Genomic DNA, 72,089 nt, shown 5'->3' with positions numbered 1-72,089 from the left:
CTTCCCGCGCACCCCAGTAATGCTGGTACCGTGTTGAAATCACGTGTAAAAGGTCCCCGCACCCCAGAAATACACGTACCCTGCTGAAATCGCATGTTGAACTTCCCGCGCACCCCAGTAATACTGGTACCGTGCTGAAATGACGTGTAAAAATTCCCACGCACCCCAGAAATACACGTACCCTGCTGTAATCGCGTGTGGAACTTCCCATGCACCCCAGTAATACAGGTACCCTGTTGAAATCGCGTGTGAATCATCCGCGCGCCCCAGAAATACACATACCCTGCTGGAATCGCGTGTGGGACTTTCTGCGCACCCCAGTAATACAGGTACCCTGCGGTGATCGTGTGTTACACTTCCACGCACCCCAGAAATACACGTACCCTGCTGCAATTGTGTGTGAAACTTCCCCCGCACTCCAGAAATACACGTACCCTGCTGGAATTGAGTGTGGGACTTCCCGCACACCCCTGTAATACACGTGCCCTTCTGAAATCACGTGTCAAACTTCCCTGCACCCCAGAAATGCACGTACCCTGCTGAAATCGCGTGTGTAACTTCCTGCGCACACCAGTAAGACACCTACCCTGCTGAAATCGCCTGTTAAATTTCCCCGCACCCCAGAAATACACGTACCCTGCTGAAATCGCGTGTGTAACTTCCCGCGCACCCCAGTAATACAGGTACCCTGCTGAAATCGTGTGTAAAAGTTCCCTGCACCTCAGAAATACACATACCCTGCTGAAATCGCGTGTGGAACTTCCTGCGCACCCCAGTAATACTGGTACCATGCTGAAATTGCGTGTAAAAATTCCCTGCACCCCAGAAATACACGTACCCTGCTGAAATCGCGTGTGTAACTTCCCACGCACCCCATTAATACAACGTTCCCCGTTTGCTGTTTGGCAGCCCTGTATACTGGTCCAGGGTTAGCGCAGCCCTTTGCGATGAATTGGGAATTTTGATGGCTTTTCCTTGCGCGAGGGCGTTCTTGGGGTCATAACTGGCGCAGCTGCAGGGTCGCTGCGCCACTCTGCACCACGGCTGGTTTTGGAAGCTGAAATCCATGAATACGCTGTGCGCGGATATCGATTTTAGCGCACGCGGCTGGCGCAGTTATTCGCACGTGCACACTGTGCGCCAGCCACGTGCGCCACTTTTGTGCGAAATTCTATGAATTACCCTGTCAGTGGGGTGGTTTAGCTATGAAGAAATCTAACTCTTTTTCACAGACCGGGTTCAGAGGTCACAGGTACCCATTTGACAATTGCAGGTACAGCGAAGTCTTTGCAGCGCAGGGACTGCATTGAAGATATGCACCGTTGTTCCAAAACCCTGGGCCTACCTCCTGGTGGCAGAATACCCTTTAACTCAGCCATAACTCAGTTAGGGTATGGTGGATGGGATTTTCATATTACCGCCACATCCAATTTGATATCACACGTGTCAGCTCCTGTGAGCCAGTTCAGCAGTGGAAGGTGATGTGTATTCTGGCCAGATGGGCTGAGCCTGCTAAATGATAGGACAAGAACCTGAAAGGTCATGCCTCTTCTTTTATGTCTTTGGGACTTTGAAAAGGTAAGTAATGCCCATTGCCAGAGACAGCCATCCACCAGGCAGCCGCCCTGGGCCTGAGTATCAAAGCAGCACACCCATTCAAAGGGAGTAGCCTCACACCAGGGTGCTGCATTTCTAAAGGCCTTTGATCCTAGTGAGAAAGGAAGGGGTGGGGTTAGAGTAGTCAGGAGGTCTCTGTACAGTGGACGAAGACTTCCACCATTTTGTTTCTCTGTGCCTCTCTCTCTCCTTCGGGCCCCCTCAACTTCCCCTGAGCAAAGCTCTTTGAGTGTGATGTCAGAAAAGCAAAGTCCACTTCTTTCATGAACAGGGATTGTGCCACTAAGGCAGGCTAACTTTAGTCCAATCATCTGTGAACATTTACCCACCACTTCTTTGATTCATTCTGAACAACACATGAAGAGGATTCACTGGGCCTCTTTTGGGAGAGTTGTACTTTCCAAAGCGCTCATCCACTGAGGTGAGAAGGAGCAGTCCAAGGCATGCGAGAGCTCTGCCCCCTACCCACTCCGAAGGCAGATTTAGGGTGACATTTGTTGTGGACCAGGGCCTACCATACTGCACTAGAATCTCCCAGGGCTGAGAGAGCAGACTCAGAAAGCACTCACCCTGTCCTTGAGCCCCTGAATTGCTTTTCACAGCACCCCGAGGGCCAGATCTGCTAAAGCTCCCCACTATGCCACCTCAAAAGCAGTTGCATGTCATTGGAGCAAATTTAACGCCATTGACACTGAGAGATCCCACCAGTGCTACTTTCTGGCATTCCTCTGAACCATTGAACAATTGCTTGCAAATAAACCTCATTTGACGCTGCATCAAGTCCTTGCTGAGCACGTCAACTGCTAGGCTCAAATCAACTGCTTAACACCGGGACCTAACTTGACCACTGGAGAGTCACTTTCCGACTCAAACCAGGGGTTACACCATGACTTTGCCCATCTTGGCCCCCAAACTGCCGCTTCTCCAAACCACACAAGAAGATCACCCTTTTGACAACCACCGCCCATCTTCTTAAACCGCTGGAGCGTCACTCATCGATCCTTCCCGGCGGTTACAAGCTGACTTAACCTGCATCGTTGAAAGCCACCTTTAAGCCGCACAGAGACAGAGATGAACCTGCTCAATGCCCACTTGCTGCATGGGCCCACCTCATCCAATGTACATGAACAGAACTTGATCCGCTCGCATCACTGCTCGAAGCTGTGTTCAACCTGCAAAAAGGTAATATTGACTATTAATTGCCCCATTGGTCCAGTTCGGGGGCCATAGAGACTGGTTAGGTCATTCATTTCCTTTTTTGCATCCAAGAAAATTATAATTTTTAAAGAACATTGTTTTTACTTTCCTTACACCCCTGACTCATTACTCATTACTCAGAGGGCTGCTTCGTGCAATCTTTGCTTATTCTCAGTTTTTTCTCAAGGATGGATTTTGTGTAGTGTTTTTCTATTTAGTTATTTTGCAGATGGTGTGTTTCATTAAAATATATCTATTTTTATAGAACCTTGATTGGATATTCCCTTTATTTTGGACTGTTATGCTTTGCTGTTTGGGTCGCTGCTGAAGCACATTCAGACCCCTCTTGAGAGCAAAGTCTTTCCTCTGCCTACATTACCACAAATGGCAAAGGAAGTGGATCTCTTAACTGCGCCTGTTTTTTCAAAATGTTTGTGCTGGTTCTTGGTTTGTAGCAATGTGAGGGCTGAGTGGGCATTTTAGCCTCTTCTCATCCTTGTACTTCTGCAGAGCAGAATCCAAAGCGTCACAGGGTTAGAGGTGGATTTAAGTCCACCAGGGAGACTGAACTTTCTAAGCAAGGTTGCATATCCTATATGGAGTATCGGCCAGAAAATAGATGGATAATAGAAATAAGATTCTACAAGGATTGTGAGGAGGAGTGGGCAGATTATTAGGTCTAGGCCATCCTCACAGCATGCTGGTTGCCTTTAGAATGAACAGCCTTGGAGCCAGCATATGCCTTTTGCAAAATAAGGCTAATAAATGTGAAATTCAAGAAGATTCACATGCACTGCTGTCGCTTGTTAAATATGAAATCAAGTCTTTCTTAGCAGTAAAGCCATGCACAAACGGTCACGCTCAAAATCTGTCACACAAAACGGCAGGACGTGCCATTGCTAAGCCACATTTCTCAGTGAGGTGAGTGCCTGTGCAGGTGGATTTTCAGGAAGAGGAGTGTCTAGGAGGTAGGGAGCAATAGGGAATGTTCAATTGCATGGGCTTTGCAGAAGGGCAACCTCTTATGAAGAGTCTCAGGACCTGATTCATGGAAGTGTTTTATAATGGCGCAATCCCATAGGAAAACGTTCCATGAACCAGGCCCTCCGTATGCAGAGAACGGTATCCAGTGAAAATGGAGCCAACTAAAATATAGTCAGTGAAAATGTCACGCTGATGATACCTCTGTAGTGAAAAAGTAGTCAAGCAAAAAGTAGTCAATAAATGCAGCTGAAAAGTATCCAAAAATGGAGTGCTGCTACGGTCATTGTTAGGAATAAGGACGGTTTAGTGGGCTTGTAATTGCATGGTTAGTGTCAGGATAGTGGTTGGAGTAAGTATAGGGATTAGCGTAAAGAAGTTGGGATTTCGTTAGTCATTAGTGTAGATTACGTGTCAGGGTTAGTGCTAGGGTAGGGGTTATTGTCAGGCTGGGGCTAACATAGTAATGGTTTGTGTAAGTGTTACAGAAAGGGATAGGGAGGTTGGAGAGAGCTATTCATGTTGACGTAGGATATCGTTTAGGATAAACCTAGTGGTTAGGGTAAAGTAAGCATTAGGGTAAGTGGTAGAGTTGCAGTTAGGGTAAGGCTAAGGTTAGTATTAGAGCAAGGGTTTGGATTAGGGCAAGGGCTATGTACTTTATGGCAAGCTGGTGATGGGATTGGAGATAGGTTCACTGTTCATTTATTATTTATTATGTATTGAGTCACATGCAAATAAAATTCTTTAGCGCGCTGAAGGGTTAGTGTTCCGTAAGATGTCAGGGTAGAATAAGGGTTGGAATTAGAGTTAGAGGAAGGTTTAGGAAGGGTGTTAGGGTGATTGTGGAGGTTTTATTAGAGGTTGGGTCATATTTAGGGTTGAAACCTTGTACTTTTGTGTATTTAAAATAGACTTTTTGGCGACCTTGTTACTGCCAACATTTTCACACTTTGGATTGCTTTTATTGAATGATATATTTTTTTAACGACTTTTTGCTAACTACATTTTCACATGAACATATTTTTTTGAGTACATTTTCACACAGAACCCAGAGAACTACATCTGACTGTCCTGTCATTTCCTTTCAGCTCATTCTGCTGCTCCTGCGCCTTTACAATGTCCCCATTTGCTTTTCAGGACTCATACTGATGATATAGGGAGGTGCTTCTCTCTTTAATGCGTCATGACTGACTGGTGAGGTAACGCAGACAACTAAGACAGGGTCGGCTGAAGGCGAGTAAGTAGTCCATTACTAAATTCTGCATCGGCCCACCCCACAAAATTGATGAATATGTTTCAATGGAGGACAGACATTTCTTAAAGATGGTTCAAAATCACAGGCATGTTTATCCGTGATTAAGGCACCAGAACATTCAAACTCCCCCGCCCCCCTTTTCAATGGCTGATACTCAAACATCTGCTTGTTTCCCTATTGGTTCTGCAGCCCACAACTGACGCATTAACATCAGTCATTTTGAAACATGCAGACAAATAACAGCAGAGCCCACAGTTCCGCCATACAGTGAAGGTTTGGGTGCTTTAAGACAACTACGCTGGTGATCTGCATAGTAGAAAAGCCAATTAACGTAACATACCAACAATGTGAAATAAAGGTCAGCCATTTTAAATACTTGTCATCATCTGGAAAGTTACCTGACACGCCCCACATATATTTATTTTTTTAAATGACAGGCACACTACGATTTACCATTTTCTTGTTAAGATTCTAATCCCTCACTTTAAATTCACAAGTAATGATTTGCATTCTCACGTCTCAAATTGCACATATTAGATTTTCATGCCATGTACATTTTGCTGGTGCTCTGCAGTGACTTACATTTAATCATAATTGGTCATTCTTTGCAAATTGTTTTCCCAGAAACTGCTCAGTGTGTTGAAAAGCATTGCATGCAGCATAATTAAATATAATTCTGAACACGTACATCACACTTGCAATTAGAAAAATCTCAAAAGGTTCATGTATTCTGGCCAATAAAGGCAAAGAGTATATCAGAGGAAACACTTGGGGCGATACCTTCTATCCCTTGGAAAAGCAAAAAAACAGGTAAGGCCCTAATCATAACCTGCCATGTAAAGATAAGGATCCAAGATAGCGTGAACACGTCCCGAAATGAGCACCCTTACAACACTCAGTCACACCTACTAAGCCATTCATTGTTTACATTCAGCAGAGGGTTAGACTGGAGGTCAAAGTAACCAGAAGCTTTAAACGAACATTGTCAATGCCAACAGTTTGGGCTTTTGTGTAGGCATGGGAGAGGTGCCTGGCAGGCACTGCTGTATTGGTACTAACTGACCATTGATGGCATCAGGTACAAAAGGGTGAGAAGGCCTGGGCATCCAATAGCAGTGGCTGGCAAAATCTTCAAACGTATGCTCAAGCCAAACGTTTTAGCTTTGCCAAAGCTTGTTTATAACAAGACTTCAGTGAAGGACATGCATAGTGCTTATACATTAAGTGGCTGAAGGCAGGCCCGGTAAGAGGTTTTTATTACACCAGTAGCGTTTTTACAATTCCAATTAAGTCATTAACTCTCAGAAGACATGTTTTAAAAAACACTGCCAGGCACTTGAGTGCAAAGTCTAATGGTAAGGGTTGAGTAAAGCCAGCTCAAGAGTTCCCATGAGGAGGAGTTTTGTGCGGGGAGAGGCAGAAATGGGTGATAATGGCCATAGGGATTAGCATGGCCATGGAAAAGTCAATAGGTAGGCTCATAACCAAACTCCACCTGTAGACTATGGGTCTCATTATAAGTTTGCCGGTCAGGTAGTTATGACGCCGGTAAACTACCAGCGCCGTTATTACTGGACCGGCAAACTACGAGTTCTGCTCGCGGGTACCTTTTCCCCCGCCAGGTCTGACCTGGCGGCATACTGGCACCCGCAAGCAGAGCGTGTTGGACGCACTGGCACCATTCCCTGTGGGCTCAAATGGGAATCGGGAAGAATATTTTCCAGCACCCGCAAATGGGCAATTACCGGGTCCGGCAAGGCCGTAATGACCCGTTAATTGCTCATTCACGGACACTAGAAAGAAAATGATACCGCCTCCTGCCAGTATCATAATGAGGCCCTATGTGTCCCTCCTCATGTGTCAATTCTGTGTGTCCCTCCTGATATGCTGCCATTCCTCCCTTTCTGTACTGTATTGCAATAGTTTAGGCTTTTTGGTGTCGCAAGTGACACCTAATAGCCCGAGGTAGAAAGAATTGGTCTCATACACAAAAATCCCAGCAGGTTATGTTATGTTAATCTGCGTGTATACTTCTAAAAATCATCAACATAATAGTTTCAGAGCACCTAGGCTTGCCGTGGAGTGGCGTACTGTGCGCCCGCCAGTGGATCCGGACCTTTGTCTGCTGGAGGAAAGAAAATTAGCAAAGGGGAGATGATGAAAGGATGGGAAAGCGGGAAATAGATTCTACAAACACACAGAGCAAGGGATGCAGCAGGGAAAGAATGTTTTGTGATAGCATGGGAGCATGTCAGTCCCTATAGGTGGACCATGATACAGCAAAAGAGAGGAGGTGGATATGTCCAAAAGTGTTGTGATAATGATTTGTCCAAACAACACATTCGTGGTCTTTAAACCTGATGGTGTGAGATGGCAGGGCGCCTCATTCTCTCTTTCTTCTGCAGGTTGTGCTCATGCTGCAACAAAGTAAATCAGAATTGGCATTGCATAGTGAACTACAGTTTTACTTTTGTCAGCTCTGCTTCGATTTTCCATAGTGAGGTACAGATGTTAACAGTAGAGCTGCATGGCAGCAGCCAACTCCCCCTTCAGCCCCCCACTCTCCCAGGCCACAGAGTGCCTTCCAATTGAAAGGGAGCACGGCCCTGATGGCAGCCGTGAGTTAACCACTCACTTCCAATATGTGCGTGCAAATTGCAGTAAAAAATTGCAATCCCATCAGGAGACCTCTGGCATGTGTGCTATTTATAATGTGATCTCAATAAACAAACAACTACAAATGTGTTACATTTGCATGCAAGAAAGTGCTCTGGGGTCCTAGAATGAAAGATATAGATATTGCCTCTCGCTGGAGAACTCAGATAGAAAATACTATTATTAGAGATATCAACTGCCAGGAGCACAGATACTAGATATTGTCAATTGTGATATCCATCTGCTAGGTGTGACATACACAATTACTAGAGGTACCCTTGTTCTAGAGAGCACAGAGAGTATGACTGGAAATATCTTCCTGCCAGAGTCCCCATACATCAATACCAGAGATATGGCCCTTTAGAGAGCACAGGCAGTATTCCCAGAATCATATTCCTGCTAGGGAACCCATGCTCTATAATTGCTGATATCCTCCTACTAAACTGCACAGACACTTTTACTGGAGGACATCCATGCTAAGGGATACATACGCTATTACTGGTGATATACCCCTACCAGTTGCCGCAGATAAAAGCTGCTTTCAACACTACCTTCACTTAAGGACGCTGATGCCGTAAACTGTGGGGATCTCAGTGGCAAACTAACCAGAAGCTTTCAAAACACAGACACATGCTGTGCTTCTTTATTATTAACACTGTGCTTTAATGGTTTCTATAGCGTCGACACAGTGTTGCCCAGTACATCCATGGTCTCAGAGACAAATGGATTCTTGTATTCTCACTTGCCAGCTCCCCGCCCAAAATGTTCTCCGTCGCTTGCAGGGAGACGGGAACAAAAGGCAGACCAGCGCTTCTAGACGATATTTAAAGCCCCCACCCCCTGTGATGTCACCTGGCAGGTGCAAAGAGGACTTCTCCCCTCCAATCCCTAAATCCCCTTCTTCTCGCCCCGCCTCCCCTTCCTGCATTGCCTGTCTCCTTCCGGGTCACTTCCACCATGTGACCTTTTGGGAGACACCTCGGTATCCTATGAGAGGGGTTGGCTGCACCATTTCTCTAGTCTAGGCACAGTGTTGCCAGTGCATCCATGGGCTCAGAGACAGAAACGGGTTATTGCATTCTCACTCTGTCGTGGATTGTAGGCTAGATGCCTGCCCCCCTAACTGACTAGGCTAGCCTGTCATGTTCAACCTCTGGGCAACACAGTAAACTTTTGTTTTAAAAGCGGACAGTTGGACACAGTGTCTGAAACTTCTGTAGCAATAATCTAGTGCCTAGTAAACACACAATTATTGTAGGTGCTTTTTACTGGAAAGTATAACCGTCTAGATCAAAACCACACCAGGACGGACCATTTACGGACCATTTAAATAGAATGTGGTGTAGTTAAATGTTAAATGTTAACTGTTAAAGGTATTTGTACCGTGCACCGTCACCAACGGAATTGGTCCCCAGGCGCTCTGGCGGATCTGTAAACGATAAGGTGGGATGGGTTAGTAAGGTGAAGAGGGAGTAGCATAGTGAGAGGAGTGGTGTTCTCTTGGCAGCTTCAACTCGGTATACACCGGGTGCTGAGCTTTGATGCGGGTATTGGATCGGTGTCAGTCTGTGTGTGCTGTTGCTCCGCTTATGTGTTGTTGCAGTGTTGTGAAGTGCGTGTGGCTTGTTGTGCGAGAGATGGTTGTGTGAGTTTTTTGAGTGAGATAAGTATTCAGAGTTTGAGCTTATATTGGTTAGTGGGTTACCTGACCTTTAGCATGTTGGCCTCCACAATCCCATCCAGATGCGGCGCAGGCCAATGTTCAGAACTCTATCCAGGTGTGGGCATGCCAACACTCACAGTCCCATCTAGATGCGGCACAGGCTAGGGTTTAGAAATCTGTCTAGGTGTGGGCATGCCAACATTCATAACCCTATCCGGATGCTACGCAGGCCAGTGTTCACAATTCTAAGTGTGGCACATGCTAACATTCACGTTTCATGTAGGCGAGGGCATGCTATCCCTCAATCAATCCTATCTAGATGCGACGTGATTCAGAGTGCAACATCACTTCTGTTGATAACAATGGGACAGGACAATGCTTATGCATCTTATATAATGAGCTGAAATAGATCGTTCCTACAGGCACCATGATGAACATGTTTCTAAAATGTTATTTTTCTTTAGCGCAAACAGATTGCAAAATACTTTTTTTTAATTCTTAATCTTTCATTCATTCATTTTTCATCATTTGTAAAGCGCCTATAACCATAGGTATGTTCCCAAGGAACTGTAGGTTGAATGCCCTCAGAGGGACCCAAGTCCACAATATGAGAAAATGGGAGGTGCTATCATGTGTGTGTGCATAATGGGCATTAAAGATTATGGGGGGTGGGGGGGCAAGTCCCTGCTAGCCACCCATGTCTAAGTGGCATGTGAATGAGAGAGGAACACTAGAGAAATAAACTGGAGGGGGCGTGCAAAAGGATAGTAACTTATGTGTGTAGCTACAGTTCAAATTTTTGATGTGAAAGGTAGCTCCATTCTTATGGTAGATGTTTTGTGCAAAGTGTCATTCGAGGTGTGCTTGAAAGCAGATGCGTGCATGGATGTGGCTGCGTCTTTGGCTAATTCCAAAAACGCACGGTGAGAGAATAAGAATGCAATGGTTATATTCTAAACATCTGGGTAGATAAATCCAGCTATTATAAAGTGGCTACCATTCAACCCCAAAATGGCAGCTTTCTAACAACACCTGCATTCCATGTAATAGACCCGTTCTACAATCACCTAGTGTTGATAAATTGGTTACCCTCATAGAATTGACTAGGTGCAGCACCCTCCCCAGCTTCACAACCTTTCAAGTGCTATGTGTGGAGGCTGTTGCATGAAATCTTCTATGTGTAATGGCTGCAATCTGTGCAATGCAATGGCCACCCTCTTCTGAGAGCAGCACCTAGATCATCCTCATACGTTTTTCCAGCTGCATCACATTGGCCAACCGCTCAAATCTTCTAAGTGCAACACGTTTGATACCCTCATGGATTTTATCGAGCAGTACCATGTTACACTTATAAATCATCTAACTGCTAGACATTGGCCACCCTTCTGGGCCATCTGGTTCAACACATTGTCCAACCCCGAATCCCTATAAGTGCAATTGCTTATCCCCAAGATCCATCCAAGTGCAATAGGTTGCCTATCCCCAAAATTCATCCAAGTGCAATACATTGTCTATCCTCAAAATCCATCCAAGTGCAACACATTGCCCCCCCCCCAATAATCCTTCTAAGTGCAATACATTGCTTATCCCCAAAATCAATCTAAGTGCTATACATTGCCTACTCCCAAAATCCATCCAAATGCAATATATTGCCCACCACCAAAATCCCTCCAAGTTCAATACATTGCCTATCCCCAAAATCAATCCAAGTGCAATACATTGCCCATCACCAAAATCCATCCAAGTGCCTATCCCCAAAATCCATCCAAGTGCAACACATTGCCCTCCCCAGCAATCCCTCTAAGTGCAACACATTTCCCACCGCAATAATCCACCCAAGTGCAATGCACTGCCTATACCCCATAATCCTTCAAAACAATGCATTGCCTACCCTAATAATCCATCTAAATGCAATAGATTGCCTACCCCGAAAATCCTCCTAAGTACAATACATTCCCTATGCCCAATAATCCATCCAAGTGCAATACATTGCCTATCCCCAATAATCCTTCCAAACAATACATTGCCTACCCCCAGTAATCCATCTAAGTACAATACATTGCCTACCCCAATAATCCTTCCAAGTGCAATACATTGCCTATCCCCAAAAACATATAAATGCAATAGATTACTCACCCCACTAATTCTTCTAAGTACCATACATTGCCTACCCCAATACACCATCTACGTGCAATACAGTACCTATCCCCAAATACATCTAAGTGTAATACATTGCTCACCCCCAACGATCCTTCTAACTGCAATACATTGCCTATCCCCAAGATCCATTTAAGTGCAACATATTGCCCACCCCCAATACCCCTTCTAAGTAAAATGCTTTGCCTACCCCAATAATGCATCTAAGTGCAGTACATTGTATACCCCAATAATCACTCAGGTGTGATACACTACCTGCGCTCAAAGATCCTCCCTGTGCGAGACAGTGCACCACCCATACAACTCCTCCAAGCACAATACCCTGACAGCTCTTGCAACCTTTATAGGTTCTAAAACAAGTACAACAGATAGGGTAGCAGGCAGGGGTCAAGTCCTAAGAATTAAAGTGGGGGGACTCATCCACAAACGCAATCGGATGTGACGAATGGCATTTGCCTTTCATAACATCAACACACACACAAAACGAAGAGAGGATATTTTCTTCTAATAGTGTATTTGAAAACGTTAAAAGGTGTGCATGTTTTAAACTCCAAGAAGCAATACAAATGTTTTCCCTGGTACTTTCAGCAACGAAATGAGACATTTCGCTGTTAGCTGTTTGTTATTTTTCATCAGGTTATATAGTGCATTGGTGAAGGGTGCAGCCTGGAAACCTGACAACTGCCTTTTGATTCCTGAGGTCGTCTTCAATTCATAAATCCAAACAGGACATTCAATGTTTCTCATTTTAGCAGGGGGGACTGAGTTCACCCTCTGAAAAAAGTGGGTGGACTCCGTCCACCAGCGTGTACCCTCGACTTGAGCCCTGGTAGCAGGTAAGTGCACAGCGTAGGTCAACATAATGTTAGGAGCAAGTAGTGGTAGTGTAAAAGTAGCTGGGTTTTACCAGAGCACAGTAATGGCTGCACTCACTGCCCATACCACCATACCTGAGTTGTAGCTGTAGGGTATTCTGTCTGGTGTTGATGGTTAAACAGGGGCAAACAGGGAGTGGGAGCTGCCACAAGGAGAGCTGCCCTTTACAGGCTTCCTGGTTAAGGCTGCCCAAGTAGAGCTTTTGCAATGGGGCACTTATGGTCATGTGACTAAGCCCACAGCCAATAACGTTGCAACGGGCGGGTGAGGGGAGAGGGGAGGCGGGAGGCTAAAAAAATCTGGAGGTAACAGCTTCCCAGTTAAAGCTGCTGAATCCTGGAATGCATTACCCCTATCACTCAGAGTGGACCAATCCTTCCTCAGTTTTAGACGTAATACCTTGAACTGGTTGCGATCCAACAACATTTGCTCTTTACTGCACTTACTGTCTGAAGTATATTATATTTACTTACTTTGTGTCACACACTGTATATTCTTTTGCAAACTTTCCTGTATAATCATGTTGTAATTTATGCTTAACGTATCCTTGTATTTGTTGCGCCCAGTTACCTCCGGGTTCGGTGCACCTTACAAATTAATAAACAAAACAAACAAACAAAACAACTCGGAGGGAGCTGGCATTGGGAAGGTAGAAGGGGCGGAGTGATGCGCACGCACCATAGGATGCCTAAAAATGAAAGTAGCCGAAATCAGAGCCACCACTCCTGATGAAATAAAAGGTGCGTCCACTAATGTCTGGTTCACATATTTTGGGGAAAATTTGTGAATGGCTAAACTATTTCACACATACATAATGAATGAGGATAGCTAAGGGACATGGCACTTTGTCAAAGCTGAGCAGCCCAGTTTCGATACTCGGTCCCACGCTTAGAGGCCAGAATCTGGCATGAAAGGCGATATAAATGAGCAATTTTATTCATAGAAGTATCAGTTGCTGCCTCTCACATTTTGTTTAAAGGTTAGGTGTGCCTGAACTCATTCACCTATCAGGTACTGGTCTGGTCATTATCCATGCCTAACATGGGATTTCATGTCTAATTAGCTAATCAATGATTTGGGGATTGATGAACGCAGATATTTCCATTTCTAAGCTGCCGAATTTGCTCTAAACTTTAGTTTGTTGCAGGCAGAGAATATGCTCCATTGATCCCTTCCAGTAAACAGCCAGCCAATTTGAGGACTGGCAGAGGAATGCTCCGGGAACCTGGAGAATGGGAAACAACCCGTAGCTGTGATAAAGGTAACATTTCTGGACTTTAAAAAACCAATGTTTCACATTGAACGGGAGGTTTTCTCTCAAGCAGCTACATACCCTGTTTGGGACTTCAAGAAATCATGGCTAAACATTCACTTCAGGGCACAGGATGCTCGCTTCGTAAAATGGCTTTTTCAGTGGCGTACCTGGGTGCTCACATGGGTTTCCATTACAAGACCTGTCTGGATGTGCACACGTGCAATCTGTTTATGCACCTGGATATAGCCTTAGTTCTGAAGCTGGGCTGGCTTGGACATCAATTTGGAGTATTCTGATGGTTTAGTGTTATTGAACCAAGCGGTTTCTGGATGAACAGCTGTGGTATTATTGTTTAAGGATGTACGGGAATGAGTACGGTAGTTTAGCTCAGTGGCAACGTGCTCGTCTTAGAAAAAAGAAGACGCAGAACAACACAAGTTCCATTCCCGGGTCGCTGCATTGAATTCTCTTTGGTTCTAAGCCAGTTATAATATATATATATATATATATATAACCAATTGTACATGTTTGCTCTTGGTAATACAGTGTGATGGGCTGGCACTAAAGTATGAATTAAAAAATTACCCTTGATTATGCACATGCAGCAGAAACACTTTTGATCGCTAATAATATGTACTGTGCACCAAAGTGTTTTTTAATGGACAAAGTTCCATAGTAAAATATATAACCATGGGTTCCTGAACAAAAAGATGTGATTTTTTAAAGATATTTGTAGGTTTATTTGTAGGTTTGTGCCAGGGAGATACTGGCACGTCCCTCCATGCCAGCTTAGATCTCAAACTGTAAAACATAGAACCTGCATTCAGAACATAACATCCCAACACTCCACACTCACTGACATCACCACATTCCACCATCAGTGATTTCACCCACACTCAGAGACAATTTACAACACTTCTCCCTCCTTACATTTCTTGAACAAGAAGGAATTCAAACAAAACCATCACCCAAAACAATCCCCCACATGTACGTGTGGTCAGCATGTAAATGCACTAACGAAACAGACCCCAGATAAGTACCACAAAAACTGGCCACCTGGAGCTCGCTCACACCCCCAACACTCATAATACTTGACCGAATGCCAACCAAGTGAAACCAACACTAACGGAAAACTTATTGTGCAAGCAGAATGTACAAGCTAATAGTTTCTAAATACAAAGAGAATGTGAAAATAAGAGAAGAATGGAGTCAACATTTGGGATGTGAGATTTCAGGAGAAAAGTGGATGGAAAAGTGTGAGAATGTCAAACTTTGTTCACTGAATTTGGGTGAAAGATCGAGGCAGATACAAATACTGAACAGGGTTTATTGGAGCCCAGAGAGAATGATGAAGAGGGGGGTGATTGAGTCTGATGATTGTTGGAAATGTCTATATGATGCTGGTAAATTAGAACACATGTTCTGGTATTGCTCTAGAATCCAGGGATTTTGGTCTGATATATTCATCATGTGTTTATGTGTTTTGGAAACTGACATTGACTTGGATTTTAAGACAATGATTTTGGGTAGTAACGATTTATCTTACAATGTCACAAAAGAAGTCCTTATTCAGAGGAGCATGAGTAGGGAAAAATTAATACTTCGCAACTGGAAGTCACAAACTATGCCTTTGTCTCAAATTGGATTTCAGAAATGCATTCTCTTGCGGATATGGAACATGTAATTTTCAGAGAACAAAAGAAAACACAATTGTTCGAGAAAATATGGAGAAGATTTCTTGATGTATATTAGGTTTGACCTTTTTTTGGTCTATCTGTGACTATTGTGTTTGTAAACTGTATGATTTAGTTAATATAATATTGTTTGTTGATATTTAAAAGAAGAATTAGTATTTGATTGACATGTTATGTTTGAATATATTTAACTTGAATAAATAAAGAAAGAAAAAAAAGGACAAACAAAATGTTGCTTCTGTGGGTTTTTTACTGAAATGTCAGACCATTTTCAAACGGGATATTTTTCTGTAAATAGCTTTACTAAAGGTTCTAAATAACCTACATGCTTCATTTGAAAATAAAATGCACATAACCAGGCACGATGAAATGTGTGTGCATGTGATATTTTGTGATGACATCACCTGTCGATATAGTATTATCATGCAGGGTCTTGGTAAGTGGACAGGAAAAGATATGGCAATATGTACATATCGAGACCTCACAGTGAAACTAAACAATGGCGCTCATTAGAAGGTTGGAGGTAACCATGCCGCTTTTAGCGGCATGGTTGCCTCCTTACCGCAATCCGGGCCCGGGTTCCAAGAATGAGGAATTACCGGGCCATCGCAACCTTGGCAGACCCGGTAATTCCCCGTCCGAGGAACCTGGATCCGGTCCATCCCCAATCCCATTCGAGCCCCCATAGGGCTCAATGGGAATGGGGATGGAGCTAACAATGGGCCCGTTAATGACGGGCCCGTTATTTGCTCCCTGGTGTCCTTGCGGGACCCGGTATGGACGCATGGTTTTTCCAGGCACCCATTGCGGGACCCGCGAGGAGACCTCGTGGTAGGGCGGAATGGGTTTACCGGCACCAGCGCCTTTACCGCTGCCAGTAAACCCATTCCACCAACCTTCTAATGAGGGCCAATGTCTCGGAAAGATGCAGCCACATTCCCACTGAGAGGATAACAGAGGATAACAGTTTCATCTTCTAGATGTGGGGATGTGCCTCAGTGATAGTTCATCTCAGTGGTGAACTAACCAAAAGGCTTCAAAACAAAAAAATGATGCGTATTTTCATGATTAACATGTATTTGCCCTGTGCACTTTTTGGGAATTTAAGGACAGTTTTGGACCTTAAGTCCACGGTCTCGGGGACAAAAGTGAAATAATTGTCACCTGCCAGCACCGCTTCTGTTCTGACAGTCTTTCTTTGAGCTCTATTAGTACGGCTGGTATTTAGAATGAGATACAGTGACTGAACAGCAGGCAAGCATGTGGATTGGGGACACCAAAGCCCATCTGCGTCCGTCCATGACCAGTATGTGCCATGAGACTCTCTCTCAGGAAACTGGCAGTACTCATTGTCACAGACACCCAAGGAAATGAATTGGAAGCCACTGGCTCTATAGATATGGAATATGGAGTCACGTTATAACCCCTCTAAAAATACAGGCTCACTTATCCACTTCAACTGTCCTGATTAAGGTGTGTACCATGGCCGAAAAGGCTACATATACGTGGTTTTATTTTAGCAAATAAACTTGAGACACTTTTTTTTATGGAATCTATGATTAACAAGATGTGCTTACCTGCTCTTGAACACATGTCCCCACCTGTTTTTAAAATGATGACGGCCATCCCCACACCAGGTCAGGGGAATTTCCTTGCAGTTATTTCATTACCTCATCTAGCGATTAAAACTCTTTAAATCAATAACAAAATGGGAATCACTCATGACGTCCTGCTCCTCCCCAGCTGGCAAAACTGACCAGTTCCTGCTGATTTACCACCACTCGGACTGTGGTGTAACCAGGGTCGGACTGGGACAAGAAATAGGCCTGGTCACCCAAAAAAATGTGGCCCAATTAGAAAAAAGAATTACATGTATTTTTTTCAAATTTCTTTTTTCCAAACCAGCCCAGGCATGGCCAAAAACCGGCCCCCACTCCCCAGGGCTGATTTCGGCCCAGCCACTGGCCGAAAGGCCGAGGGGCCAATCGGACCCTGACCACTCCATATCACATGCTCAATTCTTTTATTAGCTAGAAGATATAGCTGCCCAATTATAGGTCACTTAAACAATATCTCAGCATTCTGGGATTGATTTCAATATCGGGATAGATGTAGCCAACACCACTTCAGCATCACATTTATGGGGCGATATGCAAGATCTACCGATAACACAGTGGGTGCAAGAACAGACAAGCATAGGGAGCCATTCCCTAGATCAAATTTTTAGTGCAGATGAGTCACTTTCAAAATATCCCCCACCCCTTCACCTCTATTTGATTCCACATAATGTGACCACAATTTCCGATTGATCGTCTACTTCAAAGAAAACCAAAGGTCACCTGGAAAAAACATTCTGTCAAACAGCTTCTGGACAATAAATCCTCTAAGGGCTCAACCCATCCCCGAATATAATGTAAATGCAACCTAAGTAGCCTTGACTGACTAGCTCACTGGAATCCTGAGCAACCAAAACAAATGACAGCTATCCAAATGGTTTTGCTCGGCCGTTGAAAGAGCTAAAGAATAGTGAAAGATCCTGAGAGGCACCTGCACTACTTGGTGGAAGATAAAATCTGATATTCAAAATGAAGGCTTGTCACTATCAAAATGTTTGTGCATGTGGAAAATGAGCGTCACTACCTTGTTTACGACCTTCTATACCATTTAGCCACAAAGATTGATCTCATCCTGTAGAGCTAGTGGTGCTCCCAACTCAGGTTGAAATGCAGGGAAAAAACAATCCACAGAAAATCAAAAGGGAGTGCACCAAATGCAGGAACAACCACAACATTTTTTTCTAATCACGGCCGGAAAGATGAACAGAACAAGCCAACTTTGACCCACCCTTGACGGGCTCAGCATAGTATAGCCACGATTAGGACATTAGCATATCTTAATAAAGGGTAACCAAAATATCATCCTAACATTCTGATTGGCTGGTCGTCACCAGCCACCTAAATATATCTCTATACATTGTCAAGAAACTACTGGCAGATACTGTTTCGTCACAGAAAGATGACCACGCGCCCCACATTGTCACAGCCCCCTTGATCAGCCCAATATATGCACCAATCCCATCTCAGGAAACCAGTTTGATAAAGGGATTCATTTCAATTGGAGCATTTCATCTCGAACAATTAGGACTGCAATGTCCCATTGAGATGGATGAATAGGCAACAAACTTATATGGCACACACTTCCTCTATTCATTCCCCATTCCCACAATCTGCTCCTACTCACTATGTTGCTCCCTATCTTGTTACATGTTGCCAGCTCTCGTACATAGCCTTCTAATGAATGGCCTTCTAGAAAAAACGTGACAGGTCCACTGCTGATCATCGTACCTTGACCATAGTTTTTGCTACTTTATCCATATTATTCAGTACATTACTTATTGTAGCTACCTGGGAATGCTCGCTAGGTCTGTCACAAACATTGTGTATTCTTTCCCAATCTGATGAGGCAGTAATTGTTGCCTGGGACTAGGACCAGGACCAGGCATTCGTCTCTTGAGAAACGCTTCCCTTGCAATAAAGAGCTGACAATTAGCTCACACACCTCCCAACCTCCCCCTGAGCTCTCAGCCTTGTTTCAGCGCTACACAAAATTCAATCAAATACTTTCAGCTAGCAGCTATCACCTAATACACTATAACAGCAGCATAGTGCTTCTAAGTGAGGCCTATTAAAAAATGGCAGAGCTCTACCTCATAGCACCTAGCATCCCTACATTCACAGGGCATAGTAATGCTATGTTATGTGCTTCACACAATGGGGGTCATTACAACCCTGGTGGTAGGGAGTTAATGGGGCTGGTAGAGCTGCCGGCCCCGTTACCCCCCTATTGCCTCATTACGAGTTCCGTTCGCGGGACCCGCTAAGGACGCTTGATTTTACCAGGCGTCCTTAGCGGGTCCTGCAAGCGGTCCAGCATGCTAACAACGGGCCCGTTATTAACAGGCCCGTTGTTAGCATGATCCCAATTCCCATTGAGCCCTATAGGGGCTCGAATGGGAATGGGGATGGGTTCCTGGAACGGGGAAATACCGGGCCCTCCAAGGTCGGAATGGCCCGATATTTCCCCATTCCAGGAACCCAGACCCGGTACCCGGAATGGGGGGTAGCCATGCTGCAAATATCGGCATGTCTACCTCCAAGGTCGTAATGACCTCCTGTGTGTTCTAAAACTACCAAAAGCAAAAAAGTGCACTTACCCATCATGTGAGGAAAAAGAACGTGGTGATCTGTGTGTGTACGTGCACGTGTGTATGTGCTGTGCCAGACAATGAGAAGGTTCTTGCGTGCTGTGCAGCTCCTGTCCAGCTGCCATGTGACTCAAAAATGTGGTGTCATGCACTGGGCCACAGGAAGGTGTGAGAAACACAATGTGCTTTGTGTGTTCTATGGGGTATGATGCGTGCGGTTATGTGGCACCAGCGTTTCTGCAATCATATCATATAAACAAAGGTGAAGAATACAATGTCATGCTGTGTGCTATGGGTCATGCTCAAACACGGGGAAATGTACTACATAAAAAAAATGATGTGACACACTCTTTCTATGAATGGCAATCTATAAAGGCAATGCAATGTCATATACCACAATGCTGGCAAAAGCAACATTCTAAACGCAATCTCTGCCTGTGTTATGTAATAAGAAAAGAAGCAAAAAAATTCAAGCAAAAATATAACACTATGTACTATATTGTCGCCTCAATTGTTAACGGAAACTTATGAGCCCTGAGCTTAGGGCCCTTTATGAACATGCATGCAATGGAGAACGTGCATACAATGGATGGGTTCACAGAAGAACTCTGAGTCCAAATAACCGAACCAACTAAGGGAGATGGCAAAATACTCTTTTATTAACAATTATCTAAAACAGGGAGTTACAACGGACATGAACGGATGTTTGCTCGATTTGTCTCAGTGATCTTTTCACAAAACATAGATTTTATACTAAATATACATCAGAAGTGATGTCATACTACGTGGCAAATAATGAAAAACCTACTAGGGATTGTGATAGGCTTAAAGGGAACATCTAAGTATACATTGCATAAGACCTAGGATTGTGCTTGGCTGGCCACTGCCAGGTGGACAATATATGCCTACCCCTAAAACATGTAATCTTCAAAATCATTAAGTACACGGTTTTCATTTGGTCTTCAAACTATAAGGTCCTTCGTTATACAGACCTCTACAATTGGTTGGCACGCTTGAGCCATGTCTGGAACATTTGGTTCACTTAGCAGCATGTAAGCCGAGAGCAAGGTGCAAGGAGGTGGGCCTGACTCTCTATCTCCCCACCCAATTAGCACAACATCTCTCATCGCCCATGACTTCTGCCATGAAGATTGTCTTTGAACTTGGCATTACAAAGTATACTTGTCTCTGGGAATACATGGGATTGTGAGCACTCACTTTCGTTGTTCTAGGACTATCGACTCTATTTTCATCCTTGGCTCACGTGACAGGGGACCACGATTTGGTCCATTTTGCAGGTTTTAAATGTCTTAAATGAATAAAATGTGGAACTCTTGGTGTTCTTTCTTTGCACCTTAACAAGAGAGGATTCATCCTTTGCACATTCACTGCTTTCAAGAATAGATAGCCAATCTTGGCTGCTTCAGTTTTGATACCAGGGCTGGAAACCTCGCCATGCAGCTCCACGATTTCAGCTTATTCTCGCTTCAACAAAATTCTCCCTCTCTTCTTCATGGGTCCTGGCTTACTAAAATGTATGATACCGATGTCCAGCTTCTATACAGTGGCGGCTTCGCCTGTATTCTATTCACTACATATAGTCAGCTTCTATGATGACTTAGGGCCTCATTACGAGTGTGGAGGTAGCCATGCCGCTATTTGCGGCATGGCTGCCTCCAAACTCAGGTCTGGGTCCGGGTTCCTTGAATGAGGAATTACCAGGCCATTCCAACCTTGGAGGACCCGGTAATTCCTCATTCAATTTACCCATCCCCATTCCCATTTGAGCCCCCATAGGGCTCAATGAGAATGGGGAGGGAGCTAACAACGGGCGTGTTACTAACCGGCCCGTTGTTAGCTCCCTGGTCCCCTCACAGGACCCGCAAAGGACGTCTGGTCTCACCAGATGTCCAGAGTGGGTCCCGCGAGGGAACCTCGTAATAGGGCAGAATGGGTTTAACGGCACCGGCAGCATTACCGGCACCGTTAAACCCATTCCACCAGGGTCATAATGAGATCCTTAGTCTACCTTGCATTTCAGCATCTGTACAATTATTGAACGGATGATTCTCTGCATCACTTCATGCACATGTAATCTTCTTTTTCGTATGTGAAAGTTCACTTGATTCTTTACTTCGTCACTAGTTTCTGTAGAATGCATGCATCCTTTTCAGCCAATATCTCGGGACATCGCACATGTCTTGTGTAACATCACTAGCTTCTCTTTTTGCTCTTTTTCATATTCCTTCAAGGAGTTCCTCCCTCAGATTGTCGTCCCTTTGGGGATACATTTGATAGGGTTGTCTTAATCGGTATCTTCTTTCGAATATATGCTGCGGTATTAGCACAACTGCTTGTGTCAAACACCACACAACCTCAGACTTACAACATATAGGAGGTAGGGGGCGCAATTTCCTGCAGAGGCATGTAACCGCTCCTCTACAGCATTGCTATTGTTCCCGTGGCACGTGGTCATTATGTCACTGCCGGGGCCCTGATGCCCTGTTAGATGATCATCCTCAGGCGGTACCTGCGCACACGTGGGGGGCAATGCACGTGCATCTGAACAATCCCATCACAAACACTCTGTGATGAGGTTTAGGAATACTTCCTTAGTAAGATCGTAACAACCTGTGATGAGATAAGCCTTATGCTTATAGCCGCTGACTTTAAATCAAGAAAATACATTATAGATGTAGGGAAACATATCCATCTGCTCTGCTGTCCACATTTGAGCCATGAGATGCTCTGCAGTACATCAAATTGATCAATTAAATAAGACTGTGGGATCTCCTGCAGACAGTTGATTCCAATTATCTTCAAATAACTAGCTAAACAGTCCCCTTGAAAAGCTTCAGAGCACTCTTGAATCACTTTTTCACAATTGGGTGTCTACCTGGAGCCCTTTCCAAGCGACCTATTGATGAGAGCAGACATAAAATAACTGAGAGATTTATGGGCACCTAACCTCAAGTTGCACCATAGATAGGTAGGATTCTGCCTCATGCATAGCACCAAATCTGTCATTATTTTTTATGTGTTAGTCTTAGATGTGAGACTATGAAGATGGCTTAGGAGTACTGGACTTACTAAATGTATGGCCTGTTTGACATCATCAGTCATACAATCATTTAATTTTTCAAACGTACATCCTATGACTTCATGCACGGTTTTGCTGCAAATTTTGGTTACAAATTGACCCCTGGATGGGCCAGGAATAGTTTAAAATGAACCCCAACAAAACATGGCATTTACTTTTGGGACTCTCACATAAATCCTTTCATTTAATCATCTATAAATCAAATTTAGGGGATAGTCCAACAGCATCGAAGCTGGTGGAGAAGCTTAGAACACTGATGGATGCCAAACACTTCATTGCTTTGCAGAATACAGCCACAATATAAATGGGCTTCTAATACCTCGGATGGACAATGTATCTTACTTAGATTATGAGTTGGGGCAGAGTTGCTACAGTCGACACAGGAGTAATGCTGCAATATCTTTTCTATGTTCATTGAGTGAGGAGGAGCCTTCCTATCAAAACATCCCCCTGGCCGCAAAGCAGAGTTTGGGCAGAGTTGCTACAGTCGGCACAGGAGACGTGCTGCAGTATTTTTTCTCTGTTCTTTGAGTGAGGCGGAGCCTTCCTATCAAACAATCCCCCTGACCGTGGAGCAGATCGAAGTTGGGGCAGCGTTGCTACAGTCGACACAGTCAATGCGGTCTGTGGTGGCGGCATCCCGAGGAGTTTATTCCTGGCACCCTTTTGGGTAAGAGACTGTTGGGTTGGGCTTGTCTTTGCCTGCTATTATTCTATGGCTCCCTCTTAACGCCAGGTGGTATTGCTGCCCATATATACATATATATATATATATATAGCGGCACAGTGCAGAGTGGTGTGGCTTCCATGTGTTTCCGATAAAACTTTCTCTGATACAGGAGTGTGGCGTTGCGATTTTTGGTCTTATTCAACGCCATAGCCTGCTCATACTGCTCTGGACAGACATTGCCTGGATCTCTACCCCATATTTTCCAGGAGTGTGACATTGCAGATCTCAGTCCCACTAGCAGCGCCATAGCCTGCTCATATCACAGACATAACTAGATTTCCTTTCTTATTGGAACTAGTATTCTTGGAAGTCTGGGCGGGAGTGTGACGCTGCATACCGCTCTTTAAAGCAGCGACATAGCCTGCTGTTCTTTCGTGACATCTTTCTTGCACGTCATCTTGTTCCGGAATAGGAATAGGATTTGGTGCTGGAGTGTATTAGGGGACGCTATAGCCCGCCTGTTTCTTATCCCTTGCTGTCCGTCTTTTCTTCACCTTTAGGAAAATTGCTAATGAACTATGTGAAACTCAGAACTTGCTTTGCTTTATGTTTGCATCAAATTGTATGTGTGTTATTAATTTTATGAATTTTTATCTATCTGGCATCAAATATTGATTCTCTTGACCTTTTTATCCCGATTTTCTATTCAGACTCTTTATGGGATATCAATTACCCTGCCATTTTTAAACCATGGCCTTTGTTTGATATTAACTTGTGTGTTTATATTTGACTCATTTACCTGAAAAGAAGTGCTTGCATTTGCTTGCTCATTTCTGCACATTTTGCATATTTTTGCACATTTTACATTGCTATTGGCACTAAAATTCGGAAAGGTCTGAGGAGTCAAATGGCCCCTCAAGATTCTTCTCCACCTGATTGCCTGGTGTTCCCAAGTACTACTACATTTACCAAAATGGGGAGAGGAGAGAAAAGAAAAATGAATTCAGGGGCACCCAGTAATACAGTGGTCGGTACGGTTGCAATTGGGACCCACCTAGACATCGCCCTGACAAAGGTTAATGAGAGGGGCAATCTTAAATCTAACAAACAGTGGGGTTAATTGTGAAGTCTCTGCATGTAGTAGCAATCGTGCTGATTTAATTGGTTTGAAAACTCCAAACCGCCCTTGTATTCGGAAACTGACCATGGCAAATCAAACATTTATCCACTCGCTGATTGTGGGGCAAAGAATTATTGATTCCTACTTTGGTAAAACTGTAGGAACTAGTACTGAAATAAAATTGATTGTGCCAACCAAAGCCATGGCATTCATTATTCATTCCGTAATGATTAAAGAAAATTGTAAGGCTGATTTCAGGGAGATTTGTGATTTAAGCACCATTGAATTTGCAGACTTAGAGATGGGAGCGCCTGAGGGTGCTGAGACGGGGGTAACCATATGAGTGTTATTCAACAGACCTGTCACGCTTATATGCCTAAATCACCTACTCCTCTGACTAATCTTATTGAGAGAAATGATTCAATGTTGGAAAAGGTTATTCAATCTCCTTTGGTTGATGGCCACGAATCAATGGGATATGGGGGGTTGCACCATACTTTGAGAGAGGTTGATGAACAAATTTGTCTCACCCATCCAACGGTGTCAGCACTGAGCATGGTATTGAGCTTGTTAGTCGACATGTAGGATAATATCTGACATGAACTCAAAGAACACAGTCTGCTATTGATGGGTCTAGGTGACAAAGTTGAGAATTTGAGTCAGAGTAATGCTTCTATTCTCTTGAACCCACCCCCTAACATCAAGGTATTTCAAATAATGGTCAGGGAGGAAACGGTTATTGTCCCTAAAATAACAGCTAACCCCAAGCCTATTTTAATTAGTCATAATTCAATTAAGGTAATTGATCATGATTTAGTTGCATGTAGACCATCTTCGAGTATTGGGAAAGAAGGTCCTTTGAAGGTAAAAGTGCCCTTGGACTCTGAGGTGGTAGTCCACCATTTTGCAAACCTCTGGAGGTGGCAACATTTTCTGAAACCCTGAAGGGAAATCAAAAAAGGGGCGAAAGTGAGTGGTTTTAAACCCCCAAAAAACTGATTTTTTTTGCTTTAAAGCTAAGCAACATACAAAATGGAAAGCAATACAAAATAAAATATCTGCGCTAATTGGCAAACCTGCCCAATTATGGTCTGACTCTGTAAGACCTGTGCAGTGGGGCAAAAGAAAACTTTGCTCGATACGGTCACCTCCAGGAGCAGAGGATTCGGTTTTGAAGGGTGAGGAAAAATATAATTGCTTGAATTATCTAATTCCTGGTTTACGGCCCCCACCTGAAACTGGTCCAAATGGGGGGGGGCATCCCAGCAGAGATTTCACCACACAAACTGAATTGCAATCTTATGACAAATCTCCTGGATTGGGTGTTGGTGGGGGCCCTAACCAGATCTTGAGTTTGACCCATGAAGGGTGCCACATGAAGGAGCATACACAGCCCTCTAGAAACTTTACAACTCAAACTTAACCCATCTTCATAGGTGATCAAAGTAAAGGGGATTTAGGAGTCCACAAAAATCAGGCACAGCCCACAGGGTCTAATGAAGGAGACGCTGCAAAGCGATTTAAGGCAGAAGTGAAGCGGATAGTGACTTTTAATATTTTGCATTTGTCAAAGAAGGATAAGATTGATAGACTACGGGGGAGGGGGGGCTCATTACCCAACCTCTCCAAAGATACCTCTGATACCTGTGGGATTATGTCAATTTCTACGGCCAACATTTGGGTGAATGGATCTAGGCCTTCTTCTCAGTCAGAACAAAGATTATCATTCCCTAAAATAGAAATTATCTCTTCATAACCGGGAATAAACCCAGACCTGTTTGTTTGTTTGTTTTATTATTTATAATGCGCGGGCGTACCCGGGGGTATCAGGGCGCAGACTTTACAGGAATTTTCGAAGCTTGGTTACAGTACACGAGGAATATACATAATACAAAAATAGGTGCACAAATGTTATATACAGTATATACAAATCATCAGTAAGGCCAGCAGGCGGTAATGTAATATACAGGTAAGCAAGAGGCACACGTGGTTACGATGTGTGCGTGTAGCGCTGGACACTACCTAGTCTTAGTGGGTCTCCAGTTTCAGCCAGGAGATTAACTTGGAACGGAAGTTCTGATAAGGCAAGTCTACTCTAAGGTTTGGAGGCAGGGAGTTCCAGAACTTGGCAGCTTTTACCGGGAAGCTGTTGCCTCCTATGGTGGCCCGTTTGTAGTGGGGGACAGATAGGCAATCTTTGTATGCGGTTCTGATGGGTCTTGAGGAGGATTGTTTGTGGAACCTGTTGATCAGGTAGGTTGGGGCTGCGTTGTTGAGAGACTTGTGGGTGAGAGATGCCGTTTTTAAGAGAATTTTATCTCTGGTGGAGAGCCAATTGTTCTGTTGGCTGAAACCTGTAATGTGTTCTCTTCTGGAAATGCCCAGAGCTGCTCTGAGAGCGTTGTTCTGAAGGGTTTGCAGTTTATTGGTGGTGGCCTTGGTGGACCCTAGGTAGAGGGCATTACAATAGTCGAGGCGAGACAGTATGAGGGCTCTGGCGAGTGTCAGACAGCTAGTGTCAGACAGGAAAGGTTTGGCTGCACGAATTAATTTGCACGTGTAAGCCGTGGAAGATGCAAGGGAGCTCACTTGTCTTTTGAGGGAAAAATTGGAATCTAGATAGAATCCCAATGTTTTGACCTCTTGTCCGACTTTGATGTTGTTCCCGTCAATCATGAAGGAGTTATAGGCCGGGCCAAGTTTCTTTATACTGATTGTGGTGCCTAAGATGATGAGTTCTGTTTTATCATCATTCAGGCATAGTCCATGAGTAGCCATCCATGCCTGGATGATGATGTACACCCTATTTAGCAAGGCCAAATCCTTTCCATAATCTCCTGAAAGCGGAAGGAGGATCTGAGTATCATCTGCATAGTTAGTGTAGGTGATACCGAGATGATCCAAATCATCGAAAAGGGGCTTGGTAACCCCACCACTGGCAACCATGGAAGTTGAAGGACGGAGGGGGATACAGGGGACTCCCAATACCAATTGGGAGGACTGGAATCAAAAGAAACAACAATGCACACGCACAAAACGTACCTCCTAGTCTATACCCTAGGTTGCACTCAGGGGTGGGCCAACTGTTAGATAAACTATACAGATGTAATCCAGTGAATCATGTCGTAGAGCGTGCAGAGTCTGGGGGGCTATCGAAATCGAAACCGTAACAGTATGCTTAGAGAGGCCAAGGAGGGTGATGGCCAGCCAAAAATGACTAATATTAAGGAGATGCAGAATATTTCGATTAGGGTTTTGCCTGAAAACCCATATACTGAGCAATTGATTGGTGAATTTAAATTAAGTTTCACCTGAGTTCTGGGCCCAGAGGTGCAGGTATGCCTAAATATGGGGAATGTATTAACCTTCTTTGCAGAAATTTCACCCTTAGCATGGTTTCATCAACCGACATTGTCTGTGTAGTATTTCCCAACAGTGCTAATTGTCATGTCTACTTCTGATAAAACCGAGTGAAGGAATTGGTACTATCAGAAGCAACTAAATTGAAAGAACTGGGCTTTGATTTACAACTAGAAAAAGGTAAGGTGTTGGAGGGAGTGGATTTGAAAAGGGTTGGAGCCCTGCAAGTCTCAATTAACCCTGGCGCTCATGGCCTAAGATCTGCCAAACTGGTCTGAACACAAGAGGATGTGGATGACCACACTTTGGCTCTAGTCATGTCTCCATTGTGGAAAGGACCGGGACTGTAGAAGCTTGAAAGTTAGAAATAGATGTATACAGCAGTTGAACTTGAAAGTGGTATCTTGGAACTCAAGAGAAAGTCAAAATATGTTTAGTAATATCATTGCAATGCAGATCCTGAGATTGGATAATATTATTTTAATTCAGGAGTCATGGTTGTTGCAATGTCTGGTTTTGGATGCCTATCAGGTGTTTGCTCAATTAGCCAGACCCAGTAATGGGGGGAGCGTCTTGTGGGGGGGGCGCTGATTGCAGTGGGCTCTGCCTTAGGAATGAGGGTCTCTCTGATTCCTAACCTTCCATTTGGGGTGATGGCTTTGGCACTAACTTCTTCGGAAGGGTCAATAAATCTGCCAGTTATGAATATCTATTGGCATTGTGGAGTGGCTGATTTGCAAGACTTCCTCCGGGTCATATCGTATTGTATTAATACGTGGGCTAAGTCTTTCCCAGATGGAAGAACTCTTGTAGGTGGTGACATTAATTGAAACTGCATTGGCATAGAAAAATTGGATGCAAATTGGGAGGTGATAGCGGAGAGCTTCCCTAATGAGCCAAAAGTACGAAATGGTTGGGTGTGGGGGACAACTATGGAGGGGTAGGGCTTGAGTGTAATTAACTCAATGCCAATGTGGGAGGGAAAAAAAGTCTTATGTGGTGACTAGGGGAACAGTCCTCAACTTAGGACTATATTTTTGATGATGTAGTCTTAACTAGCACCTATGCAAGTTTCTCAGTCCAATATAACAATTGGAGTGACCACGCAATCCTTACTGCTGCATTTAATTTGCAGATTAAAACCAGACATGTAAGCCTGTGGCAAATGTAGAATCTACCTGTACACGGAATGCTATTCAGGGGTCTAATCAGAATATTGCTTTTATGAATGAAGAACTGAATGGTGTTATTACAGGTACACCCTTATAATGAAAGTTGAGGGTGTTAAGTATTTCGATCAGGCACACACCCGGGTCTCGCCTAGCATGTAGTATGCAAATACTTATTATTTTTGTGTCTATAGGTTCAATATTCTGAATGATATACCACTCATATCACACCCATCTCAAAATACCCCCCAGGTCACACTGGACCAGGAATCAGGCTAGTTTGTAAAGGTAAATATGTATTTATTTATTTAATATCAAATCACACATACATTTTAATATATATATATATATATGGGGCAGTAATCACCAAGCGGTGACAATACAATTCAAAATAAGTAAAGCAATTGAATTCACTTATAGTGATGTAGAATAGAAGACATAGGAGAAAGAACAGTTTTAGTTTGTGAAAAGATAGCGTTTAGGTTAATATTTCCCCCTGCAAAGTTAAAGTTTTTAAGGTACAAATGAGCAATCCTACACAGATGTCAGTAATCAGCAGATATTCAGGAATGAAAGACAATGTCTAGAGTTTGAATGCAATCTTCCCTCCCCAAACAAGAGAGAAAACCGTTTTTGGAAATTGACACTTTTAAACTGACAGGTGAAAATGGCTTTGTGACACATTACAAAGTGGGCAAAAATGCTTACATTGATAGAAATTCTTATGAAAGCAACACTAAACAGGTCCTAACACACATGAGCTACAAGATAAACAACAGTACACACTTTAGATCAGAATGGGAGTTTAAGAAACACTTTGAATGAGAAAAAGACACGTGGGAAACTTTTTGAAAATGTAATTTCGCGGCAAAATTTCACTGTGCAATTTTTGATGTAGCTAAGGGTCTTAGGTATCAGTGAGAGTTGAAATTAGGTTTCTATCTATAAAATTGAAGAAGTGATGGAAGTTTCAGTGAGAGGCGTTTTTGAAAAATAGGCGCGAAAATTAAAACAGAAATTTGGTTTTTAAAATGACACATGGGTTTTATTACACTATATTAATGACTATGAAAAAGAGAATGCCACGCATGAATCTCCACAGTTACTCACAGCCGCTCGTAACTCTTCACGTGTGATTCTCTAGTTTCCATTTTGTATGGGAATTACTTTACTGAATCTAAATCACTGATAGGTTATGATTTAATGAGACAAATGGGGAAACATCAGCGCAAGAATAGTTCTGACAATATTAGAGGTTCTGAAGTTAAAGATGGGATGGGTTGAGATTGGGATAAAACAAGGCAAATATAATATGGGTCACTTTTATTCCTGTTGATACTTACAGTCCCTTGTAATTAAAATTGGACCATCAGAGTTCTGGTCATCGGATCGGGTCAGGTCTACCGGCAGCAGGGCACTTCTGGAGGGATCAGTTAGCTGGGCGGTTCTGGTCAATTTGGACTTGGATTGGCCCTTCTGTTCACTGGATATGGCAGATTAGCAGGATGCAAGTTTCAGCAGGCAAGCCTTAATGGTAGCAAGCCAGACTGGATCAGAATTAAATTCTCTTAAGTTTGGGATGGTTGAATTTGGTTCTAGCTAAAAAGAGTTCAGCAATGCTAAGGCCTGGATTCTGCAAAGAAGTCTGGAATCAGCTGCAAGATGAAGAGTTCTGAGCAAAGCACTGCGTGGAAATCTGGATGTGTTCAGGAAGCAGTGCGTGCCTATGTGTGGTAAAGTTCCTATATTTATCCTACCAAGTGACATCACAAAGTTTATGGTGTGGGCAGAATTTCAAAAAGCACCCCCACGGCTGTGATTGGCCACAGGCACCTGCCTTGTTCTGGTTGGCAGTCATGATGTTATGTTAAGTTATGATGTGATTTAGCAACTCCCACATTGATTTGAACCACAATTTAACTTTTGCACAAATGTACATTTCTAAGATCATGTCCCCTAATAAAATCGGACACATACATTGCATATTTGATGGGTTATTCTCACAATCAATCCCCATCTCTCTGAGAGCTGTCTTTGTCATTCTATAGAATTTTATCAATTTAAATCATAACAGTTTGGACTAATAATTTCTAATTCAGTACATATCTGGGTGCGTATCACTGGAGCATGAATATACAATCTTAGACTTGCAGCATTAATAGTTTTGCTACAATTAGAGTTTTTCTTGTATCTCTGGTTCCTTAGGTGATACAGGGTTCATTAATGTCTTCAAAGCAAGGGCCTAACATTAGGTTAACATCTATCAATTTTTAGTTTTATCCTCCTTCAGGTTGCACAGTTACAGAGTTTCAAACTTAATCACAATATAGGGATTTAAACACCAAAAGTTCTGTTTTTTTTTCCTTTGTAACTTTGTAACCTTTCACAGGCAACAGCTGTCATGTTCCTTTGATCAGGGAGGTGTGTCCTCTTCCTTGAGAGGGAAGCTCCCCTGTAGAGATCAGTAGTCAGCCATTTTTCTTGGCCCAGCCAGAGACGAAAGTCTGCTGTGCTCTTTGTTGTCAATATGTGGGAACCTCAAGCATCCATTAAGGCTTCCTGTAACAATTGAGTGTCAACTGAAGTGTCATCTTTCCCAAGCTGGGCACTGTCAGGTCATCAGGTCAGAATTAAGTATTTACTTAACTCCAATAGTGGGTTGCTTTAAAATTCACGTTAAGGTCTTTCATTTAACACATATAAAACTAAGCACAGTTTACAAGGGATTTGAACATTTAAAAGAATTAAGCCCTTCACAAACATGCTTTAAATAGGTGGATTTTGCAATTTCTTCAGGAAAAGGAAACACATTTAAACTGGGTTTTTACATCTTATTTTCTCATACAGCACACACATTCAATTCAGCATTATTCTGTCTTTGAGTGCTGAAAATTGTCTGCAATTTGGAAGTAAGTATTCAGTTTATGCTTGGAGTTCCTCTGCACAGCTGAAATTGATAAGTTGCCACTTTTATCCGCATTTTTTCTGTGTAACTGAAAACAAATTGTTGCTGGACTGGTGTTTCATAAAGTCATTTCGTAGCTGCTGTCAGTCAGTGAGGCCGAATGCACTGGATGATCTGTGGTTTCAGCAAATTTTTCATTTCAATGGTTACTGGATTTAGCACCAAAACAGCACTTTGAAGGTTGCAAATTATTGGAAAAGCTGCATTTTAAAGTCATTTTCAGATTTTAGACCACTTCTGTGACCTTGCTTCATGTGACAGGTAACAGCACCCACTGACATTCAGTGAGTCCTGTTTTTACACCAACTTTGACTGTGTGTGTCAGGGGTGTGCAGCCTTTTGTGCTTTATGAACCATGCACAGTTTTGCAGATTTGGCACGCACAGGAGTTAGTGCAACCATTTTTGGCTGATTCTTCCCCCATGGGCAAAGGGGTGTAGTGGGGTGCATTGACATGGGTAAAAATATCCCACAAATCCCCCCCCCGACTTCAGCATGACTTCCAGTCGGGCACGTGGGTTTTTTTTCTGTCCATATGAAGAAATCTGGTTGCTTCTCCCGTCAGCGATGGATGCGACACGCTCTCCTTGCTGGTTCTGGTTGGAAGTGTGGAGCGACACTCTGGATCTCTTGGGTTTTTCCTCCCGGTCCCCGAGGAGGTCCTCCTTGGTGATTAGGTGGATTTACTTCCAATACTAGAAAACAGAACATAGCACGGTTATGAAAATGTTCCCACTTCTGTTCCCCGGGGGATTTCAGCAGTGGGACAGATGCATGCATTTAATAACAATTGACAATATTCCCTGCCTATATTCATTGATAATCTTAACAATTTCCTCGCATGTAATCACTGAACATTTAATAATTTATCTAGATGTCCGCATTTTCCCCCTCTGGGTTTCTGGTAGGCTCTTCTATTTGCCGTAAAGTATGCCTGGGATGGCAACTCTTTAGCTCGTTTATGTGGACCCACTTGTCTTCCCCTTCTGTCAAATTTCGCTTGGGGATGTAGATTCTGTAGGCAACTGGTGAGATTCTGTCCACAATTTCAAAAGGACCCCGCCAGCTTGGCAGGAATTTGCACTCTTTGGCTTGGTACCTTTGGAAATTGTACAAGTAGACCCTGTCTCCTACTTGATATTCCTTTTTGGTTGTCTTAAGGTCATAGTGGGTCTTCATACTGTCTGCAGATCTTTCTAGATTCCGCTGAGCATACGCAAAAGCATGCTGAAGGTGTTTTCTCAGGTTCTCAACATACTCATGAGTTGTGGAGGCATTTACCAAGGTCTGCTCTTGGTTTCTGTAGAGCAGATGCTGAGTAGCACCATCCTTTGTCCAGTCATCAGCTCAAATGGAGACATTTTTGTTGCAGAAGAAGCGGTAGATCTGATGGCCATCAGGACAAGGGGTAATCGAATATCCCAACTTGGCCCAGAGTCTGCCACAAACTTTTATAATATGCTCACAATACTTTTATTGTATCTTACAACTCCACCACTAGAGGACCGGCAGTATGCAATGTGTAATTTCCTTTTTACCCCAAGTATCTCTGACATCTTTGTCATCACTTCGCTGGTGAAGTGACTACCTCGGTCTGACTCAATCCTATGGGGTAGTCCAAAACGCGAGAAGATGTGATTGATCATCAGGGCAGCTGCTGTTTCTGCCTTGCAATTTGGGGCTGGGAGACATTCCACCCACTTAACAAACAAGCATGTTACGGGTAACATGTACTTATTCCCCCTAGAGGAACAAATCATGGGCCCAATGAAATCGACTTGCAAATCTGACCAAGGCAGTGTCATCCCCCTCTTTTGGAGGTGAGCACGGTGTGTGAGTGAGGTGGGCTGAAATTGTGCACACACAAGACACCCCTTCAAGTATTGGTCGAGGTCCTGCCCCATGTGTGGCCAGTATGCAACCTGTCGCAAGATTTCTAATGTCGTATGAAACCCCCGATGACCGGCTGTGGCTGCATCATAGGCGTGACTTAGCATCAGGCTTCGGAATTAGGTAGGGATCACCCACTGGTCACAGCCAGATATGGATCTCCTCACCAACAAACCGTGTTGGATTCAGAACATTTTTGGACATTTCATCAACAATCTGAGGTCCTCTTTCCCAATGCAATCGGTATCCATCAGGGGAAAGTTCTCAGGGTCCTCAATGTGTTGATAAAACTTTCCAATTATTGGATCCCCTTTTTGAGCCATGATTAAATCAGCATCTGGGGTCTCCTTACTCCACGGCGCAGTTGAGAGTTCATTGTGAGCATTTGTCTGGGACCTAGTGATAGCAGTGACCTGGATTTTTCCCAACAGGGACTCGATATCAAGTAGATCCCCTTGGATGGCTCCGATTTTGGGCAGCTGATCAGCTAAGTCATTTCCAGTTTTGTCTGGTCCCTCAACTTTAGAATGACCCTTCATCTTTTTCCAGTCGATGGTCATCGCACTGGAGGTGACCAGATCATCAATATTCTGTATTAGTTTCCCATGTTTTAGTGGTTTATTGTTAGCACATAGCATGCCTCTGGTTTTCCAATTAACCAGGTGCTCCACAAACCCGTTCCGGACATAATCTGAATCAGTTATTATGACCAGTTTGTGGAGTTGGTGTTGGACAGCAGAGAGGATGGCTTGATGCACAGCCATCAGCTCTGCCACTTGACTACTATGGGGACCGATTTTGTACCCAGCGGAGGGTTCTGGGGCATCATTCACCTAGGCACGCCCCACGCCGGCCACCAGTTCCTTTTCCCCGTTGTTGTCAACATGGTAGGAGCACCCATCCACATAGACAGTGGGCATTCCCTCACACTTGTCTTCTTCATAGATTTTGTGTGGGGAATTAAGGTACGCCTCCATGTTATCCTTGATTTTAAGACTTTCGTCCTCAAGACAGTTTTCTCTGGCATAATCATGCAAGTCAGCCAGACCTTGCGTGAGGAGACTCTTCTTGTTTTGGCAATATCTGACCTCCGCAGGAAAGCCTTGCATCGACAGAACCCAGGAAGTAATTCAGGAATTACTCACATTTCCGGCCCGCATTCTGTCACTTTGAAGATATTGCAGAGACTGGTGTGGAGTCTCCACTATGATTTGTTCCCTAGGATGAACTGGCGGCAATACTGCAATGCCCACACCGTTGCCAGAAGTGCCTTCTCACAATCGTTGACTTTTTCCTCCACAGAGGATAAAGTATTACTTGCATAGGAGATGACTTTATTGACCTTGTCATGTTTTTGGTATAAGCATGAATTTGAGAACCCTGTCTCCAAGAAGAACTCCTTGTTTTTGACAGGGTAAGCTGGGCATGGTGCTTGTGAGAGGTTTCTTTTCAGTTGTCTTACTGCCTCAGCTTGTTCTGGACCCCACTCCCACTTGACCCCCCCCTTGAACAGATGGATCAGGGGTCTTGTGATCTCTGCGTAAACCTCAATGAACTTTCTGCTGTAATTAGTCAGTCCAAGGAGGCTCCTTAGCTCCCGCAGAGTTGTGGGGTCTTTTAGTTTCAGGAGTGCTTCTACTTTCTTTTCCTGGGGACAGAGGCCCTCAGGAGTTATCTCATGCCCCAAGAAGTCAACACGGGTCCTGCACCATTGTACCTTTTGGAAAGATAGTTTTGCTCCGGCAGCCCTCAAATGTGTCAGAACATAACGGATCTCCGCTGTGTGTTCCTCCACAGTTGAGCTTTTGATCAGAACATCATCTACATAGGCCAGGTTATCCCTTTCACCCAAGTCGGGCATGGCCTTATGCAAGAAGATATTAAATTAATTGCCAGAGTTGATGTATTCAAAGGGAGTCCGGGTCCATTTGTACTGCTGCCCCCCCGAAGGTAAAGGCCAGCTTGCATTGGTCCTCCCTACTGACAGGTATGGTCCAGTACCCATTGGTCAGGTCAATAGCAGTGTATACCTTTGACCCCTGGATCTGGGATAGCCCTTGGTCAATGTAGGGAAGAGGCCATCGGGAAGTGTGGACCCATTTATTTAGCTCCATCAAGTCAGCACAGAGTGTCCACTGGCCATTTGGTTTCAAAATCCCCAGCACTGGATTATTGAAGTTGCTGTGGACTGGACGAATTATCCCACGGGCCTCAAGGTTTTTAATTATTTCTGTGCGGACTCCATGGATGCAAGAGGCAAGCAGTATTGCTTCACAAACACTGGAGTCATTCCAGGGACTGTGGGAATTGTTGTATGGATTTCGGTGCGACCACAGTCATATGAGTCCACCACAAAGAGATCCTGAAAATCTAAGAAAACTTGTTTCAATTTTTGCTTTTGCTCCAGAGTCTGACAGGCGTCACCTAGGTTGACTATCTTCAACCATTTGCCTGAAGCCCGGAAAGACTTCTGGTTTGACAATCTCAGCGGCCTCCTCCAGCTGGGTGGAGAAGTCCCTGGTTAAAGTACTGACTTGGACTCATAGCTTCAGGTGGGGAAAGCAGTCCTGGTGGACTTGGAAGATCACCTCATCCCTCCTGAAGTCACAGGTCACTTCTTCCTTACCATAAGGGAAGGAAGAGTACACCAGGAAATTCCCCCCAGGCCCGGTGAAGATCCTGTCTGGTGTTGTATCGTTGTCGCTATAACTGTCAAAACAGTCATTGGGGATTGGTCCTATCAGTTCATTACCTAAATCTATGGAAAAATTTCAGTCATCAACCACCATTCCAATAATGGTGCCTGCGCCCAGAGTGATACTCCCAAGGTTTCTGTTATCCACCACTATTGGAATGGTGTCGTGTTCTGTATTGACTAGTGGTGTTGGGTTTAACCCCAACCCTTGCTGTTGGAGATGGGCATTGAGGTGAACATATTCGTCAGGATTTTGCAGTTTCTGTCCTCTTTTAATTTTTACCTTAAGTGGGAATAGTCGGGTCCGTTCTGGGATGGTGACTTCCTCTCCAATCTGAACTTCAACTACATATGGCAGCAGTTGAGCTGACCGTAATGCTTTCTCTGGATCAGCAAAGTCCATGGGATTACCCGCTAATCGGGACCAGGCTTTGAAGTTTATCAGGTCCAAACAAATGGCAAAGCGATTGAGAATGTCACTGCCTAAATAAAACGCAGAAGGGACATCTCGCACGACCCAACAGTTATGCACTGTGTTTTTGTTGCCTATGGACATTTTGAGCATCCACTTGCTAGGCAGGAGATGTTTGGAATTGGGAGTTTCCAGGTCCATTTCCCATTTGTCTATCAATTTAAATGTGGGAATGGCTGGATCTTTTGGGAGTTTTCGGAACATGGCTTTGCTGTTGAAGCTCTTACTGTTGTTCATGCACACTCAGGCAAGAACAGAGTCCTTCCCCTCATTTAACTGAATAGGGATGAACAACTGTTCTCCAATTTTCTGAATGTCAGCCAAGCTTTGAGCTGGTTTCTCATCATTTTGGACGATGGAAGTGGGATTTTCTGATTGTGAATTGGTGTACAATTTCAGAGTATTTCCTTCCAGTGTGGAATGCCACTTGAGACTGGAAGAAAGGTTGATTTTCAGAAATAGAGAGGACTTCCCATCACCAGTTTGTTGTCCTACTGCAATTACTGTCACGTCAGGGATTTTGTTCTGAAAATGGAATTCAATGTGATCCTGTTTTTGTTCAACTATGTGGAATGTGCCATTTAAACTAACATGGTTGATGCTATGTTTTAATTTTATTGGTCGGTTAGTCTGGGTCCAGAGGACCTTGTTTACACAATCTATTAGGGGAGACAATCTACGCAGGATGTCATTGTCACACTTACCTGGGTCTCTGCAGGAGCAATGGAGTCCCCCTGGTCCTTCTCCTGTTCTACACCTCCCTGCTGATAGTGGAAGTCTGGCCTGCCAAAAGAGTGAATAGTTAGGGGTGAATTCAAGGGATTACTTCCCTCCTTCTCCTCCTCAGCCCACCTAGGATGTCTAAGTGCCCTGGTGCATGCCTCACCTGTGTGTTTAATTTGGTGCGCCCTCCATCCTGCTCTTGCAGGGGCGCTATTTCCTGGAAGCTGCTGCTCAATGCACTGCCTTCGCTCCAAGAGTTCGTGTTACCCAGTTTCTGTCTGCACTGGGCCTCCAGTTCAGGCAAGTTTGCAGGTAAGTTCAGGTAAGTAAAAGTCTCAATGTTCTTAACTGCCCAGTTACCTCACTGAGCAATTCTGGTATTTCCGTTCTGCCGTGGTGCTAAGTGTCAGTTCACAGCACTGGCCTGCAGCTACTGCGGTAAATGGAGATGGCGGAAGAAACTAATGTCTTTACTCTTTCTTTGCAGGTTTCCCAAGGCGGTTCGCAGCTGCACGTAATGAAGATCAGAGGTTACTGCTGCAGCGACTAATGTCTTTTCTCTTTCCTTGCAGGATAACCGGGCGGGCCGTAGGTGTGCGGGCTGAAGAACAGCGGTTCCGGATGCCAGCGATGTTCGAGGTGAGTATGAAATGTTCTGCTTCCGAGCACGTGGCGCAGAGATTTGCAGGCACGCATAACTCACTGTGCGCTGACGGTTTTCTTTCTCTCCTTCTTCTTGTTGCAGTGCTGACTCCGGTCGTCAGATGGAACAAATCGGGAAGGCTGAAGACTGAGAACCAAGCGGCGGCAGTAAACATATGCTCTCGAAGTGTGGCTTTTATAGCCAGTAGCCACGCCCAAACACTAGAATGCCTTCTATCTTCCTGGATGCCAGGATGTTCTTCAGTGTCCATATTGGAGTGGCAGGAAGTGATGCAACAACCAGGAAACTAGTATGCTGTTGCTCTGAGAGATAGGGTGTCTATTCAGAGTGATTGCTGTGAGTGTCTTGAATGCCAGGCTCTTACACACTTGGCCCGTACCTGATCTCCCCATCTACCTCCACTTGTCTCAAAAGGGGGTAAGGGTTTGAGGGAAACCCTCTGGCCAGTAATCATGACAGTCATCCCCAGTAAACAAGGTGTTCCCTCTGGAGTCACAACTATGACCGGGTGTTTCACCTTGTGTCGCCCAATTTTAATTTCTAAATCCACAGTCTCCTCGACAGGAATTTCATTCCCATTGAAGTTCTGAAGTTGTCCAGGAAGAGGGGTGAGAGGGATCTGGTATCTCTCCCCCTTCCTGAATTGAGCTGATCAACAGGCCTCTTTGACAGAAGGGTGGCTTGGGATCCAGTGTTCACCAGTGCCAAAAAAGTACATTGCCCTTGTATTTGGACCGGGGCATAAAATCTTCCCTCCTTCTCTTCAAGGGGGCAAAGATAATGTGTATTTTTGGCCACTTGGTGGGTTACTTTCTTGACTCTTGATTCTGACACAGGGGTAGATTGGGCAGGATCCTGTGTGAGTGCTTGGGGATCTGTAAGAAAAATATGGCAGTTGGATATTGGGGGAGTTTTGGGCTCCCCTGGTTCTGATTCTGCCCCCCCCCTTTTTGGAGGCAGTCACCAGAATCTGTTTGGGCAAGGTGGCTTTCTGGTTAATCATTCTGGGGTTCAATGATGGGGGGTTCTAACTCAGTCCCCACATTTACCCAGTCTTGATTAGGATCTCTCGGGACCCATTTTTCTTTGGGAGGAGTTCCCCCATCCCTGAAGGAGAAGACCCTTTTCCCAGAGTCCTGTGAGGACCCCTCTCCTTCAAACTGGAGGACACTAACCTCCTCCACAAAATATGTCTTTTTCGGTACTTTATTTCTCCTACCCGCCCTCTGTTTCTTAGGTTGCAGACTTTTGGGGGCAGGCGATTCTGGTTCTGGTTCCTGGGTTTCCAGGGGCTTTTCACAAGTAGTGAAGGAAGCTTCCTCTAAGGCTTTGCACCCCTCTTACCCTGTGCTTCCTCCTTTGAAACCTGTGGATTGTCAGGGTTCTCTCCCCGTCATTGCTCTGGATTACCAGACCCTTGATTTGTGGAGTTCTGAGCCGGCATGCTCATCTGATGGTTCTGCTGAGCCATCAAAACGTGACCCAGGTCCTGTGACAAGTTCTGGACCTGGCGCTCCAGTTGGGACACCCGCTCTGGCTGGTACGGGGGTCTCTGGTCCATCCTAGCTGGATCACGGGAAGGGTAACTGCCCCTTCTCCCATAATATCCTTGGTTGGGATAGTTCTGGTAACCCTCCACCCTTGGCCTCCCCTCTCCCGGATTGGGCTGTCTGGGCTCAGGAAAGTAGGGAAAGAAAAAAGGGTTGTTTTGTGGTTTGAAGTTTGACGGGTACCGGGGAAAGAAGCTCAACCAGGCATTTGGGGGATTACTGCCCTCCTGGGGAAAGTTAGGAGGGAAGTTTCCTGGGTTGGTAGCTACCTGGTTGGATTCCTCCTTAGGCTGGGGGAGTCCACACATACCCCAGGATGGGTTTGTTGCCCTTGTAACAGGGGCTTATATAATCAGGGGGATTAGGGGTCCCATTTGTGAGGTTACCTCCCTGACTACCTGTTTGGGATTGGCCCGAGGGCCTTCTGGTTCTTTGGTTAGAAGATGGATTATGTACAGGAATATTTTTAGGTCCCCCCAACTCCAGATCTAAAATGGGGGCAACCTTCACCTCCGCCACCTTAGCAGCAGCAGGGGTGTTGGCTGGTTTGGCGTTTTTATTTATATTTTTATTCTCTACTGGTTTCTGCACTTCATAAATACGCATCGCCTGTTCAATGACCCAGTCTAGTGATCTCTTCTCGTGAAAGTCCCTCACCAGCTGGGTCATGATGTATTTAGGGAGTGCATGAAAGAAGGTATTAATGAACTCCCTTTTGTCTGTGCGCACCCTCCTGGTGGTCTGTGCAAAGGCACTCTTTAGTTCTTGTACAAATTCTTGTGGGGCCTGGTCTTCCCCACACTGCAGATTGTAGGCCACCTTGCGGGCCTCTTGGGGGTTCCTATGTACAGAAAAATGTTTTAAAATGGCCGCCCTGTACGTGGGCCATCTTTTGAGTGGTTCTGATCCTCCAGCCCCGCAAAGAAGCTGGAGTATTCAGGGGCAAATATCCACTTGACATATTGAATGCAACTCTGGCAATCTTTCAGATGGAAAGTATCCATCATTTGCTCGTATAACTCAAGGTGCTCCCAGACTGAATACCTGGAATTTCTGTGATAGGGAGTTATAACGCTCCTAATGGCCTTGATCTGTTTCAGGGGATCTTTTAGTAGGGCCCTCTTAATTTTGTTGGTCTTTTTGGTCTTAGTCACCCGAGTCCACTCATCCCGTGACTCAGAGGCACTGCTACAGGAGGTTGCTATCTGATCCTCTAGGCTCTCCCTGATTCTGCGAGCTTGAGAATTGCTTGCAGAATGTGGGGGCCTAGTTTCTTTATGCCTGTGGCGCTCAGAAGTGTCTTCTGACTATCACTTGCTCCCAGGATTGGCAGAGTACCCCCCCCCCCACTGCCCTAGCTGGGAAGAGGTCTTTAGGATACTCTTTGTGGGCCTGCTTTCCTGGAGTTCCCCACCAAATTTGACAGACTGATCCTTTGGTAGGCGGTATTTTTGAGGATCCAGTTCCCTGACTCTCCCCTCACAGGAGTCTTCCTGATCAGAGAGGCTAGCCCTAATATTTGGGAATCTGTACAGAGACACCCGTCTTTCCATTTCTGGGAGGCACTGATTTGTCAGTCCCATGTTGCCCATTCTGCTGAAGTCTACCATCCCCATGGACCTTGGTTCATATGAGCCAGTGGACATGAAGCCAGAAGAGTCCATGGTACTGAAGGGATTAGAGTCCCTGATTGCAGGGGTCCTGAGGTTATGCTTAGGGGTTTCTCTGTCCCTTCCTACCTCTTCTCTTTCAGCCCCATTCCCTGGTGACATGCCAAAATCAGACTCTTTTGCTCCTCTTTTAAGGCATTTCTGGTCTCAATGATTTGCTCTTGTATGGCTATCTGTTTGTGGAGCCTATCATTCTTTTCACAGAGAGCCTCATTGTCTCTCTGTGCTTCCTGCCTGAATTGGAAATACTGGGCCAAGTTTTTGCTGCTGGAGACTCACCTCCTGAGTTTTGTCATTATTGGTCTGAGTGTTCTTTTCCAGAGCATCCTCCACCCGACTGGTGTGCTCTAGTAGCTTCTCATACTCGGTTTTAACTTCACTAAGCTCCTGGAGGGCCAGCTTTCTTTCCTCTAACTTAGTTTTTAATTGGCTGACTTCCTGGCCTAAGGCATCCCTCTCCTGACTTAGAGTGCCCCACTGTTCAGCCAGGTCGTTCCTCTGTTTTTTGAATGCGCTGGACTTCTAGCGCTCCTCATCAAATTCTGCTTGAGATTCTAGGTCTTTAATAATTCATTTACTATTTTCCTCTTTCAACTATTCTATGTGGTTCTTTAATGTGACTTCTGCGCATGCTCTGTTGTGCCAGCTTCTGCTAACCCTGTTGTAAAGAGTCAACCCTTTCCTGACACTCATCTTCCAGTGTCTGTAATTTGGTATCTTGCTCTTCCTTCTCTTGCTGTAAGAGAGCCAGATCTTCCTTTAGTTTTGTCAAGTACTGCCTAGCTTCCGTCTCTGATTCTTGGCTCTTCTGGAGCCTTTGCTCTCCAGAGTCCAGATTAGTTTGGATTTTCTGTAGTGTTTCTCCTTGCTTCTTTGCCAGAACTATGTTTTCTAAATGCTTTTCCTGTATTATTCCTATGTGGAGGTACAGGTAGGCCGCTATTCTGGCAATTTTACACTGCTTCTCTTTTACTTTTGGGGCCATGTACAGTTCACTAAGCGCTTGGTGTAATGGGCCCTTGTCCTGCCATATATCTAGGACTATGGCAGTGACCTGTTCTTTGATTTCCTGCAGCCAGATCTGCTCATTCTGTTCTGGCCACTCACCCCTGACAAACAGGGTGTGCAGGGGGTGTTCCCTAGCCATATTGATCTCTACTGGGATTGCCATTTCGGAAATACCAATTTCCTTCTGACTTATTTAAGGGTTAATTTACTTTTACAAATATGCCCAATTTTTTGAGTATTTATTTTGAGAGGTGCTTGTACAGTTTAGCACAGTACCCCAACCCAGCAAAGTGTCTGTACCCTGCAGACTAGTATTCTGTGTTAGACTGTCAAGGGTGGTATCTCGAACTCTGAATCACGGCACAAGCCCCCAAAATCTGTTAAGGATTTCAATCAGGCACACACCCGGGTCTCGCCTAGCATGGAGTGCGCAAATGAAATACTTATTTTTTTTGTGTCTATAGGTTCAATATTATAAGCCCTGAGGAGCGAAGAGCTTACAAGGAGAGCTGTTGGGCTGTGGCGAGTGGCTATTCTGTGCTGCTGTTCGGCATTTGCTGCGGAAAAACATCGGAGGACCATCGGACCTGACGGGAGGTGCGTGTGCCTACCCCTTTAACCCCATAGCTGCCTGGTCAGGTGGTCAGCTGGGTCAGGGGTTAAGAGGCCGCCTCCGCCGCCCTTGCGGCGCTAAGCCCTGAGGAGCGAAGGGCTGACAAGGAGAGCTGTTCGGCTGTGGCGAGTGCCTATTCTGTGCTGCTGTTCGGCATTTGCTGCGGAAAATCATCGGAGGACCATCGGACCTGACGGGAGGTGCGTGTGCCTACCCCTTTAACCCCATAGCTGCCTGGTCAGGTGGTCAGCTGGGTCAGGGGTTAAGAGGCCGCCTCCGCCGCCCTTGCGGCGCTAAGCCCTGAGGAGCGAAGGGCTGACAAGGAGAGCTGTTGGGCTGTGGCGAGTGCCTATTCTGTGTTGCTGTTCGGCATTTGCTGCGGAAAAACATCGGAGGACCATCGGACCTGACGGGAGGTGCGTGTGCCTACCCCTTTAACCCCATAGCTGCCTGGTCAGGTGGTCAGCTGGGTCAGGGGTTAAGAGGCCGCCTCCGCCGCCCTTGCGGCGCTAAGCCCTGAGGAGCAAAGGGCTGACAAGGAGAGCTATTGGGCTGTTTGGCGTGTGGCGGGTGACGGAGTGCCCCCGACGACGGTTCCCATCATGAGTGTGGAGGAGAAAACACAACAAACGCAAGTAAAAGGTACGCCCTGCCACTTAATGTTGAAAACACGGGCACAAAAGAGACGCGAGGTTCACGCAGACAGCACTAAAACTCTCGAGTCACAGCATACCCACGCAAGAAAAGAAAGTAATTATCACTTGTGTACCTCTACATGTGAGGTCACAAGTGAACTGACTGCTCCCCTTTTCATCCCAAATACACACAATTCTTCGACCACACTGTCACCATTGCAACAGTCAGATTTGGCTAATATGGCCAACGATGTGTTTGTTAGAGTGCCTACGGCTTTAAATGATAATCTCGCTGTCTTGCATGACTCCCCGACAAAAAGCAAGGATAGATGCACACAAAATAAGATCACACAATTTGAGTTCGATGAAGTTACGCTTAGTCTTTATAATAATATTTATAAGACAGCATACGGGGACGTGGCATCTAGTATGTGCGGAACTTTAAATCCATCACAAAATCCAATTAAGTCCCAATCCGAAACTTCACAATCACCGGCAATCTTACCTCTGGACTGTGTCGGTGCTGAGGTGGTGGCAGTGAGTGTGGACTGCCCTGTGGTGCCCGGAGGGTTGCCGTGGGAGGCCGTGGAAGTCACGGAGCCCGGAGAGACTCTGTGCGTCGGAAATGTGCCGGCTGATGCTGATGATGGATCTTTGTCGATGCCGTATGAGCTACCTAGGTACGTAGTTGGGGGCGTCAACCGAGACGGTTTGAGGACTGAGACCAGAGCTGCCGAGTGCAGCAAAATCGATGGAGACTCCTGCGTCGAGCTTCCGTTGGAGACGAGTTCTCCTGGAGTCAACTGTCGATTGGTCCCACGGCCCCCGGCTGCCCCGATGACATCCGTCGGTTCACCATTAGACTTGTTAAGAACCTCTAAGCCCAATGATAATACCAATACTGGTGAAGAGTGGTGGGCAGACATGGTCGCCGGCTTAAATAAAGAGATGGTATCTGACTTGTTAACATCTCCAAAACTAACATCAAAACCCAATATGCGACGCGATTCATTGGAAATCGCAAACAATGTTTTGAAAACTCTATTTAGCCTGACTAAGGGCAACAACAAAAATTCTGCGAGTGCGGCCACACCTCCTATTGATGAAGGAAGCTCAAAAGCTCTTTTGAAAAGGTCTAATAACGTGTTACTTGATCCATGTGAGATGACCCTGGTGGATGTTCCCTTCAAACGTGCAAAAATGTCGAAAAATGAAACATTGTCTGCATATGCTCACGACACTTCAGGCTTACCATTATCATCGCAGAAAAGACTGCATAGTGGCAAACATTGTGCCTATCGCAGAAATCAAAGTACAAGTAACGCTAATGGATCTGTGGTTTCTAATACTGATGACTCTGATGGAGACGAGACAACAAACTCGTCGTTTATGAAACGACCATTCCCTAAAATTAGGAGAAAAAGATGTAGTTTCGACCTTTTACCCAAGTGTACAAAAAGATTGACACAGGGTCCCGAAACAAGTAATGCTATGCCCTCTTCAGATTTACAATCATTGATTTTGTCCTCACTAGCTATCTCCTTGGCCCCATTTACAAAGTTGTATGAACATTTATACGATGCTACAAGAGATTTAACTACAGTAGTGGCTTTGCTAAATTCGAAAGTTGTAGAATTGGAACAAATTTGTGCCAACACTAACCGCTCAATGCATGAGGGTTTTGGAAAGTGCAACGAATGGCATAAGCTGTTACAAGAGCAAAAAAAGAATGATACAATCGACAAAAAATTGTTTGCGGAGGTCGCTAAAGAAGCTTTTGCCTTGTTTAAAAAAGATACACGTGGCCTTCAAAACGGCGAGTTGAGTGAGAAATCTGTGGCCAGTGTACATCCTGCCCTAACCTGTAACACGAAAGCAATAGAGACTCCGAATCCTATAAACAAAGTACCCAATCCTGAAATACATTCTGAACAAACCCTACTAAAAGTTAACATCAAGGCTCCCAACAAATGTGTACCTAACGTCGTTCTACAGACTGCAAACATGGTGACTCAGGATAATCGTGTAAAGTCTGACGGTGTAAAACTTAATCTTCAAGAGTCGTCTACCCGGCAGTCAGATCCGATTTCAATTATAGATATACCAGAGAATAGTGCAGCAAGAGGCTCTATAAGGTTGTCGAGTGCAGGAAATTTGGGCCCGGTTATACTGCTGATTGAGGAAATTGTTGATGTGTCTTTTCACACTGCGTTTGTGCAAGCATGCAGCTCAGCAAATCCGACACTTGAAATTACTCGAGACGAATCTACGTCTAATAGTAATATTGAACAGAATAAAGTTGGCTTAGGTGAGGAAATAGCGATCTCAAATCCAGCGCCAAAGTTATTTCCATTATTTGAAAAACAAGTTGCGAAACCACTTAGTATGGAACCTGTAAAAAATCAGATAATTCAGCAGTGCAAAAAAACAAAAAATCAACCAGCAAAAAAGAAAAAAAAAATGCACGGTGCAAGAAAATTTTTAAGGAATATTAAAGTGGTACACGTACTTGCCAATGGAAAGACTGAGTCTATTTCGACTGAATCAAAAAAATCTCTCATTCTACCCACGAACGAAAGCGCAACGAAAGAAGGCTCAAGCGATGAAATCATAGAGGTGTCTGAAATATCATCAGAATTGCTAAATATGTCAACTTATAATGAGCCAGAATATGAAGATCTTGAAGAGCCAACTGTTCTTGTCGATAAAGTCCAAAGCAACAACAAAGAGAGTCCCAAAGCCTTCCTCCTGGAGAAAGACTGCATAGACGGCAGATTTGTCGTTTTACAAAAAGTACAACGGAAGGTACAGCCTACAGCAGCAAGTCAGGTTGCAATAGTTCAGTGTCCTGACAGTGCCCTTTATACCAACGAAACGGCAATACAATCAGCACATATGACCGAGAAGTTAAAAAGTCCAATGTTTTTGACTCTACAAGAAAAACGTAACAAGCTACACGGAACCTGCTTAAAGTACATGCCGGACGTCATGATAAAGCCAGTGCAGCCGTTTGAAAGGTTGGCTAGTAACCACGAAGTGAAAACAGCATTAACGCCGATAAACGGAAATTTAAACAACCAGACCATCCGGACCACGCAGGAAAAAAGGGATAAGAAGCTTGGTTCCTGTATTACTAATCCTGGAAGGAGGGGGCCCGGAGACCAGACTGAGATTGAACTATACGGAAAACAATCATGTAGACATGTTAAATTGCAAGAAATGCAGCTTGTAACGCAAAATGACAGGCACAGGCTCGATCGGGCTAAACACACCACTAACGAATGTCACACGGGTGTAAGGAACAAAGCCCTTACGGCCAATGGTCTAGCGCCTCAGGTCAGATTGATGGTTGAGAGATTAAACTCATATGACAGGTTGATTTTAAACAGGCGTAACATTATTAAGCTACTTCATCATGTACCGAGTTTACGTGCTGTTACCACTGAGGATCTAAAGATTGTGGAATTTCCAGATGAGCAAAAGAACGATAAAGTGATTTTACACATCACCTCGTCCTTAATAGCTACCTCCATTTTGGAGGCGAATGTATCACTTTTTTCATTGGGTTTTGATATCTATAAATTAGACGATGGGGATTCTGGAGCCTATCGTGAGCCCAAGATGGCGACAGAGCCCCAAGCCTCAAGTACCTCTATCCTATTAAATCCGGCAGTATTATCAACTGAATTAGCCAATACACGACTGATTGGGCCAACTACGACAAGACATAACATGCCTGGCGAACACAGTGATCAAAACAAGGCCTCAAATTATGAAAAAAAAGGGGTCTTGATGGACGAAGATAAAAATTCTGGCGAAAACATGGCTCAAAACAAGACCATAAAACACGGAAAAAAACAGGTCTTGTCGGACGAAGATAAAAAATCTGTACCTGAAAGTGAAAGCGAGAAACTCACTATAACAATACAAGGTAAAATGCGACAAGGTGTCGCAGAGCCCAATTCACCTACAAATACCTGCATTCAGGGTGAAATATTTGAATGGCAATGGTTGGCCGGCACGCTAAATAATAGCTGTGAACGATAACGCCAGGATGCTGACGCTGTGAAGCACTGTGTACTAGACTCTTAGAATTCACGGGGCTTCACACATTTGATGAATACTGAGTGGTTGGGAGGTTTGGACATAGTATGCTTGCAAGAGACATGGTTAAGCAGTAGCCCTGTCGCATCAGACTTTGAGATAGCTATAAATCCAGCTATAAAAGCAGTGAAAGGCCGTCCTATGGCTGGTCTTATAACTTTAGTAAGACGATCATCCGGATATAGATTGAAAAATCGATTAATCACTCACCTTTCATCCAAGAGTCCACGATTGTCAAATTGGCCAAACATTCGAGTAATAAAGAACAAATAACTATCTTGAACTTATATTGGAATCATGTGAGGGCTGGAACCAATGTGTTTATTGACGAGGTCACATGTCTCATCGATCGCCTACTGGTTGAGCAAGAAGGAGCCAATATAGTCCTTTGTGGCGATCTGAATATAGACTGCTTTCAATCTAAATCTCGTCAGACAAAGAATTTGGCAACTAAATGGATGAAAGAATTGGGCGTAAGAAATTTGCAGGTGCTTAATGGCTGCACGCTAGGCGACATACCGCCGGCTTTGACGTGGAACCGTGGAAATCAGGGTTCTACCATTGACTATATATTTGTCACTGCCGATTTCCATCAATTGGTAACTTCATTAAAAGAGCAACGAAATTCAAACAGCGACCATGGAATATTAAAGATGGAATTCATAAGTACAAATGTAAGTGCTAAACCAAAATGGCAGGTGAAAGTCGATGTGGGAGCAAGTAGAGTTCGCCTGTGTTTAGCTGAAAAGGACGCTAAACTCATAACAAACAAATTCAATAGCGATACTGCGACATTAGAATATGCTCAGCTACTGGCAAACTTTAGAACCAAGAATGGTGGCTCTAAACATACTATGTTGAACCGAACCCATTGCTTTGATTTGGCCGTATTACAACAGAAACAGGGTATGAGAAGGATAATACGGCTGGCACGCTCTGACGCCCCAGAGACACGTTGCATGAAGATAAGAAAGGCGAAGCAACACTACAAAAACTGGCTTAAATCTTACAAAGTGATTATGACCCAAGGCGACTCAGAATGTATGTTAAGAAATCTGCATAACAAGAAATCCCGTGATTTTTGGAAGCTCATTAACAACACACTGGCATCCCAGTCAGCGTTACAAGCTTCCATGGTATCTGAAACAACATGGATTTCACACTTCAAAGAACTATATAAAGACTCTGGAGGTGACGCTAACCTGGACGATCACTGTGCTGCAGGTTGGTCATTAACTTTCCCGAGAGAGGAGATCATGAGTATAATTAAGAAAGCCAAAAATTCCAGGGCTCCTGGTCCTGACGGTTTGACTAACTTCACGATCAAGCAACATCCAGAGCTATGGGCAGACTTCTGTGTGGATCTCTTTGCGAGAGTGAATCTCCAAAGAAAGACACCGCAATCCTGGAAATCAGCGGTGATTGTCCCCATATTTAAAAAAGGGGACAGAACATGCCCTAAAAATTACCGGCCGATCGCCTTGCTTGACGTCTTAGGGAAGGTGTACGCGACCATGTTGCAGCATAAGTTAGTCAAATGGGCAACTCATTCGAAACACGTAGATGTTAGACAAACTGGTTTTGTCAAGCAAGTTGGATGCTCGTTGAATCTATTGTTGTTAAATATACTTAAAATGGAAGCAATTAGAACCCAAACAATGGTTTATATTGCTTTCATTGATTTTTCTCATGCATTTGATACAATAGATCGAGCACGGCTATGGAACAAAATGAAAGAATGGGGCTGCCCGAAAGACCTAGTTGCCGCAATAAAATATTTACACACTGGAACATCTATAAGGGTTCGTCTGGATCAAACTGGTACGCTGTCTCAACCAATTAACACCTTTAAGGGAGTAAAGCAAGGCTGCCCGCTGGCGGCGACATTATTTGGGTTGTTCATTTCTGATATTGGCTACTCCTTTGAAGGCTTAAACATCTTTCCACTGAAGATCCATAAATCCCGGTTGAGCTGGATGTTGTATGCGGACGATCTTATATTGCTGGATTTAACACCGATTGGTTTACAGAGGAAAATTAATGCAATCCAGAAATATGTGATCGAAAACCACCTGTCTATCAACACAAAGAAGTGTGAAATACTGGTTTTGAAAGACTTAAAAAGTGGCAAAACTAGGCTTGCAAAAAATCTAACATGGTCATTAAACCAAGAAAAGCTAACTATCTCGCCTAATGCGAAATACCTTGGAATGATGCTCAGTTCCAGCCTCAGTGACGAACCATGGAAAATTGAGATTAAACGTAAATGCAAACAATTGGCGTGTCAAGCGCAGGTGATAAACAATAAATATGGGAATTTTTCTCTGAAAGCAGTCTTACGTTTTTATGAGCAAAAGGTGATACCTATACTTACATATGGGGCAGAAAATGCGTTGGGTTGTACTTGGGAGATATGGTCTACTCTTGAGAACATCTTTTGGACCAAAGTCCTTAAGTTACCAAAAGGAACGGCTACGTACTCGATAAGATACGAACTATCATTGATCTCAATTCATGCGAGAGTTTGTTGGAATCTGTTATCACTTTATCGGAAAACTAGTGAACAGATTCCGCAATTTGGCGTACCCCATGGTGCGACCTCCTCCGGTCCTGGGATCCTGGCATTATGGATGAAACGCTGTGAAGCTCTTATGTCTGAATATGACATTAAGATAGATACTCTCCAAGGAAACCCAAATGCAGCAAAAATAAAAATATGGCGAGAGGATTGGGAACTAACATGTTCAAAAAGAACGTCCTCTAAAATAATGTGTGAGGTTCCTACTGAAGCTCGGGCATATAACAACCCACAAAAATACGTTGAAATGTTTCCAGACCCGCACGCCCGAAGACTGTTCATGTGGTTCAGGCTAAATGGGTTTAAAACAAAAGAGCGGCTACGGGCCTGGTCAACATATGCAAATTTAGATCCAACCTGTCGCTGTTGTCTTCAAGCACCTGAAACTTTGAAACATTTGATGCTCTTCTGCGTTGGGCTAAGAATGGAAAGAACTCGTCTCTTGGGCCCTTGGAGTAACTCCCATCCGTCAATGGACGCTGAAGATTGGTGGCAACAAATGTTTAATGGAAGGGATATGAAACTAGTCTTGCCTGTAACACATCTTTTAGCAATAATTGAAGATCGATTGCTGACCCCTAATGTAGCCATAAATAACGGCTGAGGATGTGTTACATCTCTCCTGGGACAGTGGGAAATGATACTTCTGTAGAACAATGAGGGAAAGGGAAATGGATGAATGTTGTTTGTCTGTTTTGTAACATTTATGTATTTTAAAGGTTTAATTTACAAACCAATAAAATTAAAAAAATATATATATATATATTTTGAATGATATACCACTCATATCACACCCGTCTCAAAATACCCCCAGGTCACACTGGACCAGGAATCAGGCTACTTTGTAAAGGTAAATATGTATTTATTTATTTAATATCAAATCACACATACATTTTAATATATATACATGGGGCAGTAATCACCAAGCGGTGACAATACAATTCCAAATAAGTAAAGCAATTCAATTCACTTATAGTAATGTAGAATAGAAGACACAGGTTTAGGTTAATATTTCCCCCTGCAAAGTTCTTAAGGTACAAATGAGCAACCCTACACAGATGTCAGTAATCAGCAGGTATTCAGGAATGAAAGACAATGTCTAGAGTTTGAATGCAATCTTCCCTCCCCAAACAAGAGAGAAACCCGTTTTTGGAAATGGGCACTTTTAAACTGACAGGTGAAAATGGCTTTGTGACACAATGCAAAGTGGGCAAAAAAAAGATTCTTATGAAAGCAACACTAAAGAGGTCCTAACACACATGAGCTACAAGATAAACAACAGTATACATTTTACATCAGAATGGGAGTTTAAGAAACACTTTAAATGAGAAAAAGGCACGTAGCAAACTTTTTGAAAATGTAATTTCGCTGCAAAATTTCACTATGCGATTTTTGATAAAAATGGGTCAAATACACTGTTTTTGGTTGTGGGTGTAGCTAAGGGTCCTAGGTATCAGTGAGAGTTGAAATTAGGTTTCTATCTATAAAATTGAAGAAGTTATTGAAGTTTCAATGAGAGGCACTTTTGAAAAATAGGCGCAAAAATGAATTCAGTTTTAAAAATGACAGATGGGTTTTATTACACTATATTAATGACTATGAAAAAGAGAATGCCACGCATGAATCTCCACAGTTACTTACGGCCGCTCGTAACTCTTCACTTGTGATACTCTAGTGTCCGTTTTGTATGGGAATTACTTTACTGAATCCAAATCACTAATGGGTTATGGTTTAATGAGACAAATGAGAAAACATCAGCGCAAGAATAGTTCTGACAATTTTTTTTAATTTAAAATGATATAGTTTACGCATAAACTTTTCATTTGAATTGCATAAAACATTTCACATTATTTACAGATTACAAAATACAAGACGCAGCATCGAAGAGGAAGAAAAAAAAAAGGAAGAGAAGAAAGAGAAACCAAAAAAAGTTCACTTTAAGTAGCTTGGGTCAGCTCCAAAATATTATCAAGAAATTGTGCAACTGTGTATATCAGCTTATTATTTTGTCCTTGAAGGAGTTTTAGCCATCTGGAGTCGACTTGTTCCTATTGTTGAGAAATCATAAATAGGTCTCCAAAGAGGTTTCTCTTGTCGACTAGTGCAGGGCATATCATGATTAGGTGATTCACATACTCTGGTGTCTCTTTGTTCTTGCAGAAGCGACAGAAATCTTCCTCTTTTGGTAGATATCAGATTTGAGATAGTCTCTGTCTGGTAGGTAGGATATTTATCGCATTTTCATGAAAATTGTTCGTATAGTTGGATCCGGAAATAGTTTCAAGTAATGAGGAAGTTCATTCAATGCTCGTATGTCAATCGGGTATTGTAGATTCATTGAATAACATGCCTTCTCTGCCATTGTTTTGGACCAATCATTGCGCTTTAGCTTGATTTTTGCATGCTGTGGGTGATTTAACAGCATTTCCTACGTAATATCTTTCTTTGCCATTTGGTTGAACAGTACGATCTTCCATGCTTTCAAGGTGGTTCTATGCATTGCTTGTGGCGTTATTTTAAGGATTTGCATCGCTGGGATTGGATCTTCATTTATGACCTTGCGCAGAAGATCAAGCTGCTTCCAGCGCACTATTGAGGCTAGTGATTGTAGGGCTACCTCAAAAGATATTCGGGTCATAGGATAGTTCCTTGGGAGATGGAAGATTTTCCGCCAGAATGCTCCTTCCAGCTTTTGCCAGTTTATATTGGTAGCAGTGATCATAGCGTCACTCCCATAGATAATGATGGGAATTATCTTTTGCCGGTAGAACGCTATGATCGATTTCGCAGAAAATTTTCCATAGCACCTATGTAGCATCACACCTTGGCATGCCAGCATTTCAATTTTACCTTCCAGAGTAGTCACCCAGGCTGTTTCTTCCTTTTGTTGATTTAGTAATACACCAAGATATTTGAAGGAAGTGACTATGTCCAGCACTTTTTTGTCTGGTATGAAGTTTGTTGGTCTGTTTCGGTTAGAAGACTTGTGATAGTTGGTTAGTGCCATGATTTTGTTTTTTTTGTTACTGATCTTGAGTTCGTTATTGATCATGTATGATTTTTTCATACGTAAATTCTCCTGTAGTCCTTAAGGCGTTTTATCTAGGAGTACGATGTTGTCAGCATACATAAGATATGTAATCGAGAGTGAGTTTATCTTCGGTGGATTGAGGTTTGCAGGGTTGATATTCATGGTGTAGTCAGCAGTATACAGGTTATACAGGGTCGCTGATAAAGGGCATCCCTGTTTTAGGCCGTTCCATGTTCTCATGGGCTCCATAGTTGTTCCTTCTTTTGTTAGCCTGATCGAAATTGTTGTGTTGGAATATAATAGTTTGATCGGTTCTCTGATTTCTGGAGGGCAGTTCCATTTTGCAAGTTTTTCCCACAGTATGGACATGTTTATGGCATCGAACGCCATGTGTAGGTCTATGAACGCTGCATAGACAGGCAGGTTGTTTCGTATGGCTTCGTGTTTTAACAAATTTAGAATTAGGAGAATTAGTTCTGACAATATAAGAGGTTCTATAGTTAAAGATGGGATGGGTTGAGATTGGGAGAAGACAAGGGAAATAAACTATGGATCACTGTTATTCCTGTTGATACTTACAGTCCCATGTAATTATAATTGGACCGTCAGAGTTCTGGTCATCGGATCAGGTCAGGTCTACCGGCAGCAGGGCACTTTTAGAGGGATCATTCAGCTGGGCGGTTCTGGTCAATTTGGACGGTGCCTCAACTGGATTTGGATTGGATTGGCCCTTCTGGTCACTGGACACGGCAGATTAGCAGGATGCGAGTTTCAGCAGGCAAGCTTTAATGGTAGCAAGCCGACTGGATCAGAATTAAATACTCTTATGTTTGGGATGGTTGAATTTGGGTCTAGCTAAAAAGAGTTAAGCAATGCTAAGGCCTGGATTCTGCAAAGAAGTATGGAATCAACTGTAAGATGAAGAGTTCTGCAGCAAAGCGCTGCACGGAAATCTGGGTCTATTCAGGAAGCAGTGTGTGTCTATGTGTGGTGAAGTTCCTATATTTATCCTACCAAGTGACATCACAAAGTTTATGGTGTGGGCAGAATTTCAAAACACACCCCCACGGCTATGAGTGGCCACAGACACTTGCCTTGTTCTGGTTGGCAGTCAGAACAGAGATATCATCTTTATGATGCGATTTAGGAACTCCCACATTGATTTGAACCACAATTTAACTTTTGCACAAATGTACATTTCTAAAATTATGTTCCCTAATAAAATCGGACACATACATTGCATATTTGATGGGTTATTCTCACATTCAATCCCCATCTCTGTGAGAGCTGTCTTTGTCATTATATAGAATTTGATCAATTTTAATCATAACAGTTTGGACTAATAATTTCTAATTCAGTACATATCTGGGTGATTATCACTGGAGCATGAATATACAATCTTAGACTTGCAGCATTAATAGTTTTGCTACAATTAGGGTTTTTCCTGTAACTTTGGTTTCTTAGGTGGTACAGGGTTCATTAATGTGTTCAAAGCAAGGGCCTAAAATTAGGTTGACATCTAACAATTTTTAGATGTATCCTCCTTCAGGTTGGACAGTTAAAGAGTTTCAAACTTAATCACATTATAGGGATTAAAACACCAAATGTTCTGGGCAGTTTTTTCCCTTTGAAACCTCCCTTCCACAGGCAACATCTGTCACATTCCTTTGATCATGGAGGTGTGCCCTCTTCCTTGAGGGGGAAGCTCCCCTGTAGAGATAAGTAGGCAGCCTGCCATTGTTCTTGGTTCAGCCAGAGATGACAGTCTGCTGTGCTCTTTGTTGTCAATATGCGGGAACCTCAAACATCCATTAAGGCTTCCTGTAGCAAGGGAGTGTCAACTGAAGTGTCATCTTTCCCAAGCTGGGCAGTGTCAGGTCAGAATTAAGTATTTACTTAACTCCAATATGGGGTTGCTTTAAAATTCACTTTAAGGTCTTTCATTTAACACATATAAAAATAAGCACAGTTTGCAAGGGATTTGAACATTTAAAAGAATTAAGCCCTTCACAAACATGCTCTAAACAGGTGAATTTTGCAATTTCTTAAAGAAAAAGAAACACATTTAAACTGAGTTTTTACATCTAATTTGCTTATACAGCACACACATTAAACTCGGCATTATTCTGTCTTTGAATGCTGGACATTGTCTGCAATCTCAAAGTAAGTATTCAGTTTATGCTTGGAGTTCCTCTGCACAGCTGAAATTGATATGTTGCCACTTTTATCTGCATTTTTCCCGTATAACTGAAAACAAATTGTTGCTGGACTGGTGTTTCATAAAGACATTTCTTAGCTGCTGTCAGTCAGTGAGGCCGACTGCACTGGATGATCTGTGGTTTCAGCACATTTTTCATTTCAATGGTTCACTTGGAAAAGGACTGAATTTAGCAGCAAAACAGCACTTTGAAGGTTGCAATTGATTGGAAAAGCTGCATTTTAAAGGCATTTTCAGATTGTAGCCCACTTCTGTGGCCTTGCTTCATGTGACAGGTAACAGCACCCACTGACATTCAGTGAGTCCTGTTTTTACACCAACTTTGTGTGTGGCAGGGGTGTGCAGCATTTTGTGATTTATGAACCATGCGCAGGTTTGCAGATTTGGCACACACAGGGGTTAGCGCATCAATTTCTGGCTGATTCTTCCCCCATGGGCAAAGGGGTGTAGTGGGGCACATTGGCATGGGTAAAAATATCCCACAAGGGGTTTTAACCCTTTGTGTTTTGATCATTTTGTGGGCGAATTAAATGAACGAGTAAAACAGAATCGTAAATTCTCTAGTAATGTTTAGGGCAAAACTACTCCTGTTTATAATTTTGAAATGGTAGAAGCACAGAGGAAAATACATAGAGACATTAGGGCCTTGAAGCGTATTAATAAGGGGAACATACATCTTTGGTCTGAATTGAAGAAGTTAAAACTGAAATACAGAAAGTTCTGTAAATCAAAAAAAGCAATTCTTCCACAGTTAGATGCCGAATGTATGCATCGTACTTTACAAGATTCTCATGCATTCTGGGTTTTAGATACTAATCTGGAAACTTTGTTTCAAGCTATTGAACTGAACGCAGTTACTGAAACCCAAAGGGTGGATTTTTGTAGAGATATCTACAGGTATGGATCAATAGATATCCTTCTAGATGCAGATATCAGTATCGACATCACTAGGTCCATTAAGATTGAGTTTGAGGACATTGGGTATCTAATAAAGAGGTGCAAGTAGTCGCATGCCCATGGGCCTAATGGCCTTATGAATTACACATTCCAACTGGACCCTGTAAATTGGCCTAGGAAGCTGTATTTATTGTTTGGAAGTATTGTGGACTCAGGTATTCTACCTGGGTCATGGTGGACTGTTAACATTGTTCCAATCTTTAAGAGAGGCTCAAGGACTGACCCAGAAATGATCAGTCTATTTCACTAATTGATGCAGAATGCAAAGTTTTTTCCTTGCTTCTTCTGGGCCATGTAGAGGATTTGGCAAAACTTACTAGTAGACTTAGTCCTTTTAGACCGGATTTAGGAAAGGGCACTCCACGAATTTGAATGGTCTGATGGTGAAGGCCCTTCAAGTGTCGGCATGGATTAAGGCAAATGGATACATTTATTTGGCATCCATTGACCTTTCAATGGCCTTTTGTAAGATATCTAGGAACCGACTGTGCAGTAAACTTGCTAGTTGGGATCTCCTTTGGTGGATTATTGATTCTCTTGATCGGCCTCTTTGAGGATTCTGGTATTTGTGTCAGATTAAACAAGGATGGTTCCCTCTCTGCACGCATTCAAACCTTTAAGGGTCTGAGACAGGGATGTAACCTGCCACCATGCCTATTTAATCTCTACGTTTCTGACATAGTAAATTACTTGATGGGGCTGGACAGATTGCATCTAAGATAGGCTGGATGAGTGTGGAATGGTTGGCTTATGCAGATGATTTTTTGTTATTTGACAACTCTTGGACTGGCCAACAAATCCTCCTGGCCAAATTCTCCCTATTTGCTAAAGATAATGGCCTTGTGGTCAGTCCTAGTAAGACTAAGATTTTAGCCATCACCCAGGGAAAGAAAATGAAGGAAGGTCTGGACTATGGAGAACAAGATGATTGGAACAGTGGATTCTCTAGTCTATTTGGGATTCCAGATTAGTGCTCGGCCAAGTTGCTCTAATATTAGATAGAGCCTTCTTAATAAAAGGAAGCCCCTTAATAATCAGGTATTAATAAATTGATTGGAAATATGGGTGCTTTTCAATAAAACTGTCTCTTATCTTTTACAATGTGAAGACTGTCCCGAAACTAACTTATGGCCTGAAACTGGAAGATTGATATATTTTTAAGGTTGTCAACCTCATTGAAGTGAACATTTGGCATACAATATTGAAAGTGTCAAATACTACACCGTTAGTGGCAATCAGATTTGAGCTGGGGATTGTCTCTATGAAGGCATGTGTGCAGTGGCTGACATTTTCCTTATATTGAAAACTAATTGACCCTATCCTTCATTCCCTTTATGAGCTTCTCTGGAAAGAATTCCACCATATGAAGAATAACTGTGATTTTCTCTCGCAGCTGGAAGTAAGGTCCTTAGCTCTCCTTGAAAAATTGGCGATGGATAGGGCTACTTTATTGGCTAACCCAAATAGAGTTAATAAAGCTCTATACAACTATGATTGACTTTGTACCTCAGACTCATTCCATTCGTCTTCATCTCTGCAAAATTTGCTATTTCATCACAGAAGGAGGGGCACTCCATCTATGATTCTTTCTCAGTTCCCAAACAACTGTTATAGAATGATTTTACTGTGCTTAAGAGGGAATCTCTTATTAACTAAAGCGATCCTGTTAAGAAGAGTAACCTAGAGACCAATTGCAGATTTTGTCATTTGGCCTCTATTGAAACTGCATGACACTTGGGGCCTCATTACGACCCAGGCGGTAAGTTACCGCCTGGGCCGTGACTTTACCACCATGGCGTAAACTACGTTTACGCCATGGTGGTTGGCGGACTTACCGCCCCATTCCGAGTTTGGCGGGGCGGTAAGTCCCCAATCCCCATTTACCCTTCCCCATTCCCATTTTTGCCCCATAGGGCATAATGGGAGTGGGGAAGGCGTTAATTACGCCACCGTAAATTACAGTGGCGTAATTAACTCCATGGTCCCTTAGCGCCATGGATTTTAACACCTGCTAAAAGCAGGTGTTAAATCCGCCATGGCGCTAAGGGACCTCGTACTCAGGCGGTAAGGGTCGGCGCTGTTTACGGCGCCGTAAACCCCTTACCGCCTGAGTTGTAATGAGGCCCTTGGTCTTGGACTGTGAAGTTTTAACTACAACTAGGATGAAATATCTTCCAACTATCTTTTATTGGGTCTATAAATCTGGTTCACTGAACAGTGATTATATTTGGAATCAATGGGGGTTATTACGAGTTTGGAGGCAGCCATGGTGCTATTAGCACCATGGCTGCCTCCAAACCCGTGTCCGGATCCGGGTAGTCGGAATGGAGATTTACCGGGTCATTCCAACCTTAGAGGATCCGGTAAGTCCCCATTCTGAAAACCATTCCCCATTCCCATTCGAGCCCCCGTAGGGCTCAATGGGAATGGGGAAGGAGCTAATAACGGGCCCGCAAATAGCAGGCCCGTTATGAGCTCCCTGGTCCCTTAGCGGCTCCCGCTAAGGGTGGCTGGTAAAACCAGTCGGCCTTAGTGGGACCCGCTAAGAGACCTCGGAATGTGGCGGTAGGGGGGTAACGGGGTTAACGGAACTGGCATCCTTACCGGTGCCGTTAACCCCCTACCGCAGTACTTGTAATGAGGTGCAATGTCTTAACATTAACTCTATCAAAGAGGGTTTAGCTGTGGCAGGTTTTATTAAGACTATGAATTTGATGAACTTACTTTGAGGAATTTAATTGATATTTTTGATACCTCTTCTTTTTAATATTGTTGTTCTGTGATTATGTATTTGATTATTTGAAATTGATGAATTGATGTTTTTCAAACAAATGTAATGTTTTATTTTTCTTTTCTGCTTTCTTTGTTTTTTTGTTTTTTAAATACTGCTGGGTTGAGATTATAAAAATGTATGGATTGAACTTGAGGAATTGATGTCTTTTAACTACTGTGTGATGTTACTATTGATTTTGGTTTACATGCTGCTCCATTTCATGCATATCTGCTAATGAGGTTCTATATTTGTTTTTGTAAAGGTTTTTTGGCAAACGAAATAAATATATTAATCACCTCACCTGCTCACGTCATTGGCTGACAGTTAATTCTCTGTGCATGGTACATCGTGCCATCAACAATCTAGGGCCCCGCTTCGTAGCAAAAAAATGTAGGCACTATGAGCCAAGTTGTACATTATGATCATCCCCACCTACGCTTCTGTAAATCTCAAAATATAGGAAAAACAGATCATAAGGACAAACATTTACAACGTTCTGGAATAACTTGTTGAATTACTTATGGGCACATGATGAACACTTTCTCTTTAGGCTGAAGCTGGAGATCTTTCTTTTCACGCCATGATGTTGTGTTGGGATGTAGCTACATAGTGCCAGAATGCCACTAGCCAGTGTTGAAAGATGTGCTCAAAATGTGCAATGAACATAACATAACACAGTATTACTGGAAATATCTTCCTCCTATTTTCTGGAAAATTCTTCAATACTGGAACTGGCTCCCTGCTAGAGGGTACATACACTGTTGCCAATGATACTATATTCTAAGGGAGGGGCACATACACCATTATCTGAGCTATCTTCCTATTTTGAAAGCATATAGACTACTAGCAGAGATATTCTCCTGCTAGGTGCCACATATTCTATCACCGGAGATGGAGCATTGGTTGTGGGCACACACAAAATTACTGGAGATACTGTAGTCTATGTAGGGGACACCACTATTCGTGCTCAATGATTTGCACCTAGTAGGATTTGATCCACAACTTCTGACTCCTTAAAATCCTTAGGATTCACTGTAGAAAGCAGCCTGTCCTTCCAAAAACATTCAGCCAGGAAGGCACAAACAGCCTGGCTCTGAATCGCCACCCTTCGCAAATGAAAACCCTCCAAACTGCTGCAGGACTTCTCAACCATAGTACAGGCCCTTGTGGTCCCGCACATCGATGGGGGAAATGCCCTCCTGATTAATGCATTTAGGAACTCAAGTCCATCCTCAGGGCTAAACACTGCATATGTACACTCAGTGAAAATACTGGGCTAGTTCTCCAAACCTGCATAAGGTAGCAATTCACAATCTTCTATAGTGGAAAGACTGAGTTCCGAAATTCATTGGCTACACAGTGTTTCTGTATTTATACTGCCTTTCGTGATGGATTAAAAATGAACTGAGCTAATGAACATTGATTTGTATTGAAGGGTTAAAGCATAATGCAAACCGTACTGAATTGGCTTACAATTGATTGATATATTTTTTCAACTAGATATAGAGATTAGCAAGATCACATGGTTCGTCAAAGGGCAACCCTGGAACTTTCTTTGGCATTCTATACTCTTGTGCCAAGTGCTTTTTTACCATTGTGTTCCGAGGAATGAGATGCACAAGTTCATTACTGACACTAGCACACATAAGAGTGGTGCCCACCTCCAATCAATGTGTGACTCCCTAGTAGTCCATATAGCTACAATGGCATGGGGTGCTTTCACGCACACAAATGTGGTTCCAAGGTGATTCTACCACCCTGTAAGTGTGATTTGAGTAAGACTGGTGGTGTCTGCAAACAGACCTTGCTTCACCAACTATTGTAGCCATTAGTAGCCAAATAGACCCACATGGTAGTCATTAGGGTACTTATGTTTTTCTTATGTCCTAGTGCCTGCCATGTTTTGCGGCCTTTCTTTGACTGCGAGGACCATGGAGCAGTCCTAAAATGGCTGCTGTGCTGACATCAGCTCACTTTTATCCTGGCCCTATTGCCTCGAGAATGCTTTAAACAGGCTTAAACTTGTGTTCCGCCCCAAAGAGACTGGTTAGTCAATTGTTGCGCTTGGACCTCTGTTTTTTGCTATTTCTACAGCCAGCCTGATTGGCTTGCCACCAAAATCATTGTGGCCTTTCTGGTGTGTGGTTAGTGAGCTGACTTAGGCCAGCCCCAGGAAGAATCTTTGATATAGGGGGACCGTGTGCATTCCTCAGATTCTTACCTGAATTGCGGAGGATTGCTTTGAAGAGGTGTTACTGCATCTAAAGGTGTGGTTTGGCCATTTTGGCTGGACCCTGGTTCCTTTGTCTTTGCTGCTGTGTCTTCTAAGGCTGCTGGAATCCACACCTGGCCTTTTCCTCATCCTCCCCAGTCCTTCTTCCTGGCTGGGCTGACTTTCCCATCTCTGAACCAATTCCAGGCTGTTACTGTGATGCTTCTCTATGAAATACGCCTGGACTAAGAGCTTTGAGGTGGGGGAGACTTTGTAGTCTGGATGAGTGGTGGTTTGCTACCACGTTAACTCTGTTATACTCTGATCTGGGTCATCTACATCTGTTGCACTCATCATGGTAGCTTTGATTGCTGTCTGGCCTTCTTGCCTCTCAGGCTGACCGAATCCCTTGTGTCCAGTTTCTCGCTTTCTCAATCACTGATGCTGCTTCTGGGTGATGCGTTGTCCTCCTGGATACACAAATTCTTCTTCCTTTCATCCTTCTGTGTCATCGCTCACCAGGGGTTCAAGTTTCCTGAGTTACACATCCCTTTACCAGACCTGTAAAAGAGGCCCTGTACTTTCCAGTTTCTCCTGTTTGTTACTGACATGGTGAGCTCTTGTCCCCAGGTCATGGGGTCCTGAAATATTACTTAAAATCATTGGGGCATGTATATGTAATGTTTTTAATTGATGTCTAGGGAACCCTTTCCTCCCCACCCCTTAGTATTATACTTCATAGGGTTTTCCAACAGGTAAAGGCCTCACATTTAGCTTTAAGAGTCGGAAGGGTCTGTACTAAGGCCTTTTACTTTTTTTTAGATGTACAATGTTTAAACTTTGTTGTGTTGTACTCCAGAGTCCCTATTTGAAGTTATTTGTATTCATTTATGATATGATAGGTTATTTATAACGTGCTTAATACCCAGAGGTTTCTAAGCGCGGACCGGTCATGTCGTCTTGCTTCCAAGGCGAGCATGTTGCCCCTGAGCTATCCTCCCGAAACTATTATCAGTGTATCATTTACAGAAAACCATACACTGAAAACAACCAACTCTTTAATAGAAAAATAATAATTGCGTGATCATTTATTTATCTATTTTTGCATTTTTATTTCAGCGCACAAAACCCAAAGGCATCCAGGCGCTAGTTACAGAAAGTGCATAGTACAATTCATGAAGTGCAAGATCAAGCATAATGGTTACAGATTCATTAAGTGTGTGCATGCAGACTGGCAAAGCCTCACCTCATGGTACAGGGGCTACATCAGGCATGCAGAAGCAACTGACCTAGGAAAGATATGTGTTGCAGTTGGGTAAAATACAAATGTGCAGAGCTGGATAAAGAGCCAAAAACAGTAGTCAAAGGCACGTCAAGTGCAAATGCACCACAAGACTGACTGTGGAATCAAAATCAGTCGTTACAGGCAGGTGATGCAGAGCCATGGGGTCGGTTCAGTCTGCAGAGCCAGTTTGGTTTGAGGTGGCGGATTTCTGACTATCTCTCGGTCTCCAGGGCTCAAGCTGCTGTTGACGGCCCATGGGGCTCAGCTTTCTCTGTCATTTCAGGCTTGTCTCTGACTCTCTATTAATTCTCTGTCTGGCTCTAGGGGGCAACCAGCTATGGTGGACTGGCTTTCCTACTTGTATTTGGAGTCCAAACATTAGTGTGGCTGTACTGACGTGGGATGATTATTGAGGTGTCTGTCGTATGTTCTTAGGAACCGGTATGCATCTGGAAGCCATTGCTGTCTGTTTTTCCTTTGCAATGTGGATTACTTTGTTAAGCGATGCCATGAAGTGTTCTGCATCTCCATTTGCTTGGGGCCAATATGGGATGATGTTGGATGTTCAGGTTGTCTAGAAGTTGCAGAGCTCTCACCCTTTGAATGGCGGGATGTTGTCTCTTTTGACTTTGGTGGGTATGCCGTGTACTACAAACATCTTTTCCAGGGCAGTGATGATGGAAGATGTGTCGGTGGATTGCACCTGCTCCACTTCGGGGTACCTGCTGAACTCGTTGATGGCAAACGGGTAGGAACACCTCTTTGGTTCTGAGCAAAAGTCTAGGCTTATTGCGTCCCACCACTGTTGGCTGTGAGGAAGGCTCGCAATGGGCTCTGGGGGGCTTTGTATCTGCGTCACTTGGCAGGCCACACGTGCGCTTATTATGGCTGTGACTTTTGTTTGGATGTTGGGCAGCCACACCCTGGACTTGAGAAAGGTCTGCGTTTTGGTGATGCCTTGATGCCCTTCATGTGCTAAGTGTAATGCTTGCTCTTCTAGCTTCAGAGGTAGGACAATTCATTGTCCTTTCAGTATGATCCACTCAGGTGATATGGAGAGTTCAAGTCATATCCCAAGTAGATGTTGCAATACTTCTTGGGCAGCCGGTGTTTCGATTTGTTGTGGCTGCAAGTAGGTTCCTTCACCCGCCGGACATGATTGATTCCTTGACTCACTGGACACAAGTGTCTTGGTCTTTTTCCTTGATGATTTCTTACAGTTTCATCTGTTTTGGCCTGGCACACGTGATTACATGACAAACGTGTTCAACAGTTTTGTGCGTGCTGTCTTGTTCTTCTGGTGTGGCTCACCGGGGGTGTCGGGACAGGTAGTCTGCTGGATTGTCGATTCCCGAGCGGTACACTACGTCATTCTCAAATGGTTGGAGTTGGAGCATACAGCGCTCTAGCCTGGCTGGCGGGGGTGGGGCTGACCTCTTGAAGATGGATATCAGGGGTTTGTGGTCTGTAAATATTGTCACATGATGCCCCAGTAAGTATACCTGCAACTTGTGGCACCCCCACAGGATGGCAAAGGCTTCTCGCTCGATGTGGGCGTAATTCTGTTCCATGATGGTCAGCTCTCGACTGGCGAACATGATGGGGTACGTGTTCCCCTCTTGGTCAACTTGTGTTAGTACAGCACCAGGTCCCACAGGGCTGGCGTCAACTAGGAGCTGTGTTGTATGTTGTGTTGAAGAATGCCATTGTGGAATTGGTTAGAAGGGACGACTTGATGCACTCAAATGCATCTTCTTGTGCGGGCCACCACATCCAGGGAACCTCTTTTCTCATCAGGTGTCTGAGTGAAGCTGCAATGGTGGCCATGTCTGGTATAAAGCGGCTGCATCATGAGATCATTCACAGGAAGCTCTGAATCTCTGTAACTAATGTTAGGGGGTGGAAACTTTGCATGTCGGAGACCTTTACTGGGTCTGGTACAACTCCTCTGGCATTGAAAATGTAGCCAAAAAAAAGACAATTCAGCCTTGCTGAACACATTTTTTGCCATGTAGCGTAAGGCCACAGCCTAATAGGCATTTCAGAACTGCTGCTAGGCGTGCGTTGTGCTCTTCCGTGAACGTACAATACACCAAGACATCATCACTAACGTTCGTTGCACCTGACAGGTCCTGCAGAACTTTGTGTATTTTCATTTTGAAAAATCTCTGCCACAGACGAGATGCCAAAGTTGAGTCGATGGTATCGCCTGAATCCTAGGTCTGATGAAAATGTTGTTAATCATATTTGGTGATAGCCAAACCTGAGGTCTAATTTGCTGAGCACTTTTGCACTGGTCAGATCCGCAATTAGCTTATCGATCATCAGGGTGATATGCTGCTCCAGCCCAATGGCTTGGTTTGACAGCCTCATGTTGATACATGTTGATACATATTCTTACTGCGTTTGGCTGCTTTGTTTTTTTTGTACTACCATGGGCGAGACGCATGGTGTCGGCTCGGATGTTTTTTCTATGATGCCGAGATCATCCAGCTTGTTGAGTTCCTCCTCAATGGTGAAGTGGAAGGGGACTCTCTGATGACTCTCTGATGCCAGATAGTTTTAGGTGCAATAGTCGGTTTGATATGGAGTGCCACTGTCCGGTTCTTTAGACATCCTATCCCCTTGAATATCTTTGGGTGACTGACGATGATTTTGTCAACTTCCAGCAACTGGAGATGGAGGGCAAAGTGAATGAACTTCAGCTTTTCCGCTATGCGGCAACTCAGTAAGGTCTCTATGCTGTCATGCACTACGTAGAACCTGGTCCGGCAGACTTCCCCATAGTATACAATGTCAGCCATAAATTACCCTTTCATTGGAAGGGGTGTGTACACCTGTATGCATACAGACAAATAGTTTTGCATGGCACTGTTGGTTTGGTGTACATTGATTCTAGTTTGTGGAGTGGGATCATGTTCACTGTTGCTCCGGTGTCGATGACTACCTTGGTTGGTGTGTTGTTCATGAGTACTGAGCAGGTAGGCTGAGATTTGCGTGACATCTTTCTTGACTTATGTGAGTCTACTGCAGAGATAAGATGCACCCTTTCGCTTCGATGTTTATGGTGCAAAGTGTGCCATTTTCGGGGAGACTCATCATCTGAGTCTCCACTCGCCTCGCTGTCACTGCTGCTGGCACGTGCTCCTCAACTGTCTTTGCCTTGCCTTTTGGGTCCATTAGTCACCTTCCTCTTGGCCTGGGCTGTTCACCTGATTAGGGTTCTGAGGTCTCCCACTGCTGGCCAGAAATGAGGCAGAACGTGGCAAAGTGGTTTAGCTTCCCACATTTATGACATGTGCTCCAGTGGATGGGCAGGGTCTTCATGGTGCCACGTGCCTCCACACCATTTGCATGACCGCTGTGTCCATGCTGACTGGGGCGGTAGGACAGGGTTTTGTCTGGGTGCCCATCCTTTGGTCTCTACCATGCCAATGGTGGCAGAGTTTTTCTCTGCATTGGTCGGCAGGCAACTGATGGCTGCTTGCATCGCGGCTGCTTGGCAGTCAGTTCTCTCTCTTTGCCATCCCATCTCTAAAATGCAGTCCAAGGGAATGTCGCGTTCTGATAGGATTTTCCTTCAGAGTTTCTCAGAGAATTTTCCGTGGACGACTTGCTGTCTCACTGAAAACTCATTATTGGGGAATTTGCATCCGATGGGCAATTTGCAGATTTTTGAGTGGAAGTCGTCAATGGATTCTGCCAGTCACTGCCTCACTAGGCTGGGCTGGAACTATTCATAGTCCGGGTTGAGCTGGGGGCAGAACTTCAAATTGAGTACGGCCCTTTCTGCCTGGTAGTCATTCTCTAGCCCTCTATTTGGGAGCATGCTGAAGAGCCGCAGTGCCAGCGTGCCTAGTTTCAGCATGAGTAGGGTTTGCTTCTCTTCGTCTCCCATGAATTTCTTGGATTTGAGGTGGAGCTCAAATTGCTGCAGCTAAATCTCCCACAGGATAGCCGCTCTTTCGGTATATGGGTCAAAGGGCTTCATGAACGCGATGTGCACGGAGTCATGCCAGGAACTCCTATCTGGTTGTGTGCTTGCAGTGCTGGGGCACTCTTTTGGGGACCTGCTGCGGCTGTTGTTGGGGTTTGTTGGTCATCCGCCATTGTGTCTTGTGCAGGGTAACTGGCTGCTTCTGCTTATGTGTGTCTCTTGTTGCCAATGGTGTCATGCGCTTGCGTGCACCTTTGGGCCTGCTTTCTCTTACTCTTTCATGCAGCGTGTGTTATGGCTGGCTGTGGTAGAGCTTTACACTGTCCGAGCATGTAGTTTCTGTGCTCCCAGTGTGATTTGCACTACTGTCCTCCTAGCACATGTTACTGGTGTGCTTTGGTGGCATGGGGGTTGGCTAGTTTGTTTAGTATGTTTTTTTAGGGTTTTTTTTGCTGTCTTCTGTGTTTCACCCACCAGGGGGCACAGTTAACACTTACTGTGGAGATGCGACTACGTCCGCACCTTCTCCTTCTGCTTCCGATGTGGACAGGTTGAGCTCACGTGGCTGCCGGTACACTTCCTTCAGCACTGTGGTGTTCGCAGGAGCTACGGCGTGGCCGCTCACTCTCAATGGCAGGGGATAAGAATTGTTGGACTCAGCAAACGGGTCAGGAAACTTCTTCATCGCCAGTGTGATATCGCCTGGATTCCTGCCTTCCCGCTCTGGAAAGGAGGGCCCGTCGAGGTAAATTAGGTGGAGGAGATCAATGACACACAGGCATACTAGTGTGGTTGGACGGTCCTGAGTGTCCCATTTTGGCGGGGCATCGGTCCTTTTATTTCCTTGCTCGCGTTGTGATGTTGCAACTTCAGAATGCCTCAGGGGCCTTTCCGCTATACACCACACTGTGTAGTGTAATTTCTGGCTTCTCTATCGGGAGAAACTGTGCCTATCCACCAGCCTTCTACCTTCCCCTTAGTGTTGCCAAGACTACTCTGCCTTTGCTACCCAAATGAGTAATTTTGGTCTGTCGGTGGTTGGAACCCTGTATTACAATTAGGATAGTTGTCTTCACCAACCTCGTTGCTTCCAGTCACCTGCCAGCAAAATCAAGCACGAAAAATACAAGTACCAGAATCAGAGCTAATTAACTTGCCACACCTGAAAAAGAAATGCAGACCTGCCTGAAAAAACTAAGAAACTCAGCCTCCCTGAAGATTGATGAAGTCATGAAAACGTGCGTTAGGAGGAGAAGCTAAAGACTGGTAACAGAGCGCCTGCCTTTACATCTTTAAACGTCTTCACCAACCTCACCGAAAATCTCCACAGCACAGATTACTGGGTATACACTAGTGCATGCTAGAGGACAAATACACCATTATTGAAGCTATCCTACTGTGAGGAGGGCACAGACACTGCTTCTGGAGATATCACTGCAGCTGGACCTATGCTAGTGGGCTCATACACTGTTACTGTAGACAGCCCCCTGCTGGATGGCAGAGATACTGCTATCGTGACATCCTAAGCTATAGCGTTGTCATACAATGCAACCTGGGAAGGCAGAAGCTCTTGAATGGAATGGTCGTGTAAGAGGATTCAATTCAGCACTACAGCCAAATTAACACCTAGTCTATAATACTGAATGAAAACCCTTATTGATATATCTTTAGGTCCAGTTCATGCGTTCTGGATGACTACCCTTGTATGACACCCCTCTCTTGGAATCCCCCTGACCCCACTGAGCCAAGAAGTAGTTCTGTTTTGCAAGTTTAAAAGGTTTATTTGATAAATTAAAATATAGATATCACACTTTATAATAAATTAATAATTGAATATCACACTTAATCTGATATGGGAAATATTAACAACGGAGAATCTGGCACTAGCACACTTCTTTATAATGACTAATGAGTTAACATGAAATGGATAAGGTAGCACACTGGGAAATAGGAACAAAAGTATACTGTGGTAGAGGATGCTTTATGTAGCTCAGGTGGATGCAATATTCACTGAATGCAATACAGAAAATACTCAATGTGATTTCAACCAAACAATGTAATCACTTTTCTCTGGCTATTCACTCCCCCCCTCTTTATGCAATGCAAGGGAATGGGAGGAAAGCACGCAGTTCTCAAAAATGCAATCAATGTAATCAGTTCACCCCAGCAAGCTTACACCACAGAAAACAGATAGGAGTTTTGAAAACACAGGCCCAAATGCTTGGATATGTGCTAGCAATGGATGAGAAATATGCTAAACGCTTTTAATTCCCTTACAGAGGTTCAGGGTGAGTGGTATCTAGTTAATATTAGTCCAGGCTCACACTAGCAATGATGCAGGGATAGTTAGCAGGTCAAACGAATTTCTGGCAAATGGAAGGCAAGCAGCCGTTTTTACATGTGAAGAAATTGCAAATCGCGGTAAAATTCGCGGATGCGTGTTCCGCGATTGCGGTAAAACTATAAGGGGTAGGAATGCGGTTCTTGGTGCGATTCAAAGCTACGATTCTAACCTTTCAGATGAAAGTTATTGCAAGTCTCTAGCACAAACGGTTGCGGAGATATGAGCGATTAAATAAAGGTCGTTTTTCAGATTTGAAATTTTAAAGTTTCAAAAAGACAAGTGCAGCTTTTTGCAGCTAAAATGACAGGTGACAGCTAGGAGGCAGTTCTACTTAGGTTAAATAGATTGAATTAGATGAATTTAAACTAAGAGATTGGTTCTACACAGTTCTGCTGGGTACTCACACTATATTCTTGAGTGAAATAGGCCTCGCCATGGATCTGGTCAGGGTTTTGGACTGGGGTCTGGTCTGGTCTGGTCTGGCCTCTGCACTTCACAGTGATCTGGGTCACTCTCTCTGCTGGTCTGGGTCTCTCTGGTCTGGTCTCTTAGTTCTGGATAGATTGAAGTCTCTAGTTTGGCTCTCTGGAGGTTGATGGAGGTAAGTATGGATTTTTCCGGCAGGGCTTCCAGCGGCAGATGGATTTTGAACCTCTATCTGTCCTGTCTGTCTGCTTTTATGTGTTTAGAATGTGGGTGTGTTCTAGCATCACTGACCCTACCTCTCTCTCAGCTTCTAATTGGTCAAACTTCCATTCCTCCGCTTGATTGGCAAACTGAACTGTGAGTCAGATTGATGTCATTTTACAGCCTGCAGAAAGTCCACTCCTCCTGTCAACTTACACACAAATCTAGATTTGAAACAAATACATATTTGCAGAGGTACATATTGTTTTAAAATCATATGCACCCATCATGCATTACAGGAGGTATCCCCTGTTCAAACTCTGCTCTTCCTGGGAGCTTGCATTCAGAACTGGCACATATTTCACTTTTTAACTGCTTTTTCAATTTCCGACATGGACCCAACTTTACATACATGTGTGCAGGGGGTAGGGACATTAACTGATGAAGTTTCAGATTTTTAACATGCACACATTTAGAGTAATATCCACTTTTCCGCTAAAACCTCCCTGAACATACCACCGGTTCCTACCACGTCTTAAACTGTGGGCAGAAAAATCACAAGAATTATGGTATCATTTATAAAATTTTCACATGTCCGCTCTATGAATTATTCATCTTTTTATAAAACCATATCCTTGCTGCAGGGGTGTGTCTTTTCAGGTCACATGGTACAGAAACCAGTCTTTCCAGTTTCTGCCAAGCCAGCTTGCTTCTCACAGGCAGTGCTCCTCCCAGCTCCTGCCAAGAGGAAGCTACAATTTACGACTGCGGTAATAAAAACCTTTGCCTGAGTGAAGAGGGCTTTGTTCACTCTCTTGCAGAGCACAGATAATTCAATTATCAGATAGATGGCATATCCTTAGCCTGGGCAGCAAAAGGAAGGTTGGCCTGGGAACACAGTGGTGACTCAAGTTTCACTCCTGATGGGTAGTTGCTAGGCAAAATCAAGTTCCTTAAGCCAGACCTTCAGCTAACTTTTTGTTGCTTTTAAAATAACTTGTAATTTTACACATGCAGCTAGAATGCTGATTCTAAGTGCAAAACTATGACATTTCAACAGTTACAAAGGCATGTGACACCAAACATAGGTCACTCATTTAATTTAACATTTTCGATTTTGGTGGTTTTAAATCCAGTTGCAGTTAGGCTTAAGCTGCTGACTCCATAGCATTTTTGTTATAAGCATTGTTTTTGGGCTCTTCATTTCCCAGATTTTGTAGGCACACAAAACTCCATTCTGCCAAATGTCTGCTGGTGTTCAGTGAATATTTTGCACATGTTGCAAGGTTTGAAATAGGCATTTTGGCTTGCCTTCAGAAAAACACACAGAGTGGTTTTAAAACGCCGGCTTTTGGATAGTGGTGAGTACTGGTACTGCACTCATTTTTGGGATTTAAGAAATGAATTCCCCACACTTCTAGGTTGCATTTGGCAATCAGCATTGCCATTCCCAATGGTTTCAGACTACTGTGCGGGTAGTCCAATGGTGGTTTTAAAGCGCTTTGAAGCTAACCGGCGCTACTGTTTTTCCTTTGGCAACCCATTTCCCTCATGGCAACCCAGCCTTTCATTCTCGCACTGGTGGGTGGCAAGTGAGGCAACCATTTTGGTGTGCGCACAACTGCGCAGCTTTCCTGGATTTCGGCGCACATGTGGGTTTTCCGCCATTTTGAATTTCCTAAGCCCACAGCACCAAATGTTGTAGCAGGGTAGCTTAAACGTGGGTCAGGACACCCTACAAGTCCCCCCCACGCGACTGCACTTTGAATTTGAGTCGATGGGGAGTCGCGTGCACAAGGGTTTTGACCCATGCACCGGTCTGTCCGCATAATCTTCTTCCTCTTCTGTAGATGGCACAGTTCAGCATCTTCTTCTCCATCCGGTCAGATCGATCAGTTCTCCTCGCCGGTCCTGATGGGAAGATTGGGCGGTACCCCGGGCCCGTTGTGTCTTTGCTCCCGGTCTCCGGATCGTCCTCCTTGGCCCGTCTCAAGGTTTTCTTTCTCCTAGGACGACAAAGGAAGAGCGGCAATACCTACTCATAGACGTTTTTCCACCACTGTTGAGATGGTGGGACAGCATATGCATTTCATCATGACGAAACATTACATTCTTACTTTGATAAAAAAAAACAGTATAACTAAGAGACAGTTTCATGCAAA

This window comes from Ambystoma mexicanum, chromosome 2q (genome assembly GCF_040938575.1).
Source record: "Ambystoma mexicanum isolate Mex_15411 chromosome 2q, UKY_AmexF1_1, whole genome shotgun sequence".
Lineage (NCBI taxonomy): Eukaryota > Metazoa > Chordata > Amphibia > Caudata > Ambystomatidae > Ambystoma > Ambystoma mexicanum.
Note: the sequence above shows the minus strand (reverse complement) of the source record.